Here is a 72089-nt window from a genome sequence, read left to right as displayed (position 1 = left end):
GTGACTTTAATCTTTAATCAGTTGTTTATAAAGGATCCAACATTATCATATGCGTCGGCTTTGGTCACTTAATGGCGACTCTCATTGCTGCTCAGTCTCTGGCAACGTCCCTATTCAGTCCCTTATCCCTGAGGTCACAGTCTATGACTTTGCCCCATGTCTTTATTTTTAGTCTGCCTCTTTCAACCCTACCCTTGACATTCACATCCATCACCTTCTGCACCCAAATGTCATCTTCCATCTTCTTAACATGTCCAAACCATTTTCGACTACCCCTCCTCATTACAACGGCTTTACGTTGAAGTCTCATCCTTCCTCTCAGCTTCTCAGTCACAGTCGTAGCCCCCTCAGGCCTCACATTCAAGATTACTTTACACAGCCATCTAAATATTGTCACTTCTGTATGGTTGAGCCTAGGAATATCTTCATCCTTCACTGCCCAGGTCTCACCACCGTACAACATTACACTCCAAACACATTCTGCATCCAAGGATCCCTTAGCATGGAGGGAGACTAGCCTCCTTAATTTTGCCTACTCTAGCCACAGAGCAAGTGCCAGCCCCGTCTCTGGCACATAATATGTCTCCCATATAACAAAACGCCACACACTTAAGAGACTCTTCAGCAAGATCAGTCCTTTCACTCCTCTCAGCCTCTACATGGACACAAGAAATCAGCGTTATTTCGTAGACTACCTTTGATACCACTACATGACGTATATACCCACTTATCACAAACACAGCATAAGAATGGAGTTATTTCCCACACCTTTGTCAAAGCGCACATGACCACAATCCCTCTGCTTTGACAGTGCAAACACTAGCCCTAGATGTCATCACTTTTGTTCTATCCATATTTACTCAAACCCTTGTGCCCAGCTCCATCTCACTACTTCTTTAACGTTTCCTCCATCTCCCTTTCATTGTCTACAGTCAACACTAAGTCATCAGTATACATCATCCATGGAAGTCCATTTCTGAAGTCACGTTAGAGAGCTTCAAGCATCGTGACAAACAATAAGGGGCTCAAGACTGACCCCTGATGTACACCAACATTCATGGAAAACCATTACTCAAATCTCCATTCACTCTCACACGGGTGCGAGCACCCGCATACATAGCCATAGGCACTCTTACAAGCCTCTCCTCGATCCCAAGCTCTCATTGACCACTTCATCTCCTTCCTAGAGACTTTGTCAAAAGCCTTCTCGAAATCAACAAAAACAAAGTAAGCTTCCCTTTTCTTTCATAAATATTTTTCCTAAAGCTGTCGGACAAAGAATATGGCATCAGTGGTCCCTTTGCCTGACATAAACCAGAACTTCATCTCATTAATATTCACTCTCCCCCTTATCATACCTTCAAGGACTCCCTCCAATATCTTTATTAACTGCTTCAAAAGTTTTATATCTCGACAATTTCTTCATTCCAGAGCATCAACCTTCCCCTTATACAAATACTGTTTAGCCAGTCATCCGGGACAACACACTCATATGTAATCGAATTTATCAAGTCAGTAAGCATACCCACCTTTTTATCTCCTGAAGCATTCAGCATTTCAGCAATCGGTCCAGACACACCCCTCACCTTTCCCAACTGCATCCTGCCTATTGTCCAGCTCACGGTAGGAGCATGAATCAAAGGCCACGGGCCAAACGCTGTATAAACTGTTTCCAAACCTTCCCCGTTGTAGTCAAACTCATTCTCCAGCCGGTTTTACTGATCACTCAAAAGTCTTAAATATCCTCAGTGTCCACCACTACATTTCCTTCAACATTCTTCACACAGTGATCACCTATGATATCATTGTTTTCTTCCTTTATCTGATTTGCCTTGTTAATTATCACATTCTTCCTTTTGGCACTGCAGTGAATTAAGGTTAAAAAAGTCTCTGAGACTCAGATTATGCCTTCCTCTCAGGCACTGTGCTTGACAGCCAAGTATTCCTCTCTGTTGCCACTCGTTTTTCATCCCCTAAATACGAGGTCTGTTCAAAGAGTATCCGACATTAGGCTCTGGAAAAAAAAAAAAAAAAAAAACCTAACCTGTTAAGCTAGGATACTAGTCCCCCTCAAAGTAGGCCCCTTCTAACTTGACACACATAGCCCAGTGTGCTTTCCACTGCTTGAAACATTTCTCAAAGTCGGTTTTCGGTGTCTCCTGGAGGTGCTTCTTTCCAATCGTCATGATCTCTTTTCTCAGCTGAACGTTTTTGAAGACACGTTGGAGTGTACATATCGCGATCCAGACTTTCTGAAGACTGTTATCACCGGGGATGAGACTTGGGTGCACAGGTACTACCCAGAAACCAAAACACAGTCATGCCAGTGGAAGCATGCATGGTTGCCTCAGCCAAAAATGACACGACAGGTCCGCAACAACGTGAAAATAATGGACTAGCTACTTGACAGTTTATTCTTGGAAGGCGGCAAGCTCGAGGCTGCACCATGACAGCGCCCATGCCCATTCTTCTCAAGCGACACAGGAATTTTTGGCCAAGCACAGCATCCCGCAGGTCGGGTAGGCTCCCTACTCATCATACATAGTTCCATGCGACTCTTTGGTTGTTTCCCAAGTTCAAAACTCCACTGAAGGGTTCCTGATTTGATACGACAGAAGAGGTCATGACGAATGCAACATAAAACCTGCAGAAGATACCGAAAACAAACTTTGAAAAATGTTTCAGGCAGTGGAAAGAATGCTGGGCTACGTGTGTCAAGTCAGAAGAGGCTTATTTGAGGGGGATACTTTCTGAACAGATCTCGTAGTCTTGTTTTCTCCTTAACTACTGCTTCTACATCCTCAACCCACCACCATGTTTCTTTATGTCTTGGAGTGCCCATTGCCAATCCACATACTGAATCAAGAACTCTCTAGAGATGGTTCTGCAGACCACTGTACTGCTCTTTAGCACTTTTCTTTACAGCTCCTTGCTCAGCCACCAATCTAATAAGCTCGCCATAGAAGGCATCCCTTGCTCCTTGATTATTCACCTTCCATATTATTTTTCCTGATTTTTTTTTTTAATGTGACCGACCTTAGGCATAGGCTTCACAGCCTGCTTTCAAGGCCCAGTAGTCCTCCTACGTACCGTACACCTCTGCATGTCACCACTTCGGCTCTAACACCCACCTTCCATACTGAATACATGCTAGGGCTGTCTCATACTGGACTGGTGTATTGATTTTAGAGGGGTATTTTTACGACATGTCGGCGGGTCTTCTGGTAGATCAGTAAAGTCTGATATTTATGAAATTCAAATCCTTAAACTGCTCCCTGCCCCAGCGGGATTCGCACCCGGGTCCGTTAGGACTGCAGGCCAAGTCTCTACCGATTGAGCCACCGCCTCCCCCATCTTCTTCGCCATCTGCTCCTTCACCACCATGGCACATATCAGTAATTTGTGTTGCTGCACACACTTTTTGCTCCCAGTAAGTTTAACATCCTTTACCTACCTGCTGTCAGTTATTCTTAAAATCAAATTATTTCACTCATGCTGGAACCCCAACCCTTCCAGTAAGTTTGCTGCAAATCGAATAAAAACCTAGCTGACCGTGCCCTATGACTCTGGCAGGCCTTTGACCTTTTCCTATGACTTTAGTGTGATTTTGCTCAAATTTTTTCTCAGAATCAAGTTTCTTTTTTCCTACCTTACTTTGGACCCTTCCACAAAATTTATTATAAATCAGATAAAAATATGGTTCGTTTGATCTTGCCATGTGACAGGGATCTTCTGCTGTACTTGTTGTTTCTCAAAAACAGTATCTCATCCCACTGGATGATCTTCAACCCTTCCACCAACCTTGGTTCAAATAATCTTTCTTTTACCCAGATAGATGGGCAAAATTTTTATCTTGCACTGTGACCATGACCTTTGACTTATAGTTCTGTCATTCCAGCCTTACCGTCAACCCTTCCACCAAGTTTGGAGGAAGCAATGGCTGAATCGGAAGAGAGGCGGCCTGCAGTCCTAATGAAAGCAGGATCGAATCCCAGCTTGGGCAGAGAACAGTTTAATGATTTGAATTTCATAAAAGCAGACTTTACTGATGTACCAGAAGACCCGCCGACATGTCGTAAAGATACCTCCGCTAATACCAGTACACCAGTTCTGTGGGAGACAGCCCTAGCATGTATTCACTTGGACGGTGGGTATTAGCGCCGAAGTAGTGACCTGTGGAGGCGTAGGACGACTACTGGGCCTTGGGACAGACCACTGCCCCCGAGATATAGGCTCTCAAGTCTTTGCCAAGACTCGGACACATTAAAAAAATAAATATAAAAACTACTTAAGCAGACCTTGCTTGTTAAAACTTCGGTCTACACCTGTGACCTTGACCTTTGACCTGTTCTCAGAATCAATAGGTCAGTACAGTGGCTGACCCTCAACGCTTTCAATAAGTTTGGTTAGAGCCAAATTAAAAGTGTTGCTTTATTTTCTCCACACACACACACACACACACACACACACACACACACACACACACACACACACACACACGAACAAGTAAATAGGCATACATACATACAGACAGATAGACACACACACACACACACACACACACACACACACACACACACACACACACACGAACAAGTAAATAAGCATACATACATACAGACAGATAGACACACACACACACACACACACACACACACACACACACACACACACGAACAAGTAAATAGGCATACATACATACAGACAGATAGACAGACAGATAGACACACACACACACACACACACACACACACGAACAAGAAAATAGGCATACATACAGACAGACAGATAGACACACACACACACACACACACACACACACACACACACACACACGAACAAGTAAATAGGCATACATACAGACAGACAGATAGACACACACACACACACACACACACACACACACACACACACACACACACACACACACACACTCAAATATGCAAACAGACAGATTCACACACAGTTATAGAGAGACAATGATACACATCCTAGAGTCAGACGAAAAGAAAAAATACACACACACACAAACGAATATACTGTACAGAAACAGAACACACAGATTGGCAGAAGCATTTAGACACACACACACACACACACACACACACACACACACACACACACACTCCTACACCGAATAAAGCATAATGCCGGATATGGCATAGGATCTCCAATTGACTGAGCACTCGGCATCGAGCTGGATATTTTTTTAGTGTCCTTCTCGACCCTCTACACCAGCGTTTCTTAACCTGGGGTGCTAGCACCCCCAGGCGGTGCTGAAATCAATTTTAGGGGGTGCTGGAAAATGCTGCATTATATTTTTTCATACTGTATTTGCTTAGTATTGGCATCATTGATTTTTTTTTTTTTTGAGACAGTATAAAATAAACTGTCAGGCAGTACTTCGCTTTACTTTAACCCTGCAGTGGTGTAGCAACTGCAGTCCCAGTAACCAGATGTTGAGGGGTGCTGGACTGAGACCTTATTACAAGGGGGGTGCTGAGGTCGGAAAAGGTTAAGAAACGCTGCTCTACACTAAAAGTATTCCTACAACATTACCCATGAATAAAAGATTAAAATCAAACATAAAATACAATACAGTATTGATACAGTACACTCACGAGCACTAATTTCTGCTCAGGGGTGCCGCCTTCCTATGTACTGTATACCCAGGGAAGAGGGGAGGCGGGAAGGAAACGAACTCCACTCGCCTGTACCTCAGCTCCCAAACTTCCCGCATACGCCCCACCCCACCCCACTTGTCATTCTTGACTCGCAGTTCCATCTCAAGCTCACCTGATACTTGAAAGTCTTGGTCATACTAATAATTCCACAAACATAAAACACTAGAATATATAAAAGGTATATAACTATGATCACGCTGCTGCAAGAAATAAATCCATTATAATAACGTAGAGACTAAAACAATATCTTAAACAACAGCCACCACGGGTCTCATGCGTTGAGCTCACTCATTCTTTTGTTCACACACACACACACACACACACACACACACACACACACACACACACACACACACACACACACAAGAACACCCACATTCACACATTCACACACATACACACATACACAGACACATATTCAAATATGCATACTTATACACATACACACAAATACTGTACACACATACACATACATACACACATATACAAACACACAAACACATACATATGTACACACAGAAGTACTCACACACACACACACACACACACACACACACACACACACACACACACACACACACACGTAAGCATGCACACACGCACACACTCTCTCTCTCTCTCTCTCTCTCTCTCTCTCTCTCTCTCTCCATTTCTTTGTCATTGCTCATTGTTTTCCTTACTATCTGATACTACTAACTCTTTAGTTTTGCTGTCTCCATCTCAGTATGTGTCTCTGCCTGTCGGCATGTTCTCTCTCTCTCTCTCTCTCTCTCTCACACACACACACACACACACACACACACACACACACACACACACACACACACACACACACACACACACACACACACTCACAGACGGACATGTATACAGAAACACAGAGATACACACACACGCAAGCTGATAGACAGAAACATAGAAAAGCACACACACACACACACACACACACACACACACACACACACACACACACACACTCAAGAAAAAGTAGATAGACATACACAGAGCAAGGAAATAAGTAAGTATTCATTGACCACAATATGCAGTTACACATACAAGATTTCAAGCAACAATAAACTCTGACATGATAAACAGCACACCTGATATTAGGAAACAGTTTTGATCCACAAAACAAGCGAAACATTAAAGGGTTGATCAGTGCACCTATATATCCTTAATGAAATCAGGAAATCATTACATTTCTGATTAGTAACATAACTATAATTTGACAAATCACTTTTTTTTTTTACAAATGAGTTCCCAATCATATATCATGGGTAGAATAAGAACATTAAAAATGAAATAAATACACTTTGAATAACATAGGCTATCATAAACATTATAGTACACACAAGCCAGAACAGGAAAGGACCTTATAAATTCTCTCCTCAATAGGAAACTGAGCATCGTCACCAATGATTTGACTCCAGGAACTAAAGTTATCCCTTGTACATATTTGCTGCGTCAGTGGACACACCTGCAGTGCGTGGAACTCTGCACAGCATCACATGGACAGAGCCACTTTGGAGTTGCGGACTGGGAAGCCCTCGGGCAGTACTTTATTTGATTTTCCCTGGAATGATTATTGCTTCCATGACCGGAAGCCATCTGAGTGTACCTTGCGCATTACGGAGGTTATTCTGTCGGGCATGGAAACATACATTCCCTTCTAATATCCTTTGACTAATGCAAGAAACCCTTGCAGGGGCGTCATTTGGGGGGGAAGCGAGGGGCGCTTGCCCCCCCCCCCAGCTTTCTGAGGGGGTCTCCAAATCAACTACAGTCAATGAAAAAATCTCTCTTCTCTCTCTCTCTCTCTCTCTCTCTCTCTCTCTCTCTCTCTCTCTCTCTCTCTCTCTCTCTCTCTCTCTCTCTCTCTAAGTTTAACACCGTGAAATCAAAAACATTTTGTGTTTAGCCTCAATACATTTTTAGTGAAATATATCTTGTGTGTGTGTGTGTGTGTGTGTGTGTGTGTGTGTGTAAAAATCACAATAATTTACTAGGTATATAAAAGGATGTCAGTGTAAATGTGTTCCTAGCCCGCTATTCAGTTAACGTCAGCATCGAGCTGCCTTTTTTTATTGTATTCTGGCTATCATTAATAGCTTTTATTAATCTTAGGAAGTACGTACATGTAGGTAGGAATCTTAAAGAGTTCAGTGTTTCTCAAAGTGGGCGTTGCTTTACTGTTGAAGAACTTGAAGCTCTACAGGCATCATCATCCTATATTGTGGAAACACACACACACACATAAATATACAGTATATATATATATATATATATATATATATATATATATATATATATATATATATATATATATATATATATACATTTATTATATATAAATATATAGAAAGGTTGCTGGTTCCTTGAAAGCAGTGATAAGAAACAGGGAAGTGAGCATGGAAGTGAAAAAGTTACTACATGACAGTATTGTGATACCAACTCTAACGTACGGAAGTGAAGCTTGGACATTGTTGGAAGGACACAAGTCAAGAGTGAGAGCAGTGGAAATGAGTTATTTAAGAGGAGTCTGTGGAGTCACGTGGAGAGACAGGCTGACGAATGAGGATATGAAGGAGCGTTGTGGTGTGGATGTGGATGTGATAGGAAGCGTTATGAGGAACACACTGAGGTGGTTTGGCCATGTGGAGAGGATGGAGGGTGAAAGACTGACGAAGAGAGTGTATGTGAGTGAGGTGGAGGGGGGAAGAGGGAGGGGGAGGCCGAGGATGAGATGGAGGGATGGGGTGGAGAGGTATATGAGAGAGGGGGTGGGGTGAGTTGGGAGCAGGGCAGTAAAATGGCGGGGGACAGGGCGACTTGGAGACGATTTGTTTGTGGCCACCCAAACGGGATTGAGGCGTCTGGCAATATATATATATATATATATATATATATATATATATATATATATATATATATATATATATATATATATATATATATATATATATATATATATATATATATATATAAAGCAGAAGTCACATTAGCACATACTGTTGCACTGAACAGTGATAAAATAGATACAAAATACAGTCCATCCACATCACAAACTCCAGCGACTCAAGCAGTTGAGATATCTAAGTCCCCCTATGATAAACCCAGTCAACCAAAATTGCCAAGCTACCCAAGCAATCAGAATAATAGGAAATTTGGAAGTCCTTATTTTGATATATTTTCCTGGTTTGAATACTCTGTCTCACAAGATGCGTGTTACTGCTCTCCATGTAGGCACTTTGCTGGAGCATCTGTTCGTAAGGAGGAAGGATTCGGTAAGACACCGTTTATTAATGCTGGAACAAGGAAATGGAAAGATACCAGTATCCTTCTCAATATCAGGCACGTGAAAGACACATTAATAGTAGGATCGCTTGGTCTAATGTCAAGGATATTCAGTCAGGGTCCACTCAGTCTGTAGCATCTTCTCTATCTTCAGCTAGGCTACAAGAAATTGAGGACAACAGGGAACATGTAAAGTTACTTTTATAAGTTACTGCATTACTGGGAAGGCAAGGCCTGTGGACATAATGAGGGTGGTGATACATCAAATTCAGACAATTTTATAGAAATTCTTCACCTAATTGCTGAATCAAATCCCTCTCTAAAACAAAAGTTAGATCGACCAGAATGAGTTGATATCAGTTGTTGGCAGACATATCAAGGACACAATTTGTGCTGAAGCACAAGAAGCCAAGTACTGTACTTTTCTGTTATGGTTGATGAAAGGAAAGACTTGTCAAAAAAGGAACAGATGACTATACTTGTGCTGTACTTTAGTGAGGGTATTGTGAAGGAACGTGCCACTGGAACCAAACGCAGGGAAAAGGTTGATGCTGCATGTTTAGCTGATTTTATATCAAATGAGGTAGAACAATCTGGTTAAATTTGGTATAAGTGTGTTATGATGGTGCTAGTGTAATGAGTGGATGCTCTAGCGGGATTTAAGCAAGACTACGGGATAAAATTCTTCAAGCAGTATACTGTACATACATTGCCATGCACACAGGCTGAATTTAGTACTGGGCTACTGCATAAAGAATACCAGTGGCCTCTCTTCATTTTTTTCAATTATTAACACACTTTACACATTTATTAGACAGTAACAAAGGGAACCAACTTTTCACAGAAGCACAGAAGGCAGATCTTCAGGTTTTGACACTAGAAAGACCTACTGTAACCACATGGTCTTACTATTATAGGTCAATATCAAACGTTAAGCTAGCTGTGGATGTTTGCTATCAATGCTTCATACAGTTTCAGAGGGTTCTGATTCAGAAGCTGCGGCAGAAGCAAATGGACTGTAAAAAAAATTTATCTTTCAGGTTCGTAATTGATCTACATATCACCGAAGAAGTCCTTAGAGTTACCAACAGTTTGTCAGATCAGCTTCAAGCAAAGGAAGCCTTATCATCTGAAGCTTGCTCTCTCATACAGTCAAGTATTAAGGAATTGCAGGTCTTGAGAACGGACAAGGCTTTCTCTGATACTTTTGACAAAGCTAAAGATTTTGCTTCAACGTATGAGGCAGATACCAACTTGGAAAATTCAAATCAGTTGAGCAGACCTAAGCCTAAGAGAATACAGAAGGTATCATCAGGACTAAAGGGCTTCTTAAATGATTCAGCTCTAGGGAGAAATGAGGTGAATACTTGTATTGCTGCAAAGACTGAAATCAAAAGAACCTGTTTTGCTAGATAGATTTCTCTCAGAGCCTGATATTCGCTTCACACAAAACATGCCTCTAACAGAAACAAAGAATGCACTGAATTACAGTTCCAGAGACTTTCTAGAATATGAGAAGCTTTCTATTGCAGGACAGTCTTACAAAGATATATACAGTACATGGATGAAATTCTTCTAGTTTCCCAAAAATCTGTTGCAAAAACACATTTTCTAAGTAAGAATGAGCAGCCAAAAATTTTTTTTGAATTATATGAACTAAAACTATTAGATTGTGCGTATTCAGAAACAGTGAAAATTATCAAAATTCTTATCCTTCCAGTAACTACTGCAGGCAATGAACTACTTTTTTTCAGTACTTAGCTTTGTCAAGACATATCTAAGAACCTCAAGGAGCAATGATCGCTTAAGTGACATGCTACTTATGGCCTCAGAAAATGAACTTGTTTAATAATCTTAAATTTAACAACCTTGTTGATAACTTTGCAAAGTAGAGATCACGGAGATATCCACTGTTGCAGTAGTTTATTAATTTTTCAATGCAATAAATACACGTAGTTTAATTTTCAATTTCCTCTAATGACTTTTTAAGTTAATATACTCTTCTTACGTCAGCCTCTTCCAAATTTAAAAACCATCATTTTATTTCTTCCACCTCTTAGTGTAGAGCTTACTTTTTCACATTATATGGTTCATGGTATTTTGGGGGCTAGTAAGCTAGAAGCTTTCCATTTTTAATTCAATTACAAGTTTACATCTTTCCATTCTCAATATATATTAATTACCTTTTCATTACGCTGTAAGAATGAAGTCAGTTTAAGCTTTCACGAATACAAATATTTTAAATGCTGTTTGGTCTATTATCCAAGGTCATTAGCATATAATGCAGTGATATGTACTTTACCATCCTTTTTAACTTACATATTCAACGTTGCACAGAAACACTGCCACTGCTAGAATATCCATTAGTGTGTATTTCAGTAATTGGTTTGACAAAGAATTACAGACAACATATATATATTTTTTAACGCTTTAATTCTCTAAATACAGCTTTGCATGTGGCTTCAAAATGCTCGCTCGCCACCCCACCCAAGTGGGGAGGTGGGAGTAAGGGGGTCTCCTAAATAGCTTATGCCCCCCTCCCCAAGGAAAATTGAAATGACGCCCCTGAACCTTTGTTTGATCGCGCTTGTTCTAATGCTGTCCACTACAAGGAGAGGGCCTATAAAAGGTACCAGACCCAACCCACCCCTAAATCACATTTTTTAAAATGTTTCTGCCAGGAATCGTGCTAAGTCTGTTCTTCGCCCTGCTACCTAGGTAAACTCTTTTGTCTTTGTCTATCAGCTTGTACCTTTCCTTCTTGCTGGAAGTTTGCTCTCATTCAGCCAGTCCCAAAGAAGGGTGACCATTCCCAACTCTCTAAATATCGTCCAATGGCTTTAACATCCGGTGTCTCAAAAGTTATTGAGTCTATTCTTAACAGAAAAAAATTCAAGCATGTTTCCTATCACAACCTTCTTTCTGATCATCAGTATGAGTTCCGTCAGGGACGTTCCACTGGCGATCTTCTCACCTACCTTTGTGACTCCTGGTCATCCTCCTTTCAGGACTTTGGTGAAAGCTTCGTCATTCCACTTGACATCTCAAAGGCTTTCGATCGAGTCTGGCATATATCTTTAATTTCCAAACTGCCCTCTTATGGTTTCTATGCTTCTATCCTTGCCTTCATCAATAACTTCCTTTCTGGTCGTTCTATAGTCACTGTTGTAGACGGCCATCGTTTATCTCCTAGATCTATCAAGAGTGGTGTTCCTCCGGGCTCTGTTCTGTCATCAGTTCTCTTTCTTTTATTCATCAATGACTTTCAAAGCTGTATATCTAGCCCTATCCACTTGTACGGTGATGATTCCACCCTTCTCCTTTCCATTCGGTTCCTGCAACGTCCATCTCAGAAGTTCAACAAACAAGGGATGAGGCTATGGCACACCTAATGTTTCACTTGGCTCGTATCTCTGACTGGGGTAAAAATAATCTTGTTGTTCTTAATGCATCAGAGACTCAGTTCTTACATCTAGCAACCCAACAAAATCTTTCGAAGGAGTACCCACTAATGTTTAACAGTATTCAGCTCAATCCTGCATCATCCTTGAACATGCTTGGGGTTTCATTCACTCGGGACTTATCTTGGAAAGATCATATTACATCTCTTGTAAAATCCTCTTCCAAGAGATTAGGTGTGGTAAGCCGACTCAATACCTTCTTTACCCCTGCACAGTTGTTGGCTTTATACACGGGTTTTATTCGTCTCTGTGTTGAGTACAATTCTCATGTGTGGGGAGGCTCCCCACATATAGCTCTTCTCAATCGGGTGGAGTCAAAGGCTTTTCGTCTCATTAACTCTCCTGCTCTTACTGGCGTCCTTCAACCTCTGTCTTTTCACTGCACTGTTGCATCTTTATCTCTTTTCTATCGCTGCTTCCATGGTTACTGCTCCTCTGAACTGTCTGCTTGCATCCCTTCACCTCCACGACGGGTGAGTAGCACCCATCTATCAACAAACTCTCATCCCTTTTCTGTCCAACTCTCTAATGCAAGAGTTAACCGTTACTCCCAGTCCTTCATTTATACAACAGCTCATCTCTGGAACTGTCTCCCTTTGTCTGTATTTCCTGCTTCCTATGATCTCTAGTCTTTCAAACACAGTGTGTCCAGGCATCTCGAAATGATCAGATCTTGAATTTGGCTCTCTTTTGTATTGTTTTTGTTTTTTTCTTGGAAGGAACAGTTTGCAGGCTCCTGGCCTTTGGTTCCTTCTTCCTTGCATAAAAAAATAAAAAGGGCCTCTGTGCTACCTGGAGACGTCCCCGCCCACGCCGATTCCAATGGCCTGACTGACTACCCACAGCTGACTAAATGCAATTCTGTGTACCTCAGTGGTTTTACCACGAAATTTATAAATCTCGTGAACTTTTTCGGTAGGGTTCCACACATTAAAATTTAGTCTTCTAGAAGATGTAGAGTTAGAAATTGATTGCTTTAATGATTCAGTGCCGTCTTTAATATCATCAACAGAATTATTAATTAAACTGTTAATGTGATTGTTGGTGTGTTGGTTGCCATGGTCAGTCTGACGGCATGCACCCACGAGACATTGGGCATGCCGTGCCTCTCCCCCCACGGTCGCTGGAAAAGCTTCTTCTACCTTGCTGGTACAGAAGATTTCAGTGGTGGGTACCTGAGTTCCACATAACAAACGTCCGTGCACGCCGTCATACGGGCACCCAGCAGCTGTTTAATACCCCAGTTATACAATTTTTCAATTGGTCTCAAGTTCCTACTGAACCACGAGTCACAGCCATGTAGAATGGTTGACATTAAGGCTGCTCCAAACATTTTCTTTTTAACATAAAATGGTATGTCTATTCTTTTCCAAAAATGATAAATTTCAGAATGTGGCACGTATTGGCGGACGACAGGGTCCCATCGCTTGTGAACAGACTACCCAGATACACATACCAGTCACACCACTGCACAACCATCTCACCAACACAGAACGGCTCTAGATCCCCCATGGATGCATGGACTGATCTTGATATCATTCATAACCATGCCGTTATTTACATAAAACTTATTCAGAAATGTAAGTTTACGTTCCATCCCGCATCTCGTTGTCAAGAAAAGAACAGTCCATAAGGAGAAGGAGATGAAACCATTGTAAAAAACTATCTGGCCCACAATTAGATTTTATCAACTTAATCATGCTGTCTTCAAAAATGATAAACAATAAACAAGATGTTGGTGACTCCTGTCTGATGCCGATCCTGGATGTTATGATTGCTGTCCCAATAACGCTCAGAGTAACCCCGTGCGTCGCCACCAGCACCACTAACATAATAGACCCGCACCCCAGCTCACATAACATGCGAAATAATTAGACATGAAGGACCTGGTCGTAAGCCACTGAAAAATCGACAAAGCAGACAAATAATTTATGCTTTGTCCTGTGGGCCAAATCAATTAACAGTCTAAGTAACACAACATGTTCAATGCAGCTCCAGCCCTCCTAACTCCCTGCCTGCTCCCAGTACAGAACAAACCACATACTTAACCGAGTTGATAGCACCATGTAATACAGATTTGCCAAACTATCTGTCTATCTATTGCCAGACGCCTTAAGCTTATACGGGGTGGCCACAAACAAATCGCCTCCACGTCGCCCTGTCCCCCGCCATTTCTGCTCCCAACTCACACCTCCCTCTCCCATATACCTCTCCACTCCATCCCTCCATCTCATCCTTTGCCTCCCCCTCCCTCTCTCCCCCTCCACCTCACTCACACCTACTCTCCTCATCAGTCTCTCATTTTCCATCCTCTCCACATGCCCAAACCACCTCAATGTCTTTCTCCTAACGCTTCCTATCACATCCACATCCACACCACAACGCTCCTTTACATCCTCATTTGTCAGTCTGTCTCTCCATGTGACTCCACAGGCTCCTCTCAAATAACTCATTTCTACTGCTCTCACTCTTGATTTGTGTCTCTCCAACAACGTCCAAGCTTTACTTCCATATGATAGAGCTGGTATAACAATACTGTCATGTAGTAACTTTTTCACTTCCATGGTCACTTTCCTGTTTCTTATCACTGCTTTCAAGGAACCAGTAACCTTTCTTCCTGTTCACTGTGACATCCTCTGGCAGAGTCACCTGAGCACACCGACTGGCACAAGCACACCTGTACAAATTATCTGCCATTTGGCTCACTTTAGTATCAATGTCAGGATCAAATTGGGGAATATCGAATCGAAAAAGTTCCCCAATAATGTTTTTAGTGTGAACATCACAAAAGTTAATAGGATATTTTAACGAGATTTCTTCTTATAACTTGAATACAAAACTGCACGATCACCAAGCGAGCACACCTGCACACTAAGACACACCCTACCCACCACGGGAAGGGGGGAGGGGGCAGAGCAACCGCTATGGGGGGCTTGATTCGATGGAAGATAAAGGTCATTATTCACAGTGAAACTTTGAATGCAGTTTAAAATTTTGCTAGAAGCAATACACATCTACTTCAGAATTCCATTCTTTACGTTTCCAATACGTCAGATTGCTCTTATAATGTTTTTCACCATACTTCAAGTTATTTACCACCACTAAATTTTGTTCTATACATACAGTAGTCATAGTATTTGGATTTTCATTAGGCAAGTAAATTTGATCAGGAATCTCAGGGAAGGTGAAATCACGAGATCCAGGGACAAGTAAATTCACTACAATACTTTGAACACGAGTACCAGAACGTGTGTTCAGGTCTCCCATTAGTAGAACATTACAGTTTTCTTCTTTTCCATATATGATTTTCTCTTATATATAATTGAAACTGTTAGGATTAAAATACTGCGAATCTGTAGGGGGTACATACACAAACTCTAAGAGCAAAGTGCTCTATAGGGACAATCTAAGCCAAATTTGGTCTTTCATCTTACAATCTACACACATCACAGATGACTGCAAACAACGCTTTACCGGTACCACTGTGCCCCCTCTATGTCTGTCTGACCTCACAGTGTTTCTATAACAAACATAGCCTGGTAGAGAAATACGATCATTGGTTGTCATTTCATTCAACCCTGTCACATCTTAATTTATTTACAATGTTTGTATATTGGACTTTTCTTTGTACGAACCATGTTGATGTTCCATGACATGATTGTAACATTTCTTCTTTGTGGTCCACCTAGAAAGGAACTGGACGCCAGTTGTCGGTGACCACTCCATCGCGGTAGTTTCCTCTCCTTCATGTCCACCCTGATCGTGCAGCCGACGTTCTCTGGTTTAGTCCTCTCCGCCGCCTCAACATACCCCAGACGCTTCCATTCACTTCATACAGAAGGATGTACGTCTTTCTTCACAAACACACGGTCATACGACGCGCCAGTCTCCCTTAGCCACCTGGTCTTCCCGAGAATCTCATCCCTCACCTGCTTCGAAGTGAAGGTCACAAGGATGGACCTCTCACATCCTCCTGGCTCAACTCGTCCCAACCTCAGACAGGATTCGATGTTCAGGGGTTCGTCCAGCTCACTCCAGATCTTGTTAAGTTTCCCCTCCTCTGTCGTTTTCCACGTGAGTTCTCGCCCTAATCAGGAACGCGGAGAACGACCAGCCTGGTCTCCCTTTCTCTCCTGTCGATGGATTCCAGGAGGCTCTGCTGTCTAGCAATGATCTTGGCTTGCTTATTAATTTGCTCTTGCATATGTGACAATTTTTTTTATTGAAAATACACTCTGGTGATGTTATTTTACTCATGTGATCTGCTAGCTCTCTTGTGATCTCATCTAATATGTGCTGTAGCTGACAATTTGGCTTCTCTAAATCTTTTTTTCATGCGAGGATGGAATTCACCACACACACACACACACACACACACACACTTAAATATGTAAACAGACAAATTCGGAAACAGTTGCAGAGAGCCAGTGATACACATCCTAGAGAAACAAACAGAAAAACAAACAAATATACACAAACAAAAACACAAAGATAGGCAGAATGTTTTACACACACACACACACACACACACACACTCCTACGCCGAATAAAGCATAATGCCGGATATGGCATAGTATCTCCCATCGACTGAGCATTCGACATCGAACTGGATATTTTTTAGAGTCTTTCTCGATCCTTTACCCTAAAATTATTCCTACAATATTACCCATGAGTTAAAGATTAAAATCAAGCATAAAATACAATATAATGTTGATAGAGTTCACTAACCAGCAATTTCTGCTCAGGCTTATTTCATACTTAAAACTCGGTCACACTACAACAGCACAAACATAAAACATTAGGATATGCTAAAGGTATATAACTGTCAACACGCTGCAGCAAGAAATTAATGCATTATAATAACATGTGTACTAAAACAATATCGTAAACAACAGCACCACAGGTCTCATGCACAGGGCTCGCTTTTTTATTTTGTTCACACACACACACACACACACACACACACACACACACACACACACACACACACACACACACACACACACACACACACACACACACACACACACACACAAACATGCACACATATACACCTAAACAGAAATACTATATACACATACAGATACATACACATGCATACAAACACACAAACACATGCACAAGCATACACATACATACCCTGTACATACACAATGCACTAAGACACACACACACACACACACACACACACACACAAGCATGCACGCACGCACGCTCTCTCTCTCTCTCTCTCTCTCTCTCTCTCTCTGAGAGAGAGAGGGGGGGAAGGAGGGAGGAATTAGAGATGGAGAAAGAGAGGAGGGACCATATTATGCCATCTCCTGCATTTGTTGTTTTTGTACTGATAGTATTAAAAAACATACGGATAATGGTTCTATACAGCAAGATCGCAGTGTCTGTGTCCTGTTAATGGATCGTATGGATAATAGATGTCCGGACAATCGAGAGATTTTATATATATATATATATATATATATATATATATATATATGTGTGTGTGTGTGTGTGTGTGTGTGTGTGTGTGTGTGTGTGTGTGTTTATGTGTGTGTGTGTGTGTGTGTGTGTGTGAATAGAAAATTTTCGTGTCCAGTGCATGAGGCCTGTTGTGGCTGTTGTTTACGATATACATTGTTTTAGTTTCTACGTTATTATAATGCATTAATTTGTTGCTGCTGAGTGTTGATAGTTATATTATACCTTTTACATAACCTTATGTGTTATGTTTGTGTAACAGTAGTGTGACCAAGAGTTTTAAATATGAGGTCAACTTGAGATGTAACTGCCAGTTAAGAGTGGTGGTTAAAAACGGGTTGAGTAGGGGTATGTGGGAGGATTTGGGAGCTGGAGTAGAGGCAGATGGGTTTCCTTTCGTTCCCCCCTCCCCTCTTCGTTGGGTATATAGTGGTAGGAAGGGGGCACTCCTGAGAAGAAATTATCTCCCTGAGTGTACATATAGCACAGCAAAACTCACCTAGTGTTGGCACCACCACAGAAGCCCCAAACTAAGCCATCACACAGAACTAGGGTACATTTCAACAACAAGCGAGGCACGGGGGTAGAGAAAGCGATGGTTGGTTTGACACATCAGGTGGGCTTCTCAATGCGCTGTGATTGGCTGGCATGTGATGCTTTGCTGTGTGGGTCTGCTTATTGGCCGGTTGAGTCCCGTGTCTGAGCCAGATGATACACATTACCATGGAAAATGGTTAGTACCACCAACTGCTTCCTGTTTCGGTGCTGGATATTGTTTTCATATAGCCGAGCAGAAAGTGCTGGATAATTTATTGGGCCAGATAATGTGATGACGGATAACTGAGAGTGCACTATATCAATTAGTCTGTCAATCTACCTGTCAACCTACCTTTTTTCATGACAACATCATTTACAGATAGACAGACAGATAGGTACACAGACAGATAGATAGATAGACAGATAGATTAATAGGTAGATAGATTGATAGATAAATGTTATTGTTATGCATGAATCTACTTTTAATGCATCAAATAGACAGAGATAGATACATGGATAGATAGATTGACATAGATTGATAGAAGACAGATAGATAAATAGATATATGAACGATATTCTTATGCAAGAATCTGCTTTTTATACATCAATTTACATTATAAATAGATATGGCTTTGATATCTTAGCGCATGTTGTACAGTGGGCTGTCCTCCGTAATGCGATATTTGGGGAGTGTGACACCCTAATGATTCTTGGAGCTCATCCCGCCTACCAAAAAATAAAAATGACCGGTAATAGGGAAAATGAGCAAACAGATTTCAATGAAACTCTTCACGACAGTTCATCTGGTTCCTTAATAAAGTCTTTCACTATACAAAGTTTTCAACCATCATCAAATAAAGAATTCTCTGAAATAGTAAAAGGATGGCAGATGTGGCTTTGATGCCACAGTACAACTTGTACAATGGTCTCTCATCCGTAATGCGATACCTGGGTAAGTATGCTTGTCCCTAGTGATTCTTGAGGGTCAACCCCCTCCCCATAATGAAAACCATCAGAATTAGGAGAAAAATCTGAACGACACTTATCAGGTTAGTTCGTCTGGTTACTCCAAATGTCCTATACTATACATAATTTACCAACCATATTTTTTTAAGGGAGCTAGCCCCCTCACCAAATTTATCCTTCTCAGGAATACTGAAATGAGGGTAGATATGGTTTTGATATCTTTGTCGATTTTGTACAACAGAGTCTCATTTATAATGCTATATTTGGTGACAGTGACCTCCCCCCCCCAGTGATTCTTGGAAGGTCAGGCCCCCTCCCTCTCCCCAAACAGAAAATTATCAGATATAGAGGATTGTGAGCACATAGGTTTAAAAGAAATCGTTATACATATCGCTGGAGTGGGTATGCAGTTTCCATGTCTTCTCTGAGTGCACAGGAAGAAACTGTACATCAAATTTACAATATTTGGACAAAAGGCTGAGAAAGTATCGATGATTCTGCGCTCTCTCTCTCTCTCTCTCTCTCTCTCTCTCTCTCTCTCTCTCTCTCTCTCTCTCTCTCTCTCTCTCCTCGTTCGTATCATAGGCAGAATAGGAGACTTCGTAATACTTCTTCATTAGCAATTTAGTTTCCATAAATTTAAGTGTTCTCTTCTATATATATATATTACTTTAATATCGACATAGTTTATAACATTACCATCTGTCTGTCTATCTATCTATCAATCTATTGTCTGTCCATCGCAGACGCCCTAAATGGTGAAAGGTTAGCCACAAAAGGTTGCCTCCATGCTATCCTACCCGCGTCGTCAGACTCTCAAACTTATACTATCTTCATTCACATCCCTCTCCATCCCATCCCTCCATCTCATTCTTGGTCTCTCCTTCCCCAGCCGCCCTTCCATCTCACTCACATACATTTTCCTAGTTCTCCCATTCTCATTCTGTCCACATGTACAGACACCTTAAGTTAATTTCTTCTAATGTTTTTTTTTAGTGCATCTACTTCAACACACAGAAAGTAATATCAAGACGTTACTTAAAATATCCCTTTGAGAGAGGAATTACGGAACATTTTCTTCTCCTGTCTGTTTATTTTTATATTGTATGATCTCTCAATACTCCTTCTTTTTTCCTCTTTATACGTGTTTTCCATGGGTCTGTAAATTCTCGGTAATGTCTATATTTCTTAAGTCTCTCTACCAGAATTTTCTAAGCCATTTATTATTCATATTACACCGAGATATTACCTTTTATGTTTTTCGACATCGTTTTGTCTCAGTAGCATACAAATTGTTAAAAGAAGTAATACACCAAATTCATCGGTCTGTGAGAACTGTTATGAAGCCTCCTACGTCACCCTCAGCTGTGTGGGGTCGAACCTACCTCGCCATCGCACTTCTAAAAGGATGTGTGGCCGTCACGTAATCATGACATTTTCTTTTCAGATCCACACACTCCGACCCATTGCAGAGTGGGTGATAATAAACTTAAGCTCATCATCTCACCATGGTTGACAAATTGTTTACATATTATTGACAGATTTTATAACATCGACACGTAAAGCACCCTCATCTGTGTGGAGCTCAGACCCACTTCGCCAACGCAGGTCTAAAAAGATGTGTGGCCGTCGAGTAACTATGACGTTTTTCTACCACCAACACTGCAATAGGTTGGAGTGTGTGGATCTGAAAAGAATAATGGCATAATTATGTAACGGCCACATACCTTTTTTTGACTTGGGGTGGAGGTGGGTTCCAGCCTAATACTGGTGATAGTGAGCTACAATACGATGTTATACTTTAAGGATTACAAGTTGCTTGCACCAAAAGCAGTGGACTCTGGGGATGGACCATCCTCGTTATTATCCCACAAAGAAAATACTTTAACCTGTACTTATTCAAAGTGCATGTGTGTCAGATTTTACATTTTGAGGTATACAAAACTTAGTATTTTATTGCAACTCGCATAGGTCGGTTTTACTAAAATCATAAACCTATACATTCAGAAAGGTTAACATTTTGCGTCATTGACAGTATAAATACATTCAAACCTTTTGCCACTACCTTTCAATGGTGCTGTGTCCAAGTATCCTGTGTGATTGGACAGAGATATCCCAAACTTCCACACCCACTCAGCCATAGCTATATGTTGGCTGTGTCCATGTACAGTTATGCTACAATTTCCTGCTGCAGCTCAACCCCGCTCATTTCAACTCATTACCTTTAATAACACTGTCACGGGTTGGACAAAGAGAAAATATCACAGAAGCTGGCCAGTCCAACCTGTGTGTGTTTTTTATTTTCATAATGATGATAGGACGATGCATAGCCCACATGGAAAGGAATATGTGAAAACAGTATATGTACTTGATGGCGGGAGTCAGTGTAATGTGAAATACTGTACTGTGGCATGGTGAATCTTTTGTTGTGATGATGATGATGATGGTGGTGACCAATGTGTCGTCCTGTATTCAATGATGTAAAGAAATGGTGCTATTAATAATTATCAATAGGATACAAAAACCCACACTGGCAGATGAAAAGAGGTGTATTTCCAAACAGTTTCGGCAACAGCTGTCGTCCTCTTCAGTGAATCTACAGACCAACAGTGGTACATACAAACAATGAGAAGCTGCTTATGTGCAGGGTAACCACACTTTTTTTTTTTTTTTCAACCACACCTGATATGACCTCACCTGACTTTCCCTCTACTCTGTCCCCGACCTGAGTGAGGGATTACAAAGGGCGGCAAGGACCTGGCCACTAGTCCTTTCATCACCGGACCTAATTCATACATTCCTTCACTATGGTCCAAATTATTATATCTCTCTACACATACAGCTTCTGTTATCCTACGTTTCTTTTAATTACTACATTTGAACAAAAAAATTTATAAAATTCCAGTCGATTCTATGGTCGTTTTCGGAAAAGTGAACGTACATTTGTACAAAATTTTGTTAGAATTCCAGTCGATTCTATGGTCGTTTTCTGAAGAGTGAATGTACACTGCGTTATTTATATTGCCTGTCTTACAAGCATGCTTGTGTTCCTTAATGCGAGTGTCCAAATCCCTTCCAGTTATACCAACATAAACCGTATTACAGTCTCTACATGGAATTTATATACCCCTGCAGTTTTGTTACTAATGGGTTTATTCTTTACTAACATTGATCTTAAAGTGGAAGTATATCTAAATGCAATGTTTACATCCAAATCATGACTCACAGACTTCACCAAGCTAAGATTTGACACATACGATACTGTGTGATGTTGGTCTAGGTACAAAAAAGGCTTCTCTGGCTTTGCAATATGCTTGCCTTATAAACCAATTGGGATATTATAGATCTAAAAACATTTCCTATATCTTAGCGATTTCCGTATCCAGATGTTGGGCAGTACTAATTCTGAGTGCCCTAAGGAACATAGAAGAAATAATTGACCTTTTAGTGGAACTGTGGTGATATGAACAATAATGTATATATAAATTGCACTGGGTTGGTTTCCTGTATACAGAAAAGCTGAGTGTCTAATGTTCATCCCTGTGCACAAATACATCTAAAAATGAAAGAGAGCCATTATTTTCCCATTCAACTTGAAATCTAATTGAGGGAACCAATGCATTTAATTTTGTGAGAAAATCATCCAAGTTAGCATATATGTCTGGTCAAAAGGAAAACACATCATCAACATATCGATACCAAGGTAGATTTCGAGGAGATATGGTGGTAAGAAGAGTGGATTCGAAATTTTCCCTGTACAGTGTGGATTTTTGTATCCTATTTCATGGTCACGATACTTTGACTCTTCAGTCGTCATAATTCTGTAGTTCATAAGCACCACATTGCAGCGAATTGTTATTATAAGCACTGATAATGACAGTTGTAATGAAAAATTCTGCACCAAATGAGGAGAATTAAAAAAATCTAAAGAGTTTGGTTATAACTTTGAGTTTATATTGTGAATATGAATAACAATAGGCTATGTAAACTGAATGCTGTACCGATTATTGAAAAAAAAAAAAAATGTTTCACTTGATAGCATCACTAGAAAAAAAATCTGTGAAATCAGTCACACTATTTTGGTCATTATTATGCAATGAAAATGCAATCCCAGTGTCCACCTCTGGTCAGACAGAAGTATATATTGAACATTGCTAATCAAAGTGCTTTCTGACTAACTTCCCCCTCCCCGTCCCGACCGATTTTCCACCACTGACTTCCCCCAATCCCGACCAATTTTGGAAAAAATAATTTTTGCCTCAAACCTCCGCTTTGGGTGAGAAACATCGAAAAGGCATAGAAAAATCGCTCACCTGAGGTTTAAAATACTCTATACAGGTAGCATACCCCTTAATACTGGGTTTTCTATCAGGCTGGCTCCAAAGAAAACGAGTTCTATGAGAAGGTAACTATTCCACACCCCTCATAAATGGTATTTATTTATTTATTTGGTACAAAATTATATGTAGTACGAGAGTATATTGGTTTTCACACAGTAATATAGGCAATATAAGCATTGTTTCACTCACCAAACACATCAACACACCTGACCTTTTTTGGCGACATTACCTGATCATCATTTCTGACTGTTTCTTTCTCTAATGCTACGTAACCTTTGTCCTCGACATTGTCATCAATTGGGGAGTCACTCTGGTCCTGAATTTTGTACCGTGGCACGACATGTCTTTACTGGCCAGGTCACTGGTAACAGGTGAATTGCCAAGACAATGGCGTGCAAGGGGGAGGAGGTCATGCAGGGTAAGGCATTGTCCCTGCCTGGCATCTTGTAGAGGAAGGTGTCCCGTGTATACGTTCCAGAAATCACCTGCGAAAATTGAAAATTGTGCAAATTAGGGACCTTGCAATTGATGCGCATTTATGTATGTCAACGGGACTGACAGTGACAAAACGTGTGAACGTATATATACATCAACGTGACATGGCGGGTTAACAAAATTTTTACTTCTCCATGCCTACACGCTACTCAGAGTCCATAATTAACTTTTTTTATTTACTTTTTTGTGATGAATCTAGGAATTTTGGAAAGATTAAGTAGTTTTTTACTGTTTTTCATAAAAAACAGACGGAATGGGAGGCAATGGGATGTGAAAAATCGTGATTGTGAAAGATATTAAAATAATGTCAGCTAACGTCATAACTGAAAATTAGTAACTCTGGATATTACTCCAACCAACGCCAATCTGTTTTATTCAGTATAAAGTAACACAGTATAGCCAGGCTGAGACAACACTAAGGAATGACAAAAACAGGTGAGGTATGAGATGACCCAGAGGTGCTCAAGGGAGTGTTGCACATGACAAATTAAAAGAAGCAGTAGACACACAGGAAGGATAGGACTGAACAAAGAAAGAAAATGTAAGAGAGGAGAAGGAAATGAACTAAGTGAGAAGAAGATGCACATGCAGAGAGAGGGAATGGAAGAAATATCCTGGCCATTGATTGCAAAATTTGTCTCCCCAAAGCTCTTCCTTTTTCTACTGGCATTTACTGATTCTGCAAGATTACAAGTAAATTTACCTAACCTAATTTCTATCTAGCTTGAGGAACTTACTTTCGTTCCTTCGTTGAACATAGAAAATTGGGTTGTTTTGGCAAACTTCCATCTTTCCGTCATTAATACTAGTGCGTTTAAATATTAAAATGTTTGAAAAAACGGTCAGTTAAGTTTTCCTTAGGATTCCATCTTATTCTGAGATAAAGTTTTATCGGGAGCAAACAAATGTAGAAACTGACATATCCATTCTCTTAACAGTTCTTCCGTTTAGCTTTACTTCGCCCCAGTGGTAAATAACAAATCCTTGTACTCAACCGTTTCCATAACATACTGTTATGAAGGGGGATTTGCCAGTTATGTAGTCTCGTACCATCGAGACGTTGTTGGTACCGAGAGTTTCGGTACGAGTCGTCAGAGTTGCCAGTTTGCCTGTTTGTGAGCGTAATTATTTCGTAAGTTAAACATTAATTTATTTTTGTGCTCTTTTTCTTTATAATGTTTTATTTAAGTAATTGCTTGTTAAATTATGTAATTTAAGTTCGTATGGTTAATGATTTAGAGTGTTATGTAATGTAAGACAACTCTAGCATGTTTTGATGTCTCGTAGTTGGTAACTGTTGTTGCTAGGGGCTGATGCAAGACAGCATGTCCTAGAATGTTGGAGAAGTGGACGTTTCTAGAACAATGCAAGCTTATATAAGGATGGGGAAGAGCTTAGTCAGTCAGTCGGTTTGAAGTTTTTAGTCGGATGTCAAGTCAGTTTGTGTGAAGTGCAGTCGGTTTTGATGCAGTGTCAGTGTCAGTGTCAGTGAAGGTTGTATATTTTTGGTACTTGTGAAAACAGTGGCAAACAGTGACGGGGCATTGAAGTTTGTATATCATTGGAAGTTGAGAAAACAGTGAAGTGTTGAGCATTAAGTTTAATAGCAGTAAAGTGTGTATAGCTCCAGTGGTTGTGAGAACTGTGAAGTTGGAAAGAATTAAGTGGAATTATTTGGAAAATAAAGACAGTGAACTTTAAGGAGCCAGTGTTTATTTTCGCCTCAGCTGATCTTGTGTACTGCACACCTAAAGGCTGACCATAAGAAGAACAACTCACTGGGCAACGTCCCTCCTGTACTGTACTACTGCTGTTGGAGCCTGTGGCAGTGTGGGACGGGGACGTAACAATACGTTCATATTACTGGCTGTAATGAGAAAGCAGCAGCTAAAGTATAGTTTCCAGGGGATCAGATTTTCTGCTTTTCGAAATAAGATGACTCACTGCTAATTGATGGGCCATAACGGTGATTAATTGTTTATTAAAGTTTATGTGCCTGTAAAAAACATCTGTTGAGAGACAGAGAGACAGAGAAATTTCCGGAATGTGCGGATATGGAGAATAAGATATTTAGAGCAAGGGAAGTGACGGTAATAAAGAAGAGAAAGAGAAAAGGGAATATATTACGGCCATGCCACGTTGAGTACACCGCTTCCCGTCCGATCAGCGAAGTTAAGCAACGTTGGGTCTGGTTAGTACTTGGATGGGTGACCGCCTGGGAACACCAGATGCTGTTGGCATAACGTTCTCCCTACGTGTCAAGTGGGGTTGGTGGAGGATTAGTGCCCCTCCCTGTAAAACAATGAACTCTAAGCCCTTGACCACCCCGTTTGGGATACATGGCGTCTGGCAATGAATGAATGATGAATATATATATATATATATATATACTGTTTATAATATATACATATATGTACAGTATCTATCTGTCTATCTATCTATATACATCTATCTATCTATAGCCCGACGCCCTAATCCCGCAAAAGGTGGCCGCAGACAAAAAGCCTCCAAGTCGCTCTGTCACCCACCATTTTACCACCCTCCCCCCAGCTCACCCCCCCCTCCCTCATATCCCTCTCAACTCCATCTCTCCACCTCATCCTCGGTCTACCCCTCCCTCTCCCTCCCTCCAACTCACCTACATACACCCTCTTGGTCAGTCTCTCCCTCTCTCTCTCTCTCTCTCTCTCTCTCTCTACTGTTTATAATATATACATATATGTACAGTATCTATCTATCTATCTATCTATCTATATATATATATATAAATTGCCAGACGCTTCAATCCCGTTCGGGGTGGCAACAAACAAATCGCCTCACGTCACCCTATCCACCTCCATTTCATTGCCCTGCTCCCAACTCACACCCCCCTCTCTCATATACCTCTCCACCCCATCGCTCCATCTCACCCTCGACCTCCTCCTCCTTCTTCCCCCCCCTCCACCTCACACACATACACTCTCTTCGTCAGTCCTTCACCCTCCATCCTCTCCACATGGCCAAACCACCTCAGTGTGTTCCTCATAACGTTTCCTATCACATCCACATCCACACCACAACGCTCCTTTATATCCTCGTTTGTCAGCCTGTCTCTCCATGTGACTCCATAGGCTCCTCTTAAATAACTCATTCCCACTGTCTCACTCTTGACTTGTGTCCTTCCAGCAAAGTCCAAGCTTCACTTCCATACGTTAGAGTTGGTATCACAATACTGACATGTAGTAACTATTTCACTTCCATGCTCACTTCTCTGCTTCTTATCACTGATTTGAAGGAACCAGCAAACTTTCTTCCCTGCTGTACCCTTTCAAGCACTTCACCCTCCAAACCTCCATCCTTACTCATCACACTACCCACGTACTTAAACGTACTCACATTTTCCAATTCCTCATCATCCAACCTCGCTGTACATTCACTGTCTTCACCTGTCTCAAAGACCATCACTTTACTCTTCCCTACATTTACCTTTAGATTCCGTTTCTTACACACTCTCCCAAACTCATCCACCAAGCCTTAAAGCTCTCCTTCATCTTCACTCAACAACACAGTATCATCTGCAAACAACAGTACAGGGAGTTTCCCACTACCCTCTCTCACCAGGGCCACTCCAACATCCACTACCCTACCTTGTACCTCTTTTATTACCCCATCCATGTACAGATTGAACAACCATGGAGACATGACACATCCTTGTTTCACCCCAAGCTTCAAAGGGAAAAATTCACTCAGTTCACCATCCACAGGCACTGCAGCCTTAGCACCATCATACGTACTCTTCACAGCATTCAACATCTTCTCATCTACTCCATATATTCTTAATACTTTCCAAAATCCTTGTCTATCGACCCTGTCATATGCTTTCTCCAAATTCATGAAAGCCGCATACAACTTCTTTCCCTTCTCTAGAAACTTTTTCACTAAAGATCTAAGAATGAATATCTGATCTACACAACCTCTTCCCTTCCTAAAGCCTCCCTGTTCTTCTCCAACTAATTCCTCTGTTCTTTCTCTAACTCTGTTAATAACTATCCTACCATCCACTTTTCTTATTATACTAAGAAGACAAATGCCCCTATGATTACCACACACTTCTTTTTCCCCTTTTCCTTTGTACAAGGGAATAATTATACCTGACTTCCAATCCTCCGGGACTCTACCTTCCTCCCAGGCCAATCTGCACATTTTCACATCCATTCTACTACTATCTCTCCCCCATGCTTCAGCATTTCACCACGCACTCCATCAATTCCTGGGGTTTTCCCCAATTTAACTTTCTTCATTGCTTCCACAGCTTCTATCCTACTGATTTCTTCCTGTCTTCTCACCTACCTCCTTCTCCCAGCCATTCCCCAGCCAATTATACTCTCATTACTTCCATCCTCTATGTTAAACAATTCCTTAAAGTATTCTCTCCATCTGCTCACATTTTCTCTCTTCTCCACTAGTAATCTACCATTTTTATCTTTCACTCCCCTGCTGACTTCACTTCCACCCTGTCTTACTCTTTTCACCTCTTTCCAGAACATTTTCTTACAGTCCCTCCACTTTACACTCAAGTTCCTTCCAAATTCCTCATCCGCTCTCTTCTTACTCTCTCTTACTAATCTTTTCACCTCGCCCTTTCTTTCTACATACAACTCTCTTTTCCACCTCTCAACTTCTTCCACACCCCTATTTCTTATCCATTCATATTATGCTTTCTTCTTTTGTGCCACAGCCTGTCTCACCTCTTCATTCCACCACGCTGTTCCTTGCACACCCCTCCGTCTTCTCTTCATCCAACACACCACATCACATGCTGCACATATTTCTTCTGTGAATATCCTGCACACACCTTCCACGTCCCCCATCTGCTCCAATTCATATTTGCCCAATCGTTCCTCCACTTCTCTCTTATACTCTGCCTTTTTCTCATCCTCGTGTAACCTTTCCATTGTCCTTACAAATACTACTTCTTCCCGTCCTTCCCTTCTTCTTTTTCTCCATCTTTACTGGATCTTGATTCTGGCCACCACCAAGTAGTGGTCAGAAAGTCTACTTCCCCAACCTCTATAATCTCTTGCATCCAATACACATTTTCGCATCCTTTCATCCACACACACATAATCAATCATTACATTTTCGCATCCTTTCATCCACACACACATAATCAATCATTGCCTTCCTTTCATTCAGTTCACCACCCACCCTTCTCATCACTCGCCATGTATACCAGTGGATCATTTTGTGCCTGAAGAGGGTGTTGGCTATCACTAAGCCCCTCCCAGCACAAATGTCCACTAACGCACTGCCATTCTCATCTATCTCAGCAGGCACACCCCACTCACCAACTATTCCATCCACCTTCACATTCCCTACTTTACCATTCATATCACCGATCAAAAACACTCTCTCATTCCTTCCAAACTTTTCCGTGCACATTTCCACATTTGTCCAGAACTCTTCTCTCACTCTCCTTGCACGATCTTGCGTTGGCGCATACTCACACACAATCGCCCACATATGTATTCCAACTTTCAATCATACCCATACAATCCTTGACCCAACTGATCCATACTCTCTTATGCTCTTCTTCCATCTTTTACTCTCAACTATATATACTCCTTCTTTTGCCCCCTCATTCTCACTTGCTCCTGCACATATATCCCATCCATACTCCCATTCTCTCACCCGCACACCTCCCCATTTAGTTTCAGTTATTCCGCATACATCAACTTTCGCACCCTCAAGCACCTGGACAATCTCTCTCTCACCTCATCATTCGCTCCCCTTACATTCCATGTTCCAATTACCATGTCCTTTGTCCAGTCCATGGTCGTCATCTTTTGGTCAGTCCTTGTCCGAGGCTTATTGTTTGTCTTTTTAGTTAGTTGTTTTCCGGGGATGGGGACTAACCCTCCGCCAACCCTTTTAATCGCCTTTTACGACAAGCAGGGATACTGGGGGAGTATTCTTGAAACCCCCCCCTACCTTCAGGGTGTGTATATATATATATATATATATATATATATATATATATATATATATATATATATATATATATATATATATATATATATATATTATATATATATATATATATATATATATATATATATATATATATATATATATATATATATATATATATGTATTGTATGTTACAGGCAGACTGTAAAATTAGTCAATTCGTGAAATGCGTGTATATTGGGAGGGTAATTTAAATTAGGTTAATATAGGCTACGGTTTTGTTAAGCTGAGATAATCTAGGTAAAGTTTAGGTTAGGTTAGGCTAGGTTAGTTAGGTTAGTTCAGGTTAGATTAATTTAGATAAACGGTTAACATAACCTGGCATTCATTTAAATTAACCTAGCCTAACCTAACCTAATGTAACCTAGCTTAACCTAGCCTAAAGTTAACCTAGGTTATCCCGGCCTAAAATAACCGCTGCCTAATTTACCTTAAAGTAAATTAACCCCTCCCAATTTACACTCATTTCACGATTTTGGTAGGCATTTCACGAAATGACTTATTTTTCAGTCTGCCTGTAGCATATACTGTATATATATATATATATATATATATCATCATCAGCCGTTTGAGTATCCACTGCAGGACCGGCCTATCTCGACCGAAGACGGGACGATACAGCCAATGTATCTCTACAAGTGACTTAGGCTGTCTGGTTGAGATTGTACTGTATGTAGGGTGAGAAGTGCTTGTAAGTGTAATTGTAGTGTTGGACTGGCTTTGGATGTGTGTGTAGTCTGTGAACCAAGTGTAATCGGCCCGTGCAAGCCGACTGGGTGCAAGCATACTTTATAGTAAGCGACACTGGTTCAACAACACCACCCCTTGTGTCCGCCAATGCAGTACGTGGCCGGGTGAACACTCCCAAAGTTTATGACCCTGGCGGGGCGCGAACCCTGGCTCACCCGTGTACGAAACGCACACTCTACCACTGTACCACAGATGCTTCATATATATATATATATATATATATATATATATATATATATATATGGAGCCTCTGTGGTACAGTGGTAAAGTGTCCGTTTTCGTACACTGAAGAACGAGGATTCACGTCCCCTAGGGTAATAAACTTTGTGAGCGTTCTTCAGGCCACATACTACTTTGGTAGACATAAGGGGTGCTGTGGCAGAACCAGTATCGCAAACTATAAAATATGCTTGCACCCAGTCGGCTTGTGCGGGCCGATTACACTTTCTTCACAGACTACACACACACATCGAAAACCACTCCTACACTACGATTACACTTACAAGCACTTCTCACCTACATACAATCTCTACTAGACAGCCTAAGCTACATGGTAGAGATACATTGGCTGTATCGTCCCCACTTCGATCGGGATGGGCCTGTCCGGTGGTGGACACTCAAACGGCTGATGAGATAATATATATATATATATATATATATATATATATATATATATATATATATATATATATATATATATATATATATATATATATATATATATATATATATATATATATATATATATATATATATATATATATATATACATATATATATACATATATACATGTATATATTGTTACATAGCCTGTGATTTCATCATCCTTTGTGTAATTTTAACGCACAGTATGCTGCATGTTTGATCACGAGCGTGTTCTGCCTCAGTTCCCCCCTTCTACCGTTATAGTAGAGTAAGTCGTTCTCTCTGTTATCCAGAGCGGGATTTTCAGCTCTCTGTCCCCATGGCTTCATTTGCGCGTCCCTCTTACAAGTTGTGTCAGGCTCTGCCGGCCCCTATATAATGAGCTCAGTCTCTGCATCATTGCCACTTAGATCTGCTCCTCATTTTGTTCACATCTCTGTCCTCCCCTGTACAATTATTATTATTGTGAGTGCTCAAGAAATCTCCAAACATCTAGCAGCTGTGTGTAATTTGAGTATAACTGTTGTTGCATTTTTTCTTGTACTGTATAGCATAAGTTTAATTTGTAGGCCTAGTGAAGTTTTTGTAATTCGTGTGGGGTTCTTTATATCAGTCATTTTTGATAATAGCTTGTATCTGTAATTATTTATCTGGCATTCACTGAGTATTATCTGGTATCTCATTTTATCAGGGCTGACTTAGATAAATTTACTCTTGCTAATTTCGTGTTAATAGAGGCTATTGCAGTTAACCATATATTTAACCTGTTTTTGCCATTACGTTATCCTTATGAGTCCTGAATGTTTTGTTGTTAATTTAAGCATTAAACTTTAACTTGTAATTTTACCTAACTCTTTTGTTTTGAACCTGGAACTTTACGGGACAGTAGTGATTTTTAGCATTCTCACTGAAAGTGTACGTTATCTTTCTCTGTTCCGTAACATAAATTTGGCGACCTCATATCAGGATATTCAGGATAATATCATAAGGATATATGTTTGATATTTTGTGACTGTGATATATTCATGATGGCTACTATTTCTACACTTGATGAAGCCAGGGATTTTTTGTCAAATGTGCAAACAGTGTGTGATATAGAAAACAGAACAAAGAATGAACTTAAGCTTGTTGCTCAACAATTGGGAATTGCAGTTCACTCTCATCATTCTAAAGATCAAATTGTTGGCATGATTAATAAAAGCTTGTTTAATGTAACTCCTCCAAATGAGCAAACGCAGATTGAATTAGCTAAGTTACAGCTAGCCCTGCAGGAGGCTAAGGCTAAGGAGGCTGAATTTCAGGCAAAAGCTAAGGAGGCTGAGGCACAAGTTGAAATTGCTAGGATTCAGGCAGACCATGAGTATCGCATGAAACAAGGTGGAACTGGATCATCTAGCTCTGATGATTTTGATGTGGCTAAAAATGTTAAACTTGTCCCTCCTTTCAATGAATCTGATTTAACAAAGTATTTTCAGTTGTTTGAGAGGGTAGCTACAGGTTTTAATTGGCCTAAGGAGTATTGGCCGGTACTCCTTCAAACTGTTCTCACCGGTAAAGCTCAAGTAACTTATGCATCTTTGCCTCAGGATCAGTCTGATAATTATGATGTAGTTAAGAGCTTGATTCTTAAGGCCTATGAGCTTGTTCCTGAAGCTTATAGAGTAAAATTTAGGACAACTTATAAGCAAGATAAGCAATCCCATGTTGAGTATGCAAAAATCAAAGAAGATTTGTTGGAGCAGTGGTTAAATTCTAAGAATGTGGATTCTGATTTTGGTAAATTTAAGCAGATGATTTTGCTGGAGGATTTCAAAAGGTGTATTTATAAAGATGTAAGCCTATATCCTGATGAGAAAAGAATAGATAATTTGTCTGATGCTGCAGTTTTAGCTGATGAGTATGTTCTCACTCACAAGAGATATTCTACAGAAACAGGGAAAGCTGAGAGTAAGTACGTTGCCTCTACTCAGAGTACAGGTAACAGGAAAGAGAATAAAGATGATGTTTCTCAGGAAGTAAATACCAGCTTCACCTCTAGATTTCAGAAAATTAAATGTACTTATTGTAGTAAGCTTGGTCATACTACGGAGAGATGTTTCAGGAGACAGCGTGATGTGAACAAAAAGGAGTCTTTAAATATTCAGTCAATTGGTCTAGTGTCCACTCTTGAGAGTTCCCAGAATTCTTTAACTGAGTTAACTGAACCTGCTTTGAGGGGTAACTTAAATTCTCATGATGGAGCTCCTCTTTTGAGCAGTAACGTGGGTGACACTCTCAAGAGTTCATGTGCTAATTTCCTGTCTGATGGTTTTGTCAGTCCTCTGGACAGTAATGACAGGAAATCAGTTCAAATATATCGTGATACAGGTGCTTGCCAATCCCTTATGCTGACCAGTGTTCTAGGCTCTAATGTTAATTCCTCTGATGAAACTGTAATCTTACAAGGTGTAGGGAATAATTACTTCTCTGTCCCTCTGTGCAGAGTGAATTTAGAGTCTGGTTTTGTTAATGGTTCCGTTATGGTTGGGTTGGTTGAGACACTCCCAATGTCAGGTGTAACTTTCTTACTTGGAAATGATATTGGTGGAAGTCAAGTGTGTCCAGCTCCTCAGTTGTCTAGTGAGCCAGTGGCTGCATGTCCCAGGATTGTGATGTCCCTGATGTGTCTCTGCATGTGCTGTCACTAGGGCTAAGTCTAAAGTTACTGGTGATTTAGAGGATAATGATGATGATGATGTTATCCTAGCTGACACTTTTCTTGCTAATTTGGACCACTCACCAGATGAGGCAGTACCCCGTAGTGTTCATAATTTGTCTCGTCAAGAGTTGGTTGAGTTGCAGGTTGCTGACCCTGAGTTGAAAGGTCTAGCTAACTCTGCTTACAGTGAAGAAGAGTCAGCCGGTGCTTCTACTTGTTATTATGTAAAGTCAGGAGTACTTATGAGGAAGTGGAGACCCCCAACAGCATCAGCCGACTGTGAATGGGAGGTTGTACATCAAGTTGTCATCCCTCGTGTTTGTAGGCAGGATATCATTAGGCATGATTCCAGTTTGGCAGGACACCTTGGAGTGAGGAAGACTGTGGCACGCATTTTGAAACACTTCTACTGGCCAGGTATCTTCAGGGATGTTTCCTGGTATTGTAAGTCTTGTCACACCTGTCAAGTTGTGGGGAAGTGTAATCAGACCGAAAAGGTTGCACCTCTAGTTCCCATTCCTCCTTTTGAGGCGCCTTTCACCCGTGTGTTGGTGGATATTGTGGGCCCTCTTCCTAAGACTTCTTCAGGATTTTCTTATGTGTTGACCATGATTGATATGGCTACTCGTTATCCTGAAGCCATTCCACTTAGAAATATTTCAGCAAAGAACGTGGTTAAGGAAATGCTAGGGTTCTTCACAAAGTTTGGTCTGCCCAAGGAGGTACAGTCAGACCGGGGAAGTAATTTAATGTCAAACGTTTTCAAGCAGTCTCTGAAAGAGTTGGGCATCACCCAGATCACGTCTTCAGCTTACCATCCCCAGACCCAAGGAGCGTTGGAGAGATATCATCAAACACTCAAATCGATGCTCAAGAAATACTGTTTGGAACATCAGAAAGACTGGGATAAAGGTCTTCCATTCGTTGTGTTTGCTGCAAGAGAATCTCCAAATGAATCACTGGGCTTCTCACCTTTTGAACTACTGTTTGGCCATGAAGTAAGAGGACCCCTTAAGTTACTCAAGGAATGCTGGCTGTTGGAGGAAGATGACGTCAACCTGCTGGAGTATGTGATGAAGTTCAAAGAACGGCTGTCCACTGCTTTACAGCTGGCGAGAGAGAATTTAGGAGCTGCTCAGGAGAAGATGAAGACTTGGTATGATAAGAAGTCCAGGTTACGCCACTTTCAGCCAGGAGATCAGGTTTTGATTCTGCTACCAGTTCATGGGCAACCTCTTCAAGCCAAGTTTAGTGGTCCTTATTTCGTGGAGAAGAAACTCAGTGATGTCAGCTATGTCATCGCCACACCAGATCATAGAAAGAGCAAGCAACTTTGTCACATCAACATGCTAAAGTTATATCACAGGCGGGACGAAAATAATCCAGTCTGCACTGTAGCTGTTCCACCCGAGTCTGCAAGTGAAGCTCTCCCATGCAGTATGAGCCTGAGTGATAGTTTGGGGAAGAATCCTGATATCATGAATGATCTCCAGACTAAGCTTTCTCATCTACCACCCAAGGAAAGGCAGGAGTTTTCGGCATTACTGGAGGAGTACCCGCAAGTGTTCCGTGCCACTCCAGGAAGAACCACTGTGTTGATGCATGATGTCGATGTTGGAGACGCAAAGCCAATTAAATTGCCTCCTTACCGTGTGAACCCAGTGAAAGTTCCTCTCATCCAGAAGGAGCTTGGCTACCTGTTGGACCACAAGATGATTGAGCCCTGTCAGAGCGAGTGGAGTTCTCCTGTCACTCTAGTCCCTAAGCCAGGTGGGTCACAGAGGCTTTGCATCGACTACAGACGTGTTAATCAGATAACCAAAACAGACACTTACCCTCTCCCTCGTGTGGAAGATTGCATAGACAAGATCGGAAAGGCTAGGTACATAAGTAAGTTTGATTTGTTAAAGGGATACTGGCAAGTACCTATGACTGAACGTGCTAGGGAGATCTCATGTTTTGTAACATTAGGAAAGACCTTTGCATGGTCTGTAATGCCTTATACAGATTGTTTTAGAGTAATAAGAAATTTCCTTTGTAAATTTCTTTTTTCTTTGTGGGGAGGTGTTACATAGCCTGTGATTTCATCATCCTTTGTGTAATTTTAACGCACAGTATGCTGCATGTTTGATCACGAGCGTGTTCTGCCTCAGTCCCCCCCCTTCTACCGTTATAGTAGAGTAAGTCGTTCTCTCTGTTATCCAGAGCGGGATTTTCAGCTCTCTGTCCCCATGGCTTCATTTGCACGTCCCTCTTACAAGTTGTGTCAGGCTCTGCCGGCCCCTATATAATGAGCTCAGTCTCTGCATCATTGCCACTAAGATCTGCTCCTCATTTTGTTCACATCTCTGTCCTCCCCTGTACAATTATTATTATTGTGAGTGCTCAAGAAATCTCCAAACATCTAGCAGCTGTGTGTAATTTGAGTATAACTGTTGTTGCATTTTTTCTTGTACTGTATAGCATAAGTTTAATTTGTAGGCCTAGTGAAGTTTTTGTAATTCGTGTGGGGTTCTTTATGTCAGTCATTTTTTATAATAGTTTGTATCTGTAATTATTTATCTGGCATTCACTGAGTATATATCTGGTATCTCATTTATATCAGGGCTGACTTAGATAAATTTACTCTTGCTAATTTCGTGTTAATAGAGGCTATATGCAGTTAACCATATATTTATACCTGTTTTTGCCATTACATTATCCTTATGAGTCCTGAATGTTTTGTTGTTAATTTAAGCATTAAACTTTAACTTGTAATTTTACCTAACTCTTTTGTTTTGAACCTGGAACTTTACGGGACAGTAGTGATTTTTAGCATTCTCACTGAAAGTGTACGTTATCTTTCTCTGTTCCGTAACAATATATATATATATATATATATATATATATATATATATATATATATATATATATATATATATATATATATATATATATATATACAGTATATGTAAAGGATTAAGTGCGGGACGAATTATAGCTTCTTTTGTTACTGTTCTATTGCATTTGGTGTGTGTGTGTGTGTGAAAATAATATGGAAAAAGTTGCATGAATGGTCATTATCTTAATGGTCATTCCACTACAGGACAAAGACTTCTCCCATCCTTTTCCACATAAACCTATTACCTGTTAACCTGTCCCATCACATCACAGCAGATTTTCGAATCTCATATCGCCATCTCTGTGTGTACCATTTTGTCTCATTTACCATGGTCTGCCACTACATTAAATAGGTTAACCATCTGCTATCTGTTCTACGGAAGACGTGACCCACCGTCACTAAAGTATTTTTTTTTTCATAATGTCTGATTCTGTCATTTCCCTAATCCATGAAACTCTCTCTCTCTCTCTCTCTCTCTCTCTCTCTCTCTCTGTTTTAGCGGGAATGATACATAGGGAGTTATAGGAGTTTTTCGAGGTTGAGAAGTAGTTGTACAAGAAGTTACAGCAACTACACTCAAAAATCATTATTATCATGTTTGCATAGATACATCAAGACTTGCAAAAGTAAGAATTACAATTTAACCATTAGTCAAGATACATCCATTCAGGCACCTCAGATTGAACAGGCGATGATAGTGGACAGAACAAGCTATGATAGAGTGGCGATAATTGATCGTACAAAAATTGTTTACATTAGTAGAGAGTTTCCCAGTTAGTAGCAAAATAAAAAGTAGTAAGTCCCAAGGTAGAGGCATAACTACTCGTAATAACCTGAAAGTGTACTACACAAACGGCCGTAGTTTACGTAAAAAAATGGATGAACTGAGAGCTTCAATCTGTACAGAGAAAATAGACATTGCTGTTATTAGAGAAAGTTGGATGAATACAGACACTCGAGAATTTTTAGCAGAATATCAGATAAAGGGCTATAATATTTTTGTGTCAAACCGTCTGGGAAGAAAGGGGGGCGGAGTAGCTATTTATGTAAAGGATTCATTAAACTTTTACAGTAAAGCAGATATTAAAGTAAATAGGGACACGGAAAGTGTCTGGGTTGAAATTAGTAACAATGGGGAGAAATTAGTCTTAGGAGCTATTTACAGATCTCCAAAATAAAGTAGAGCAGATAGTAAATACCTTTGGGAGGAAATTAGGAGAGCATCACAGTCCAGCTTAGTAATAATTGTAGGGGACCTTAATTTGCCAAGGATAGATCAACGAAATCAGACAGGGGATGCTGAGTCAGAAGAATTTCTAGAAGCAGTACAGGATAACTTCCCTTTTCAGTATATCAGGCGGGCCACCAGAGGTAATAATGTACTAGATTTGGTTTTAGCTAATTAAGAAAATGTCATTAGTGATACAGAGGTTGGTGGACGACTTGGTAATAGCGATCATGATGAAATTAAGTTCAAATTTATTTGGGATGTCCGTTCTACTGAAAAACCCTCCACTGTTCCTAATTTTCATCTAGAAGATTTTGATGGATTAAGTGCTTATTTTAGAAAAGTAGTCCATAGGGAGACTATCTACTTTAGGGAGAGCCAGGTCAGTGGGAAATCCCAGGTCATAGGTGAGGGGCAGGAAACAGGTTGGAATGTGTGCCAGGTCTCTGGGGAAGGTCAGGTCTCAGGTGAGAGTGTAGTTCACATGACGGGTATTAACTCAGGTCCAGTACCAAGCAGCTGTTTGGCCAGTGAGAAATATAATGTGTTAGTAAATATAATACACAGAGGCCAAGACAGATATATCCCTTCAAAGCCATTTAGAACGAATAATTCTGAGCCAAGATGGTTAAATAACAGATTAAAATCTCACATAGGCCAAAGGAAAGGATTATACACAAAAATTAAGCATGGGGAGGAACACTTACGTAACCAGTACACGATCTTGAATGAAGAAGTAAAGAGGGAGATATGGAAAGCAAAGAGAGGTTATGAAATTAAGGTTGCTAGTGAATCGAAAGAAAACCCCAAGGGTTTTTATCAAATGTACCGTACGAAAAATAAAGATAGGATAGGACCTCTTAGAACAGAATCAGGTGACTTTACCAGTGAAGATAAAGAATTCTGCTCCATCCTAAAAAATTATTTCACATCAGTATTTACCAAGGAAAATCTAGTCCTGGTCTCTTAAGCAGCAAATATTTACGATGATAATTCGGAAAATATTCTTAGTAAAATAACCATTAGTAAGGAGGACGTACTGAAAGAAATTAATAAGTTAAAACCTCAAAAATCACCAGGTCCGGACAATATACGGTATATGCAAAAATTATAAAAGAAACCAAAGAAGAATTATGTGAGCCACTTTTAAAGTCATTTAATGACTCATTAATTTCAGGAGAAGTTCCGGAGGTGTGGAAGACCGCAAATGTACTGCCCATTTTTAAAATGGGGGATAAATCAGCTGCATCAAATTATCGTCCGATAAGTCTAACGTCAGTAGTAGGAAAAATGCTAGAGTCAATTTTGGCAAATAAGATTAGAGAACATTTAGAAAGATTTAATCTTATAAATGAAAGTCAGAACGGATTCACAAAAGGATGATCCTGCCACAAAAACCTATTGTCATTCTTGTCGGAAGTCTATGAGGCAGTAGATAACAATAAAGCTTATGATATTATTCACCTGGACTTTAGTAAAGTTTTTGATAGGGTCCCACACGAGAGGTTTGTTAGAAAGGTTCGAGCACACGGTATAGACGGCGATATCTTAAAATGGATAGAATCCTGGCTGAAAGGACGAATGCAGAGAGTATTAATAAATGGAACTAAGTTGGATTGGGGATAAGTAACTAGCGGTGTACCACAGGGTTCAGTACTCGGTTCCTTATTATTTATTATATACATAAATGATCTAGACTTAGGAATCACTAGCAGTATCAGCAAATTTGCCGGTGATACAAAAATAGGGCATATCATTAACTCGACTGACGATTGCTACAACTTACAAAAGGACCTTCATATATTGACCAAATGTTTAAAATTGGCAAATGGAATTTAACGTTGAAAAATGTAAAGTACTTAAAGTAGGTAAGACCATTGGAGATACTAAATACAGCTTAGATAACAAAGAAATTAGTAAATTGGAATGCGAGAGTGATCTAGGAGTTTTGGTTAGTAAAGACCTCAAACCTAGGCAACAATGTATTAATGCAAGAAATAAGGCAGATAGGGTCCTAGGATTTACTTCGAGAAACGTGAACAATAGGTCATCAAAAGTAATAGTACAACTTTATCTAGCATTAGTAAGACCACATTTAAACTATGCCGTACAATTTTGTGTCCTTACTATAGAATGGATATTAATTCGTTAGAAAATCTACAGGGTAGAATGATAAAATGATACATGATATTCGGAACCTGTCATATGAAGACATGCCAAAAAGACTAAATCTGCCTCACTAGAGAGGCGTAGAGTAAGGGGAGACTTAATTGAGGTGTTTAAGTGGATGAAGGGTATAAAAAAGGGAGATATTAGCAAGGTACTTAAAGTGAGCATACAGGATAGAACTAGAAGTAATGGTTTCAAACTAGAAAAATTCGTTTCGGTAAGGAAATGGATAGAAATTGGTTTGGTATTAGACTAGTAGACGAATGGAATAAGGTACCTAGTAAAGTAGTTGCTGCCTCTTCCATTTAGAATTTCAGGCACAGGCTAGATAAACATATGACAAATAAGGGGTTGGTATAGAAAAATAAAATCTAATAACCAATACTAATTCATTCTTTTTCCTTTTCAGGTTACACTACGATTGTCTCGTTTTCTCCCTTCACACTATCCTATATAATGTTCACGCCAGTTTTTCTACACTGCGTGGTGTTCTTTCTGACTTTTTCCTGCCCGCGTTGGCTGGAAGGTTTGGAGGGCGGGGGAGAGCCTTCTTCTTTGCTATGCTTATCTCATTCGAGGAGTTCAGTTAATCCTCTAGGAGCTGCCTAGCATGGGCCAACGGCCTATTGCAGTTTTCCTCTCTTCTTATGTTCTCTCTCTCTCTCTCTCTCTCTCTCTCTCTCTCTCTGTATTGTGTGTGTGTGTGGGGGGGGGATTCTGACATATCCCTTTACAATCGTACCCCGTTATTCCTACATTTACGTCCCGTGGTTTTTGTTAGACTTCACTCTGCAGATCCCTAGGGCAGAACAGGAAAGAATAAGTGATTACATAGCCGACTCTTTTGATATAATTGGTGAGTGCTTTTATCATGACATACAGTGGTGTGGGACGATGGTGGAAGGTGAGAAGCAGAGTATGAGGAAGACGGAGAGTTAAAACGAGATGGGTGGGAGTTCATACAGACAGATAAATATATATATATATATATATATATATATATATATATATATATATATATATATATATATATATATATATATATATACAGAGAGAGAGAGAAAGAGAGAGAGAGAGAGAGACAGACAGACAGACAGACAGACGAATACATATAGAGAGATATAAATAATACCACTGGGACGTGTGACAAGGATGGGAGGTTGGAGACAGAGGCTGGAGGAGAAGTGGACTTATAACACGAGTGGTGGGGGTAATGGTTAGGGAAAGGGTTGTACTGAAAGGGGATTAAACTGAGAGAAGGGTGTGTACTATACAGTACACTGTAGGGAAAGGGGTGAGGGGAGGGGAGGAACAAACATTAGTGAGAAAGATGTAGGTTATGTGTACCTGGCCAATAGGCCAATATAGAAGACAATTACTTGGAAAGGCTGGGTATGAGTACAGAGACAGTAAAGGTGTGAGGGGAAGGGAAGGGCAGGAGGTGTGCAGATTGCTGGAACAAAAGTCAGTTGCGCGAAAAGATGGATTGAAGTGTGTGTGTGTGTGTGTGTGTGTGTTTACATACGTGCATTCGTGCGTGCGTGCATGCATGTGTGTGTGTGTGTGTGTGTGTGTGTGTGTGTGTGTGTGTGTGTGTGAGAGAGAGAGAGAGAGAGAGAGAGAGAGAGAGAGAGAGAGAGAGAATGTTGGGGAGGACTCAAGTAAATTTTGTCCAGTAATGATATATCAACATCCGGCTTTCAAGTTGTCACAAGATATTTTAACTCTTTCCTCCTCTCGTACCATCCTCTTCTTTTTCTCCTTTCTTTGCTTGCTCCTTCTCTCATCATTCTTCCATTTTTCTCTGCTTCCTCTTCCTTTCATATCTCTTTCATCTTTCCCTGCTTCCTCGTTCCTACCGTCTCTCATTCTTTTCTAAAGCTTCCCTCTTCCCTTTTCTCTCGCCTGATTTTCTCTTCTCTTTTCCCTCACTCTCCCTCTTGTCTTCTTTCTTCCCCCCTACCTATATTTGACAACTATCAAAAATAATATCCCTAATTAAAATAATATTATGTATTAACTGTCTGTGTGTGTGTTAGAGAGAGAGAGAAAGAAAGAGACAGAGAGAGAGAGAGAGAGAGAGAGAGAGAGAGAGAGAGAGAGAGAGAGAGAGAGCTCCCTTTGCGCACGTCATATACACGATAATGCATAGTTTATGGCCTTGCTGAATAAATGTATTTCTCTCACAGGTCTTTCCAGCTTTTGTGGATCAGTGAAATGTCAATCACCTGCAGTTTCTTCCAAGTACTCACGCTTCCCATTTTACCAGCCAGCTTATGCTGAAAACAGAATGTAACTGATAGTATGCTTAGCAGCTTCCACTTGATTATATCACTTTAATGTCTATTTTAACACTAGCAAAAGACGTTATTCAGTTTACGGAAAATCTTTCGGGCTGGAAAAGTTATATGAAACCATAATTTACCCGTTCGGTAAATCCAAAGTCGAATGGTTTCACTGGAGGTGATGAGATAAAAAAAAAAAAAAAATGACTTCATCATAGTGACTGAGCTATAAATTATCTCTTAATGGGGCTGGAAAGTCCCAGAAATTTTATAATAATTTCTGAAGTCTTTGACAATGATAGAACGTTCCTAGCCACTTTCCAACGCACACATAAAGTGTATGTCTTTAGAAGCAGAACTAGATGTTTGATGATGTCTATGCTTGCTGGGTTCCAGTACAATAAAAGTTGTGATTCAGTTGTACTCTGTTGTTGTACAGAGTGTAGCTGGACCGGTAATAACTTTTTGTTTTCTTTGCCTATCGACCATAGGGACCGAAGCCCCTGGTCATTAAGGCAAATATATAAACATGAATCTACTTACAGACACAGTATATATATATATATATATATATATATATATATATATATATATACATACAGCCACACCTACATGCATACATACGTACACACGTACATATATATATTAATTGTTTAATTTTTTTTTCAAATATTACGTTATTTATTAGAAAAAAACACGTATTTTAAAAACCCTTAAATTAATAAACCTAACAGACAAATCGCTAACCTATACTAAAGCCAAAAGGTACAAATAGCTAAACCTACACTAATGGGAAAAATACCCCGACCAACAGAACACCATCGACTACAGATATGTAACGCCTTTCTACCTTACACATCTGCACCCATCTCCTGCTGACTGCCAGTCAAGGCAGAAACTAATATAGGATACATAAATATATGAAAGAGAACCAGAGGAATCAAGAAGTATTCCAAATACGTTATCTGTCGGGTCTAATTAACCCCTAGGGTACGCAATTCCCCAGCCTCGTCTGTCCCCCTGGACGCAAAAACAGGCCAATTTTTCGACTTCCTCAAAGGTTAAAAAAAGTTTTATGCCCGATTTATAGAGCTTGAATTTACACACCTGAAAACGCAAACCCCACCGTCCTAGACCCAATAGTTACCGAGCTATGCTCCGTCAAAATTTATAATAGTTACCCATCGCTGCCCCGGAGAGAAAGAAAATACGCCGCTCGCACCTGTTTTCTTCGCAACAATACGTACAAAAATCACGAAAATCAATTTTTTTTGGGTGTGTATAGATGTTATAAACCATTGTAATGTGCTTAGAAAAAAATAAAATAGTGACAAACCCCCCAAATTAATGATAAATAAAAATGATCCTTCCCTCCTCTCCTCTCCTCATACCTCCAATCCCCTCCCTCCCTTTCCCTTCCCTTCCCTTCCCTTCCCCTCCCCTCCCCTCCCCCCTTCCTTCCCCGCCGAGCTGTCATATCTAGCAAGGGAAATAGGTCATGAATCCCCCAATAAAAATATGATAAATAGTAAAAATTATCCTTCCCTTCATTCCCCTCCCTCCCCTTCCCTTCCCTCCCCTCCTCTCTCCTCTCCTTCCCTCCCCTCCTCTCTCCTCTCCTTCTCTTCCCTTCCCTCCCCTTTCCTCCCCTCGCCTAACCTCCCCTCCCCTCCGAGCTGTCAAATCTAGTTTTCGTTTCGTTTCGTTTCGTTTTGAAGGCTCCAACATCCTTCCACGCGTCGGCATAAAATAAAATGTCTTTTTCAAGTGGGTTTCGACTACAGACAGCTAAAATAATTGTGGTGTCCATATCTGTATGCAGACACCAATAAATTACAGGTAATGATTCAAAAACACGTGCCATAAAGCGTAAAAAATACGCAAAATATTCGAGGCCGGGGAGGTGCTAGGGGGTTCGGGTGAGGGGTGGTGGTTGGGGGAAACTGGTAAGGCCAGGAGGGGGTGGATGGGGATGGAGGGATGGGAAGAGACCACCACAAGACACAAAGGAAGAGCCAAAGTGGAGTACAGGGCCATGGAGGGAGGGTAGGGGGGATATACCCTTCCCCCAGTTGACTGGGGTGGGGGACGTTGGGGGAAATACACATGGGAGGGGGGGATGCATGAGAAGGGGGTGGGAGGGGTTGTTGTAATGGTAAGAATGGTGGGAGGTAGGGTAGTAACAAGGTAGTGGAGTAGAGGGACGTGGCAAGAGGGAGGTGGGGGGTACACCCCCCACCGCCTGGTTACAGGCCTGGGTCCCCTTTCCGGTGTGTCCAGCACCTAGTTCTGATTGGTTAGAAGCCATCTACATTACAGCTGGGGTGGAGCCAGCTGCCGCCAGTTTTTTGTGGATGTTGTACGATCTGTGTTGCTCGTCCTCTTAAGAAATTGCACAAAAAGCCCGATCGATGAGATTACCTCAGCCAACAGAACACCATCGACTGAAAATGCCCAGTATCCTTCTATATTGCACACTTGCACTCATCAACTTGTGACTGTCAGTTGAGGATCGTTGTTTAATGTATGAGACATCAATATTAGAAACAATCAGTCGGAAGAGGAATTATTTCAAATACATCAAATTTCAACCCTAATTAATGATACAATATATACATGTTTACAGTCAATAAAAACCATAACCACACATTAAGAAAGCCACATCACTGATCAATCCGTTGTCTCTAAATAAAGCAATCAATTTATCAGTCATAACAATATCCCCATCACCCAGCATGGTGGAAAGCGTGAAGGGGACGTCTGCTGTTCTGCAGTAATTTATAAGTGAAGCATGTTCACGAATAAATCGCCAACAGCGGAGAATATGACCGACAAATAACACTGCACCACAGATGTTACAGCACGGTGAAAAAAATCTTTCGATACGAGGTGTTATCCAAAAGTTCCAGTAAGTTCAATATTGTAGGAAAATAAGTTACCTTATCTCCTAGTTCTCACTGTCGCCATCAAAGTAGTCCCTTAGGCATGTATACAATGGTCCCAGCGTTTTTTCCACGAGTCCATGCATCCCTGAAAGGCTTCAGGCGTGATGGTCTTGAGCACCTCCTTCGATTCTGTGTGGAACTCCTCAATCGAGACAAATCGGAACCCTTTCAGTCGTAATTTCTGCTTGGGAAACATGAAAAAGTCGCAGGGGGAAAGGTTAAGCGAATAGGGTGAGTGGAGAATGACTACCATGTTAGTGGAAGCCAGGAATTGCCGGACAACAACTGATGTGTTGGGGGGGGGTTGCGTTGTCTTGATGCAAGACCCAGTCCTTGTTCTTCCACTGTTCTGGACGTTTGAGGTGGATGTTCTCCCTCAGACACTGCAAAACTTCACAGTAAACTTTCTGCTGACAGACTGACCAGGTGGGACGAATTCCTTGTGAACTATCCCTTGGATATCAAAGAAAACAATCACCATTGACTTGACATTGCTGGCCATTGGTGTGCCATTGCCAAACTGCCAGACCACCTTCACACCATGTTACAATAGTGAGCGTAGCTCAAACACGTCTGCTCACTGACATGACAGAGGCCACACTGACGCACAAGGGGTGCTGCTGACTCCTAGTGGCAAAAGGCAAAACTGCAAACGGTTGGCTCCCTCTGTTCAAATTACTGGAACTTTTGGGTAGCACCTCGTATATGGTTTCAGATGAATTACAAGCATGTAATTTAGTCTTAAGCATGCCAACACTCTTTCTTCTAGGTGACTGGGACAGTTGGCAGTATCCCAGTCACCCAGGAATGGCTAACACGTTGCAGTCTAGGTGACTGGGATGGTTGGCAGTATCCCAGGCACCCAGGAATGGCTAACACGTTGCGGTATTAAGTCTGGTCCACTGACCCTACCATAGAAGCTTTACTGACTTCTTTCAGAGGGAAAGATTCGACCTTAGATCACGAGGAACGTCCCAAGTCTCCCCGAGCTCTACAGCCAACTTTGCAAATAAGTCAGCCTGCTCATTGCCGTAGATATGTCAATGACCAGGCACCCAGATCAATGTGAAGGACTTGGTGCACGAATGCAATTTGTTAACAGTGCGGCCTTGGATCTCATGAGAATCCGTGGTGCAAGAAGTCCCTGAAGAGCTGGTTTTGAATTAGAAAAGATGACAGACATCATATCTGGAATTTAGAGCACATAAATCGCAAGAAGTTCGGAGGTAAACGATACCTGAGGGCACATTCAGTCCACCAAACACTGGCATCCACACATTGGCTCAACTTGGAGTCGTCGGTGTACAATTGGTGGAATCCCAAACAACGTACAATGATGTTATGAAACAAGTGGTCGAACTCCGCCTCCGGCACCTTGGCCTTCGATACTGGAAGCCATGAAACTTCAACTTGAAGTTGGTAGGCTCCCAAGGCACTATATTTTTATTCACCAACTTGTCTCAGTCACTGAGGTCCACACCAAGCTCCTGAGTTAGTAAGTGGAAGTGAAAGGCAAATGGCCAACGAGCCCCCTGCATAAGATGGCGACATTGATGCAGAGGGGCACAGGCCACATTGCTGATATCACTTTTTCGGAATGTCCTGACACAGTGGGACGGCAGCAGGTGGTTGTGGTGTACACGGAGGGGAGGTACATTCGCTTCCACTTTCATACGAGCTACACGAGTACACTGCCAGGCTCCAAGGCACATTCACAAACATTCATTCTGTAACACATCCAGCCTCTGCAATGTGGCATCTGATTCAGAACCATGCACCTGTGCACCACAGTGTAGTTAGATTTAGTAAGTGACTTATACACCATTAATAAAGATTTTCAGTCGGCATCCCAAGTAGTACCCGTTAGGTGATTCAGAACATTAAATGGTTTATCACACCGAGCAAGCAAATTATTAATGTAACATTTAAAATTCAATCAGCGATCAAAGTGGAGGGCCAAAAACTTTACAGAATTTTGAAAAAGTACCGCCTGATTATCCAATGTTTAACGTATATCGGGGCCCTGATGATTAATAAACTACAATGGCACGTTTGGGCAGAAAATTTAAATCCCCCACTGCAAGGCCCACTGGTGGATGAAATCAAGAGCTGCTTGGATCCGCCCCAGCCGAAAATTGTGCCTTATATATATATATATATATATATATATATATATATATATATATATATAATTTTTTTTTTTTTTTTGACCCCCAAAGGTATGTCCAAAATCCCGGACATGTCCCAACACTGTGTATTTAGGGTTAAATACTCACTCTGCTCTGACGTTTGTATAATATGGCACTTTTCCCATAATGCACAATTTCGGTTCGGTGGATTCAATCAGACCTTGCCTCTGCCCACCTATGGGCCTTGTAGTGGGTATTTAAGTTTTCTGTCTTTAAGTGTGCCGCTGTAGTGTTTACTATTGGTAACATACCGATTTGTGTTTGATTTTGGATAATTAGGCGATACTTTTTGAAAATTCTGTAGAGTTTTTGGGCCTTCACTTTGACTGCAGATTCAGTTTTAAATTTCACGTTACTAATTTGCTCACTCGTTGCGATAAATCAATAAATGTCCTCAAGTACCTGGCAGGTACTACTTGGGGTGCCACCAGAAAATCTTTAGAGCCATCAGGTGTACCTGTGTAGCTCATATGGAAGTGGAAGCAAATGTACATACCTCCCCTCCGTATTTGCCGTGACCACCTGGCCTTGTTATATGAACTTCGAACATTCAGAAAAAGTAAAATTGGCAATGTGGCCTGTACCCCCATTCGTCAATACCACCATCTTATGCGGGGGGGGGGGGTCTTCAGCCTTTTGCAGTTCACGTCCTCTTACTGACTCAGGAGCTTGGTGTGGACCTTGGTGTCTGTGACAAGTTGGTGCATAACCTGTTAATTGTGCGATTGCCATTTCTTTATTCCACCAACTGGTGTGTAAAAAATGAAGAAAATCGTTTTTTTTTTTTATTATAAACGTGAAGATAAACATCCAGGGCATCATCTGTTGAAAAAAAAAAAAAAATCTCTTTCTCCCTCTTTGCATAGGGCTATGCATAAATTTATGTATGGGAGTAGTGAAAAAAAAATGTTTTTCCTTATTATAAACTTGAAGATAAACATCCATGGCATCATCTGGTAGAAAAAAAAGAAAGATCTCTCTCTCTCTCTCTCCCTCTCTTCGTTTTTGCACAGCGGCATGCACACGTTTGCGTAGGGGTGCAATAGTTAACAGTGATGCACGGTCAGCACAGCCTGACCTGTGGCTTGCAATGCAATGCTACCCAGCCTGAGCTGAGGCCTGCAATGCGACGCTACCCAGCCTGAGCTGTGGCTCGCAATCCATGGGTTAAAAATGTAGCACCTTGGCAGACACTCATATTTACGGTGTATGTATCATTGCTCCCTCATGGGGCGACGTAGGATTGGATGATGGATGGATATATATATATATATATATATATATATATATATATATATATATATATATATATATATATATATATATATATATATATATATTGTGCCAACTCTCAATGCCTTACATCGTGCTACACGGGCTCATAACTGGAATGTCACTCAGCCATACTGCAGAACTTCTGCCTATCAGAATTCTTTCATTCCCCGAACTGTATCTCTCTCGAACTCGCTTCCCCAGAGTTGTTTCACTCCAAATTTCAACCTACAGCTATTCAAGTCTACCTGTTACAGATATTTTATGAACAGAGGACACAAGTAATCTGGTGCATGGATTGTTTTTTTTATTCATTTGATTTTCCTTCCTCTGTTGTTATTATATATATATATATATATATATATATATATATATATATATATATATATATATATATATATATATATATATATATATATATATATATATATATATATATATATATATATATATATATATATATATATATATATATAAAATCTCATCACCCGGTTGTGTGTCCACTGCAGGACCGGCCTATCACGACCGAAGTGGAGACAATGCAGCCAATGTATCTCTACCATGTGGCTTAGGCTGTCTGGTAGAGATTGTATGTAGAGTGAGAATTGCTTGTAAGTGTAACTGTAGTGTTTCAGTGGCTTTGGATGTGTGTGTAGTCTGTGAATCAAGTGTAATTGGCCCGCGCAAGCCGACTGGGTGCAAGCATACTTTATAGTATGCGACACTGGTTCAACGACAGCACCCCTGATGCTCGCCAAGCAGTACGTGGCCGGAAGAACGCTTCCAAAGTTTATTACCCTGGTGGGGTGCGAATTCCCGTTTTTCAGTGTACGAAAATGGACACTTTACCACTCTACCACAGACGTTCCATATATATATATATATATATATATATATATATTCATATATATATTGTTACATAGCCTGTGATTTCATCATTCTTAGTGTAATTCTAACATACAGTGTGCTGCCTGTTTGTTCACGAGCGTGTTCTGCCTCAGTCCCCCCCTTCTACCGTTATAGTAGAGTAAGTCGTCCTTTCTGTTGTTCAGAGCGGGATTGTCAACTCTTTGTCCCCATGGCTTCATTTGTACGTCCTTCTTACAAGTTGTATCAAGCTCTGCTGGCCCCTATATAATGAGCTCAGTCTCTGCATCATTGCGACTTAGATCTGCTCCTCATTTTGTTCACATCTCAGTCCTCCCCTGTACAGTTATTGTTGTGAGTGCTCCGGAAGTCTCCAGCTGTGTAATTTGAGTATAACTGTTATTGCATTTTTTCCTTGTACTGTATAGCATAAGGTGTTGATTTGTAGGCCTAGTGAGTTTTTTTTGTGATTTATGTAGGATTCATTTTGTCAGCCAACTTTAATACTATTTTGTATCTGTAATAATTTATCTTGCATTAACTGAGCATTACCCAGTGTATTTTCATTTTATCAGGGCTGACTTAGGTAAATTTACTCTTGCTAATTTCATGTTAATAGAGGCTATTGCAGTTAACCATATATTTAACCTGTTTTTTGCCATTACATTATCCCTATGAGTCTTGAATGTTTTGTTGTTAGTTTGAGCATTAAACTTTAACTTGTAATTTTATCTAACTCTTTGTTTTGAACCTGGAACTTTACGGGACAGTAGTGATTTTCAGTATTCTCACTTAAAGTGTACATTATCTTTCTCTGTTCCGTAACATAAATTTGGCGACCTCTTATCAGGATATTCAGGATATTATCATAAGGATATTGCTTGATATTTTGTGACTGTTACTTATTCATAATGTCTACTATTACTACGCTTGATGAAGCCAAGGATTTTTGGTCAAATGTGCAAACAGTGTGTGATGTAGAGAACAGAACAAAGAATGAACTTAAGCTTGTTGCTCAACAATTTGGAATTGCTGTTCGCTCTCATCATTCTAAAGATCAAATTGTTGACATGATTAATGAAAGTTTGTTTAATGTAACTCCTCCAAATGAGCGAACGCAGATTGAATTAGCTAAGTTACAGCTAGCCCTGCAGGAGGCTCAGGCTAAGGAGGCGGAGTCTCGTGCTAAGGAGGCTGAATTTCATGCAAATGCTAAGGAGGCTGAATTTCAGGCACGTTCTAAGGAGGCTGAGGCACTAGTCGAAATTGCTAGGATTCAGGCAGACCATGAGTATCGCATGAAACAAGGTGGAACTGGATCATCTAGCTCTGGTGATTTTGATGTGGCTAAAAATGTTAAACTTGTCCCTCCTTTTAATGAATCTGATTTAACAAAGTATTTTCAGTTGTTTGAGAGGGTAGCTACAGGTTTTAAGTGACCAAAAAAGTATTGGCCAGTACTCCTTCAAACTGTTCTCACCGGTAAAGCTCAAGTAACTTATGCATCTTTGCCTCAGGATCAATCTGATAATTATGATGTAGTTAAGAGCTTGATTCTTAAGGCCTATGAGCTTGTTCCTGAAGCCTATAGAGTAAAATTTAGGACAACTTACAAGCAAGATAAGCAATCCCATGTTGAGTATGCAAAAATCAAAGAAGATCTGTTAGAGCAGTGGTTAAATTCTAAGAATGTGGGTTTTGATTTTGACAATTGTAAGCAGATGATTTTGCTGGAGGACTTCAAAAGGTGTGTTAATAAAGATGTAAGCCTATATCTTGATGAGAGAAGAATAGATAATTTGTCTGATGCTGCAGCTTTAGCTGATGAATATGTTCTCACTCACAAGAGATATTCTAAAGAAAAGAGGAAAGCTGAGAGTAAGTACGTTGCCTCTACTCAGAGTACAGGTAACAGGAAAGAGAATAAAGATGATGTTTCTCAGGAAGTAAATACCAGCTTCACCTCTAGATTTCAGAAAAGTAAATGTACTTATTGTATTAAGCTTGGTCATACTACGGAGAAATGTTTCAGGAGACAGCGTGATGTGAACAAAAAGGAGTCTTTAAATATTCAGTCAATTGGTCTAGTGTCCACTCTTGAGAGTTCCCAGAATTCTTTAACTGAGTTAACTGAACCTGCTTTGAGGGGTAACTTAAATTCTCATGATGGAGCTCCTCTTTTGAGCAGTAACGTGGGTGACACTCTCAAGAGTTCATGTGCTAATTTCCTGTCTGATGGTTTTGTCAGTCCTCTGGACAGTAATGGAAGGAAATCAGTTAAAATATATCGTGATACAGGTGCTTGCCAATCCCTTATGCTGACCAGTGTTCTAGGCTCTAATGTTAATTCCTCTGATGAAACTGTAATCTTACAAGGTGTAGGGAATAATTACTTCTATGTCCCTCTGTGCAGACTGAATTTAGAGTCTGGTTTTGTTAAAGGTTCCGCTATGGTTGGGTTGGTTGAGACACTCCCAATGTCAGGTGTAACTTTCTTACTTGGAAATGATATTGGTGGAAGTCAAGTGTGTCCAGTTCCTCAGATGTCTAGTGAGCCAGTGGCTGCGTCCCAGGATTGTGATGTCCCTGATGTGTTCCCTGCTTGTGCTGTCACTAGGGCTAAGTCTAAAGTTACTGGTGATTTAGAGGATAATGATGATGATGATGTTATCCTAGCTGACACTTTTCTTGCTAATTTGTACCACTCACCAGATGAGGCAGTACCCCGTAGGGTTGATAATTTGTCTCGTCAAGAGTTGGTTGAGTTGCAGGTTGCTGACCCTGAGTTGAAAGGTCTAGCTAACTCTGCTTACAGTGAAGAAGAGTCAGCCTGTGCTTCTACTTGTTATTATGTAAAGTCAGGAGTACTTATGAGGAAGTAGAGACACCCAACAGCATCAGCCGACTGTGAATGGGAGGTTGTACATCAAGTTGTCATCCCTCGTGTTTGTAGGCAGGATATCATTAGAGTGGCTCATGATTCCAGTTTGGCAGGACACCTTGGAGTGAGGAAGACTGTGGCACGCATTTTGAAACACTTCTACTGGCCAGGTATCTTCAGGGATGTTTCCTGGTATTGTAAGTCTTGTCACACCTGTCAAGTTGTGGGGAAGTGTAATCAGACCGAAAAGGTTGCACCTCTAGTTCCCATTCCTCCTTTTGAGGCGCCTTTCACCCGTGTGTTGGTGGATATTGTGGGCCCTCTTCCTAAGACTTCTTCAGGATTTTCTTATGTGTTGACCATGATTGATATGGCTACTCGTTATTCTGAAGCCATTCCACTTAGAAATATCTCAGCAAAGAACGTGGTTAAGGAAATGCTAGGGTTCTTCACAAGGGTTTGGTCTGCCCAAGGAGGTACAGTCAGACCGGGGAAGTAATTTCATGTCGAATGTTTTCAAGCAGTCTCTGAAAGAGTTGGGCATCACCCAGATCATGTCTTCAGCTTACCATCCCCAGACCCAAAGAGCGTTGGAGAGATATCATCAAACACTCAAATCGATGCTCAAGAAATACTGTTTGGAACATCAGAAAGACTGGGATAAAGGTCTTCCATTCGTTGTGTTTGCCGCAAGAGAATCTCCAAATGAATCACTGGGCTTCTCACCTTTTGAACTACTGTTTGGCCATGAAGTAAGAGGACCCCTTAAGTTACTCAAGGAATGCTGGCTGTCGGAGGAAGATGACGTCAACCTGCTGGAGTATGTGATGAAGTTCAAAGAACGGCTGTCCACTGCTTTACAGCTGGCGAGAGAGAATTTAGGAGCTGCTCAGGAGAAGATGAAGACTTGGTATGATAAGAAGTCCAGGTTACGCCACTTTCAGCCAGGAGATCAGGTTTTGATTCTGCTACCAGTTCATGGGCAACCTCTTCAAGCCAAGTTTAGTGGTCCTTATTTCGTGGAGAAGAAACTAAGTGATGTCAACTATGTCATCGCCACACCAGATCGTAGAAAGAACAAGCAACTATGTCACATCAACATGCTAAAGTTATATCACAGGCGGGACGAAAATAATCCAGTCTGCACTGTAGCTGTTCCACCCGAGTCTGCAAGTGAAGCTCTCCCGTGCAGTATGAGCCTGAGTGATAGTTTGGGGAAGAATCCTGATATCATGAATGATCTCCAGACTAAGCTTTCTCATCTACCTCCCGAGGAAAGGCAGGAGTTTTTGGCATTACTGCAAGAGTACCCGCAAGTGTTCCGTGCCACTCCAGGAAGAACCACTGTGTTGATGCATGATGTCGATGTTGGAGACGCAAAGCCAATTAAATTGCCTCCTTACCGTGTGAACCCAGTGAAAGTTCCTCTCATCGAGAAGGAGCTTGGCTACCTGTTGGACCACAAGATGACTGAGCCCTGTCAGAGCGAGTGGAGTTCTCCTGTCACTCTAGTCCCTAAGCCAGGTGGGTCACAGTGGCTTTGCATCAACTACAGACGTGTTAATCAGATAACCAAAACAGACACTTACCCTCTCCCTCGCGTGGAAGAGTGCATAGACAAGATCGGAAAGGCTAGGTACATAAGTAAGTTTGATTTGTTAAAGGGATACTGGCAAGTACCTATGACTGAACGTGCTAGGGAGATCTCATGTTTTGTAACACTAGGAAAGACTTTTGCATGTTCCGTAATGCCAGATGGTATGAAGAATGCACCAGCCACTTTTCAGAAGCTCATGAATGTTGTAACAGAGGGTTTGGCAGGGTGTGTTGTTTATATTGATGATGTATTAATCTTCAGTGACAACTGGAAAGATCACCTATGCCATGTCAGTAAATTTCTTGACCGTTTAGTTCAGGCTAATCTTGTAGCTAATTTATCAAAGTGTGAGTTTGGTCAAGCTAAAGTTCAGTACCTTGGGTATGTAATTGGCGATGGATATATTGCACCACCAGGAGCTAAGGTTCAGGTTATAAGTGATCTTCCCAGACCTAAAAGTAGGAAAGAGCTACAAAGATTTTTGGGAATGGTAGGTTATTACAGGAGATTTGTTCTTAACTTTTCTATTCTTGTATCACCACTTACAGACCTACTGAAAAAGGGAGTTAAATTTGTCTGGACCGATAACTGTGAATCCTCTTTCAACAAACTTAAAGCTATCCTATTAAGTCAGCCAGTGCTCGCTACTCCAAATTTTGCTAAGCCTTTTAAGATGTCTGTTGATGCAAGTGATACAGGAGCTGGGGCTGTTTTGCTGCAAGAGGATGATCAGGGTATTGAACACCCTGTATCTTATTACAGTAAGAAGTTCACTCCACCTCAAAAGAACTACTCAACTATTGAGAAAGAGCTTTTGGCCTTGATTTTGGGTTTACAGCATTTTTCATTTTATTTGTGTTCTGGTTTTGACCCCATAGTCATTTATACCGATCATAACCCACTGAAATTCCTTAGTAAGTTTAAAGATAAAAATCAGAGATTGACAAGATGGAGTCTACTTCTTCAGGAGTATTCATTAGACATACAACATGTCAAGGGGAAAGAAAATGTCATTGCAGATTGCTTATCTAGACTTTAGACAGATTGTTTTAGAGTAATAAGAAATTTCCTTTGTAAATTTCTTTTTCTTTGTGGGGAGGTGTTACATAGCCTGTGATTTCATCATCCTTTGTGTAATTCTAACGTACAGTGTGCTGCCTGTTTGATCACGAGCGTGTTCTGCCTCAGTCCCCCCCTTCTACCGTTATAGTAGAGTAAGTCGTCCTTTCTGTTGTTCAGGGCGGGATTGTCAACTCTTTGTCCCCATGGCTTCATTTGCACGTCCTTCTTACAAGTTGTATCAAGCTCTGCTGGTCCCTATATAATGAGCTCAGTCTCTGCATCATTGCCACTTAGGTCTGCTCCTCATTTTGTTCACATCTCAGTCCTCCCCTGTACAGTTATTGTTGTGAGTGCTCCGGAAGTCTCCAGCTGTGTAATTTGAGTATAACTGTTATTGCATTTTTTCCTTGTACTGTATAGCATAAGGTGTTGATTTGTAGGCCTAGTGAGGTTTTTTGGTGATTTATGTAGGATTCATTTTGTCAGCCAGTTTTAATACTATTTTGTATCTGTAATAATTTATCTTGCATTAACTGAGCACTACCCAGTGTATTTTCATTTTATCAGGGCTGACTTAGGTAAATTAACTCTTGCTAATTTCATGTTAATAGAGGCTATTGCAGTTAACCATATATTTAACCTGTTTTTTACCATTACATTATTCTTATGAGTCCTTAATGTTTTGTTGTTAGTTTGAGCATTAAACTTTAACTTGTAATTTTATCTAACTCTTTGTTTTGAACCTAGAACTTTACGGGACAGTAGTGACTCTTAGTATTCTCACTTAAAGTGTACATTATCTTTCTCTGTTCCGTAACAATATATATATATATATATATATATATATATATATATATATATATATATATATATATATATATTTATGAGTGAGTGTGTGTCTGTGTGCTGATATCCACAAGGAAAAAGGAAACACGATATATCCCGAGCGCTTTTTTGAATTCACATCTCCCCTCCAGATCTGAATACATGATAGCCCTCGGGATATATCGTGTTTCCTTTTCCTTGTGGATATCAGCCTATCAATGAGTCACATGTTATTAAGTGATTTAATTGCATATGTGTCTGTGTATCTATCTATCTATCTATCTATCTATCTATTCCCAGACGCCTCAATCCCGTTTGGGGTGGCCGCAAACAAACCGCCTCCAAGTCGCCCTGTCCCCCGCCATGTCACTGCCCTGCTCCCAACTCACACACCCCTCTCTCATATACCTCTCCACCCCATCCCTCCATCTCATCCTCGGCCTCCCCCTCCCTCTTCCCCCCTCCACCTCACTCACATACACTCTCTTCATCAGTCTTTCACCCACCATGCTCTCCACATGGCTAAACCACCTCAGTGTGTTCCTCATAACGCTTCCCATCACATCCACATCCACACCACAACGCTCCTTGATAACCTCATTCGTCAGCCTGTCTCTCCATGTGACTCCACAGGCTCCTCTTAAATAACTCATTTCCACTGCTTTCACTTTTGATTTGTGTCCTTCCAACAACGTCCAAGTTTCACTTCCATACGTTAGAGTTGGTAACGCAATACGGTCATGTAGTAACTTTTTCACTCCCATGCTCACTTCCCTGTTTCTTATCACTGCTTTCAAAGAACCAGCAACCTTTCTTCCCTGCTGTATCCTTTCAAGCACTTCACCCTCCAAACCTCCATCCTTACTCATCATACTACCCAAGTACTTAAATGTACTCACATTTTCCAATTCCTCACCATCCAACCTCGCTGTACATTCATTGACTTCACCTCTCTCAAAGACCATCACTTTACTCTTTCCTACATTCACCTTTAAATTCCGTTTCTTACACACTCTCCCAAACTCATCCACCAAGCCTTAAAGCTCCCCTTCGTCTTCACTCAACAACACAGTATCATCTGCAAACAACAGTACAGGGAGTTTCCAAACACTATCCTCTCTCACCAGGGCCACTCCAACATCCACTACCCTACCTTGTACCTCTTTTATTACGCCATCCATGTACAGATTGAACAACCATGGAGACATGACACATCCCTGTTTCAACCCAACGTTCAAAGAGAAAAATTCACTTAGTTCACCATCCACACGCACTGCAGCCTTCGCACCATCGTACATACTCTTCACAGCATTCAACAACTTCCCATCTGCTCCATATATTCTTAACACTTCCCACAATCCTTGTCTATCCATCCTGTCATATGCTTTCTCCATATCCATGAAAGCCGCATACAACTTCTTTCCCTTCTCTAGAAACTTTTCCACTAAAGATCTAAGAATGAATATCTGATCTACACAACCTCTTCCCTTCCTAAAGCCTCCCTGTTCTTCTCCAACTAATTTCTCTGTTCTTTCTCTAACTCGGTCAATAAGTATCCTACCATACTTTTTCGTATTATACTAAGAAGACAAATGCCCCTATGATTACCACACACTTCTTTTTCCCCTTTTCCTTTGTACAAGGGAATAATTATACCTGACTTCCAATCCTCCGGGACTCTACCTTCCTCCCGGGCCAATCTGCACATCTTCCACATCCATTCTACTCCTATCTCTCCCCCATGCTTCAGCATTTCGCCACACACTCCATCAATTCCTTGGGCTTTCCCCGATTGAACTTTCTTCCTTGCTTCCACAACTTCTATCCTACTGATTTCTTCCTGTCTTCTCACCTCCCTCCTTCTCCCAGCCATTCCCCAGCCACTTATACTCGCATTACTTCCGTCCTCTATGTTCAACAATTCCTTAAAGTGTTCTCTCCATCTGCTCACTTTTTCCCTTCTCCGCTAGTAATCTACCATTTTTATCTTTCACTCCCCTGCTAACTTCATCTGCTCCAATTCATATTTACCCAATCCTTCCTCCACTTCTCTCTTATACTCTGCCTTTTTCTCATCCTCTTGTAACCTTTCCACTCTCCTTGCAACTACGCCTTCCTCTCGTCTTTCCCTTCTTCTATTCCTCCATCTTACTTGGGTCCTAATTCTGGCCACCACCAAGTAGTGGTCAGAAAGTCCACTCCCCCAACCTCTGTAAGCTCTTGCATCCATTACACATCTTCGCATCCTTTCATCCACACACACAGAATCAATCATTGCTTTCCTTTCATTCAGTTCACCACCCACCCTTCTCATCACTCGCCATGTATACCTGTGGATCATCTTATGCCTGAAGAGGGTATTGGCTATCACCAACCCACTCCCAGCACAAATGTACACTAACACTCCCATTCTCATCTATCTCAGCAGGCACACCCCACTCACCAACTATTCCATCCACCTTCACATTCCCAACTTTACCATTCATATCACCGATCAAAATCACTCTCTCGTTCCTTCCAAACTTTTCCATGCACACTTCTACATTTGTCCAGAACTCTTCTCTCACTCTTCTAGCACGATCTTGTGTTGGCGCATACACACACACACAATCGCCCACATTTGTATTCCAACTTTCAACTTTACCCACACAATCCTTGACCCAACTGATCCATACTGTCTTATGCTCTTCTTCCATCTTTTACTCACAACTATACATACTCCTTCCTTTGCCGTCTCATTCTCACCTACTCCTGCACATATACCCCATCCATACTCCCATTCTCTCACACTTTCTCCTCGCCATTTTGTTTCAGTTATTCCACATACATCCACTTTCGCACCCTGAAGCACCTGGACATCTCTCTCTCTTTCGCCTCATCATTCGCTCCTCTTACATTCCATGTAGCCATTACCAAGTCCTTTGCCTGGTCCTGGGTCGTCATCGTTTGGTCAGTCCTTGTCCGAGGCTTCTTGTTTGTTTTTTTTAGTTAGTTGTTTTCCGGGGAGGGGCACTAACCCTCCGCCAACCCTTTTAATCGCCTTTTACGACAAGCAGGGATACTGGGGGAGTATTCTTGAAAAAAATAAACCCTACCCCCATGGGTATATATATATTTATATATATATATATATATATATATATATATATATATATATATATATATATATATATATATATATATATATATATATATATATGTATATATATATATATATATATATATATATATATATATATATAAAAACAGCAAAAAAAAAAAAAAAAAAAGACAGCAAGAGTAGGAAAACATATCTGAAAGTGGGTGGTAGTACTGGTGACTGTCATACAGTTTTTGAACCATAGGACCTTAATATTTAAAGAGTATGCCAACGTGTCAGCAAGTATACTTTCTTTGACAATAAATTTTTAGGCATGTGAGAATAATAGAACATGCATGATCTTCTTGTATTGTTGTTCCTCACATGTTTGATGCAGGTTAGTTTTACCCTCTGTACTCGGACTCCCGTTCTTTCTACAAAAATAGATGTTGACTAGAGGAACAAAAAGTATTAGACGTTAATATTTCTTTATGGGGAAAAAACAAAAATAGATAAGCTCAGGGTTTTCTCATGTATCTTTCTTTTCCTGCAAAAACAAATGCTGGTTATGACATGGAAGAGTTTGTTTGTAAATCGGAGCTCAGATCCCTAATAATAATGTTGGAGGAAGAGGAACAAGGGTGGAAACAGTGTAAATCCAACAATCTGACTGGCCCAGCAATCGAACTCTCCTGCTTCTAGTTTGCAGCTGTATGCATGGAACCCTGCGTAATATTATCTATGTTATGCCCTTCCTATTTGGAGGAATAAATTGAGTCCATCAGTCTAAACGGCCAGAATATTGAACTCTCGCCCTCCCAGCTTCCAACTGAACGTACTAACCAATGCACACCCGGCTCCCCATCCCACACAACCGGCCATCACCTATATTTATGTAATTCTGTGGCCAACCGTCCGCCAAATGGTTTGTCGATTTAGCCTTGCCCGCTTCGTTACTTTTTTCCGCGGGAACACACGGAAAATTTCCTGATTCGATATACAGTATATCAGAGAACGTTTTCGAGAGAGAGAGAGAGAGAGAGAGAGAGGAGGGATACAGAGTGAATAGTGGAAACCAGGAAACATATGAGAAATGGGAGAATTTTAAAAACAGCTTGTATAATACAGCAGAGAGAGAGAGAGAGAGAGAGAGAGAGAGAGCAAAAAATTATCGATATAGAAATTTTTATAAGATTGGGACATACCTGATATTAACAAATATACCCAGCCACTGTCAGCAAAAATCATGTAATATATTAGCTGAGATGATAAAGAACCGTGCTCTAAATGGAACAGGGGACTTCGTAGCTTCTGTCATTTAGCGACTTGTTTTGTATATCACACACTAACATTCTCTTCTATGCTATGTCGTTTTTATATCAATATAGTTTGCATGAATAACGTACACGAAAAACTTAGGTGTGTCGTGCAAAGGAAGAGAACAAGTGTTACGATATCTCCTAAGCGACGAGGAAAACGAGCCAAAGTGAGATTTTTATACCACACTTTTGAACATGGCGTTGCCGGGCCAAAAAGAACACTCTAATCCTATTTTGTTATTGTTCAGTCTTTCCTTCTATTCCAGACAGACCACGTGCTTCCTATGCTTTTGAAGAGGAATTAAGAGGTCCAGGAACTTTCTATTTCAGCTTTCACAGATTATCGCACATTATTTGTGTGCACTTGTTTACTATTACCAGTAACTTCAAATGACCTCGGAGGTCAATCTCACATAACCTAAGTCCGAACTGGAGGTCATGTGAGTCTCCATGCCAAAAATTGGACTGCTGGGTCCAGTCGTTTGAGCGTGTATTACAGGTGACCTCAAATGACCTCGGAGGTCAACCTCACATAGCCAGTGTTCGAACTTGGGGTCATGTGAGTGTCCATTCCAAAAATTGGGTTGCAGGGATACCTGGCGTTGTGAGGCAACACTACCAGTGACCTCAAAAGACTCAGATCTGAGTGTTGCCCCCCCCCCCAAACCATCCCTGGGTCACCCTGATTCAGACTATATATGGGTCTGGGGGTCTCTGGACCTTGGTTTGGGCGTGATCGAAGAACAAACAAACAATCAACGCGGCTATTTTGTATATATAAATTCTTGGTGCCTCCAGACGATTGTATTTATGTTTGCAGAATCCTTTGCTAATGAAGGAGTTGTTGTTGGCTGTAATTCACCCCTCCAGTTCGACAAGTCTCTCCTGAGGTGAATAAAATCGCCAGGGTAAAGAGAAGCATTGTTAAGGACGGGATAAGGACTGTGGAGGATTGCGTCGAGAACGGACAATACTATTTGCCCACCTGTCTCCAAAGCAAAGTGAAAAAGGGAAAAATATAAAAATTTTAGACCTTTCACTTGAAGATTCCTGGACACATTTCATTAAAGGACTGGATCCCATAGATAGTGGGAGAGATATCCTGAATAATTTTCAGTCGACCAGTTGTGTAGACGATGTACGAAGTAAGCAGTTAACTCTGGTATTACACAGTTGGACAGAAAAGGAATGAATGTGAACACATACTAACTTGTACAGACTGACATGCACACACATACACACTTCAACACATCCATTTTCACATGTGTGATTTATTCTACAATCCTTCTATCACCGTTCATGCGGTACTACGATAGCGTGGGGAGAGGTTAATTCTCAATATCACTCTCCCTCCGACGAAATGGTTCAGTCTTATGATGGACCGCACACACACACACACACACACACACACACACACACACACACACACACACACACGAAGCTGTAAGACCTAAATTAGAATTCAAAACAAAACAGGCGAGTCCGGGCGAGATGCCTTACGTGACAGGACTTAAAATACGAGACGCGCAGGATTTGAAGGTATCCCTGGGGAAAATAAGCAATCACGTGAGAGGAGAAGTACTAAAGAAAGAAAATCAGGGTGTGGAAGCGATACTGCTCTTCCAGTTGTATTTTCATTCATTCATCATTCATTGCCAGACGTCGTGTATCCCAAATGGGGTGGCCAAGGACTTAGAGTTAATTGTTTTACAGGGAGGGGCACTAATCCTCCACCAACCCCACTTGACACGTAGGGAGAACGTTATGCCAACAGCATCTGGTGTTCCCAGGCGGTCACCCATCCAAGTACTAACCAGACCCAACGTTGCTTAACTTCGCTGATCGGACGAGAAGCGGTGTACTCAACGTGGTATGGCCGTTGCACTGTTAGATTTAATTTTGATATCGAAAGTCGTCATCATCATTATCATTTCCACCACCATCAGCATCATCACCACAGCTTAAGGATGGGAATGGGGACCATATTAAAATAAATCATATATCTGTTAAACCTTCGGCTGCAGGGGTATGATTTTCAACCCACGTCGCTGGTGCGGCACATACAAGGACAACAGGATGTTTTCACGAGCTCTTTTTTTTTTCTCTCTCTCTCACTTATACTTACGCAAACATGTTTAAATTTTAGTCAAGAAAGCATCAATCTTGCCACTAACCTTTGAAACAAACAGACGGTTGCAAGGTGGTCCAGGGTCAGGGGAAGGGTGAGTTGATGTTATTTATTTTTTATTTATGTATTTATTTATTCTTTTTTCGTTCGGTGAGCTTGGGTCGCCCAGGCGGGCGCGAAGCAGCATCGAAAGTGACCACTGCACTATGTGTGGGGTGATGTTTGAGAAGTGACTTCCGTGCTTTAAAACAATAAATACCAAGGTATTCACTAATTTTCAATTATAAGGATACTTATTGCACTGTACTGTGGTATGGACGTAATATCACAACCGCTACTCTTAGCATTAAACATATTACGTGAGCGTAACAGAAAATTGTGTGACAACGCAAAGTTTTCCTTATATTATTTGCATTTTTTACTAAATGTATAGTTTATTACTGCAAAGTAATTTACAAGGTAATGGAGTAACTTTAATACGCCGAGCCACATGAGAGAAAGAGATGTAGCACATGACCTGACAGAAATTCTTCACATTTACTTATTTTTGTATCACTTATTACTGTATATGTACTTACAAGGTAAAATTTTGTGTAAATATTTCTCATTTGTCTTCTAAAAACTAAAACAATGCACACTATTTCTAGAGCGAGTATCACTTTTACTGTGGGCAGTGTGTGTTGTGCATTGCAGTGCCACTCACCATTGTCTCCCTACTCACTGTTAGTCTAGTTGTTCATTTGTGTGCATGTTAAGCCATAATATTTACACATATTTAAACTTTTTTGACACAAGCATTTGGAGGTGTGGTAAGCACAGAAGCACTCTTCCATACAAAGGCTGACCTTGCCCGCGACATATAAGTTGTCATAACTTTCTTTTTCACGTTTTCCTTATAATTTTTGCATATTCCCACTATTATGTTACTGATTATTATCATTTACAATTCACTGACAAGAGACTGAAGTAACACATTAATGCTGAGTTGCCACATGAGGGGAAAACTGTCACACTCTAGTCTGTCTATCTATTGTCAGACGCCTTAATCCCGTAAGAGGTGACCACAAACAAATCGCCTCCATCGCCCTGTCCTCCTTCATTTCACTGTCCTGCTCCCAGCTCACACCCCTCCCTCTCTCATATAACTCTCCACTCCATCCCACCATCTCATCCTTGGCCTCCCCCTCCCTCTCCCCCCTCCACCTTGCTCACATACATTCTCCTCCAGTCTCTCACTATCCATCCTCTCCACATGGCCAGACCACCTCAGTGTGTTTCTCCTAACGCTTCCTGTCACATCCACACCACAACGCTCCTTCACTTCCATATCTGCCAGTCTGTCTCTCCATGTGACTCCACATGCTCCTCTCAAATAAGTCATTTCCATTGTTCTCACTCTTGACTTCTGTCCCTATAACAAGGTCCAAGCTTCACTTCCATACATTAGAGATAGTAACACAATACTGTCATGTACTCACTTTCTCACTTCCATGCTCACTTCCTGGTTTCTTATCACTTCTTTCAAGGAACCAGCAACCTTTCTTCCTTCCTGTACCCTTTCAAGCACTTCAGCTTCTAAGTTTCCATCTATACTCATCACACTACCCAAGTACTTAAATGCACTCACATTTTCCATTTCCTCCTCATCCAGACTCACTGTACGTTCACTGACTTCACTTGTCTCGAAACCATAACCTTACTCTTCACTACATTCACCTTTAGATTCCGTTTCTTACACACTCTCCCAAATTTATCCACCAAGCCTTGCAGCACCCCTTTGTCTTCACAACACAGTATCATCTGCAAACAACAGTACAGGGAGTTTCCAAACACTGCCCTCTCTCACTAGGGCCGTTCCAACATCCACTGCCCTACCTCATATCTCTTTTATAACCCCATCCATATACAGATTGAACAACCATGGAGACATAACTCATCCCTGTTTCAATACAGCCTTCAAATAGAAAAATTCACTCAGTTCACCATCCACACGCACTGCAGCCATTTGCACCCTTATACACACTCTTCACGGCATTCACCAACTTCCCATCCACTCCATATACTCTTAATACTTTCCACAATCCTTGTCTATCCACCCTCTCATACGCATTCTCCAAATCCATGAAGGCCACATACAACTTCTTTCCCTTCTCTAGAAACTTTTCCACTAAAGATCTAAGAATGAATATCTGATCTACACAACTTCTTCCCTTTCTAAAGCTTCCCTGTTCTTCTCCAATTAGTTTCTCTGTTATTTCCCTAACTCTGTCCAAAAGTATCCTACCATGTACATTTCCTACTACACTTAGGAGGCAAATGCCCCTATGATTACTACATACTTCTTTTTCCCCTTTTCCCTTGTACAGGGGAATAATACGTGACTTCCAATCCTTCGGGACTCTACCTTCCTCCCAGGCCAGTCTGCACAACTGCCACATACATTCTACTACAATCTCTCCCCCATGTCTCAGCATTTCACCACACACTCCATCAGTTCCTGGGGCTTTCCTCATTTAAACTTTCTTCATTGCTTCCACAACTTCCATCCTACTGATTTCTTCGTCTCTTCTCACATCCCTCCGTCTCCCAGCCATTTCCCAACCACTTACACTTGCATTGCTTTCTTTCTTTACGTTCAACAGCTCCTTGAAGTGTTCTATCCATCTGCTCACTTTTTCTCCTTTCTCCACTTGTAATCCACCATTTTTATCTTTTACTCCCCGACTAACTTCTTTGGCACCCTGTCTAACTCACTTTACCTCTTTCCAGAACATTTTCTTACATTCCCTCCACTTTACACTCAAATTCCTTCCAAATTCCTCATCCACTCTCCTCTTACTCTCTCTTTCTAATCTTTTCACCTCTCTCTTCCTCTCTACATATAACTCTCTCTTCTGTCTCTGAACTTCCTCACGCTCCTTTTTTCTCATCCGCTCACTATATGCTTTTTTCTTTTGTGTCCCAGAAATGAGTTACCTGAGACGAGCATGTGCAGTGATATGGAGGGACAGGTTGACGAATGAAGAAGTTAAAGAACGTTGTGGAGTGGATGTGGATGTGACTGAGAAAATTAGAAATACACTGATGTGGTTTGGACATGGGGAGAGAATGGAGAATGAAAGACTGATTAAGAGTATGTATGTAGGTGAAGTGGAGGCCGGGAGAGGTAGGGGGAGACTGAGGATGAGGTGGAGGGAGGGAGTTGAGAGGTACACGAGGGAGGGGGGAGTGAGTTGGGGGGAGGGCAGTCAAATGGTTGGTGACAGAGCGACTTGGAGGCGTTTTGTCTGCGGCCACCCTTTGTGGGATTAGGGCGTCGGGCTATAGATAGATAGATAGATAGTTACAGCCTCTCTTAGTTCTTCATTCCACAATGCTTTTCCCTGCACCCCCTTTCGTCTTCTCTTCACCCCACACACCACCTCATATGCTGCACGGATTTCTTCTGTGAATATCTTGCACGTACCTTCTACGTCCCCTATTTGCTCCAATCCATATTTACCCAATCGCTCCTCCATTTCCATCCTATATGCTGCCTTTTTTCCATCCTCTTGTAACCTGTCCACTCTCCTTGTATGCACTGCTTCCTCCTGTCACACTTGATCATCAAAAATATTCACTTAGTTTTCTACCACATATAAAGAATTAAACATTTACAAGGTAATTTTCTGTCTCTGTTAATATTTCACTTTGGACTTGTAAAACTATAACAATTACGTATAACTTTCTAGCAGGCGTCAGGTCCACTTTCGATAGTGTGTAGTGCGTTGCAGTGTAACCATTGTCTGCTTATTCACTATTGCTCTAATTTTATTTTTTCGTATATACTAAACCAGGATATTTACACATACTTATGATCTTTTCCGACATTTAGAAGCATTTGGAGGTGTTGTGGGCACAGAAGTAGTTTTCCATACAAAGTCTGACCTTCCACTTGACACATAATTGAACAAACTCCAATTTTATTTTTTGTCCTCCTCACTTCCTCATTTAGATTTGCTGTCAGAGGTGTCACTGGATGGGAGGTGGATCCCCTTGGGTGGCTGGGTGCTCTTCCCACCCTATTGGGCCGTGGGAGAAGAGGGGTAGTTGGGAAAAATAGTGGTAACATCCTCACTCCACAGTGGCCAATCGATGACTGAATGGTGTAACACCTTCAGTCTGGCTCGAGTGACTCATAATCAAGCCTTAGGCAGGAATAACTGATCACACAAAATATGAAATATCCTGGGAGCTTCCAGATGGGCCGTCATAGGCACTTACACATTCTTTTTGGAAGGACTGTCACAGTTTGTGTTCATTTTAAAGTAATTGTTTCATTCGGTGCTTACACTTGTATTATAATGTGTCAGACTGTAGCTTGTGTTACTTTCTTTATTGATATCTTTGCCCCTCCCTTTTTATTAGACCATAGAATCATGTAACATACAGTACACCCTCGATATAACGAACTATTGGTACTAGACCCTTGACAATGCTGATAGTCCGTTAAAGCCGAACACCTTGCTGTTCTGTAATTTCCCAAGTGTCATTGTTTTTACTGAAAAAAGAGATTATTAAATATTGAGTGTCATTCGACTGTACAGTTGTACGCAGTAACATACAGCTAGGTCTAAATGACCATATTTCTCAATTAATGCTCTATTTATGGCTCTGCCCACAATGCTGGTCACCCAGAAATTAAGTAGACATTCCGGGGATGCGGAGGATCGTATGTGTGCGCGTGCATGTGTTGGGTCAGAAAAAAATGTGGCTTACTCGCTGGATTTTAGTGTCTTAGAAGTGATCAGACGTTTTTCTATCATGTAAAACGCTGCCAGGCACGTAAGACGGTATCTTACTCTTAAAAGTTGTGGAACACGATAGCATTGCCTCGGACCGTAACCGGTGAAGAGATCGGTATGAGAGCGGCAATTTTACTCAGTTTGCTGAACTGTTAAATTTTCACTTACTTTAATGGCTGTAGAGAGGGTGAGCACTACTAAAAGCTGGTGTTCACTTTCACACAAAACCACAGACACCACACCACCACAGCTGTCATAGGCAACACCATGCACGGGCATTCCACACCATACTAACTTATTATTTGACCAGAATACATGCACTATGCTAGACAGTTGGATTCTGAGAATGAATGGATCTTGATTTGGCAATGTTTATCACTCGCCTTTTGCAAGGTGAAGAGATAAAGCTTTTGTGTGTGTGTGTGTGTGTGTGTGTGTATCAGTTTCAGACATATTGAAAAGTTGTGAACGAATTTTCACCAAACCTTCAGATAGTAGGAAATAGGTGCATGTGTAGGTCCCTGTAACTTCTGGTGAGGATTTGATCAAAGACGACCGAATGCCAGCTGTCATATATTTTACTCATTTGGACTGACTTTTGCGAAATACGGTGACATTCAGTAGGGTACTGCGAAATTTCCTCAGACTTGGTTTTTACGAAGTCCAATTTGTACCATGTCCAAAAGGCAACAACATATTTTGGCGGGTGATTACCGTTCTGCTCCCGAATGTTTTTCATTAGTTTATTTCCTGGTAATTATCTATCTATCTATCTATCTATCTATCTATATAATATATATATATATATATATATATATATATATATATATATATATATATATATATATATATATATATATATATATATATATATATATATATATATATATATATATATATATATATATATATATATCTATATTTATATATAAATATTGTTACATAGCCTATGATTTCATCATCCTTTGTGTAATTTTAACGCACAGTATGCTGCATGTTTGATCACGAGCGTGTTCTGCCTCAGTTCCCCCCTTCTACCGTTATAGTAGAGTAAGTCGTCATTTCTGGAGTTCAGAGCAGGATTGTCAACTCTTTGTCCCCATGGCTTCATTTGCGCATCCTTCTTACAAGTTGTATCAAGCTCTGCTGGCCCCTATATAATGAGCTCAGTCTCTGCATCATTGCCACTTAGATCTGCTCCTCATTTTGTTCACATCTCTGTCCTCCCCTGTACAGTTATTTTTATTGTGAGTTTCTCAGGAAGTCTCCAACCACCTAGCAGCTGTGTGATTTGAGTATAAGTGTTATTGCATTTTTTCCTTGTACTGTATAGCATAAGGTGTTGATTTGTAGGCCTAGTGAGTTTTTTTTTTGTAATTTATGTAGGATTCATTTTGTCAGCCAGTTTTAATATTATTTTGTATCTGAAACATGGAGAGACAGGCTGGCGAATGAGGATATAAAGGAGCGTTGTGGTGTTGATGTGGATGTGATAGGAAGTGTTATGAGGAACACACTGAGGTGGTTTGGCCATGTGGAGAGGATGGAGGGTGAAAGACTGACGAAGAGAGTGTATGTGAGTGAGGTGGAGGGGGAAAGAGGGAGGGGGAGGCCGAGGATGAGATGGAGAGATGGGGTGGAGAGGTATATGAGAGAGGGGGGTGTAAGTTGGGAGCAGGGGAGTGAAATGGCGGGGGACAGGGCGACTTGAAGGCGATTTGTTTGTGGCCACCCCAAACAGGATTGAGGCGTCTGGCAATAGACAGATAGATAGATAGATAGATTTTTTTTTTTTTTTTTTTTTTTGTTTTTGCCTATCGACCATTGAGGCCGAAGCCTCTGGTCATTAAGGCAAATATATATATATGTATATATATTGACATATATATACATATATATACAAACATATATATATACATACATACATACATACACACATCCATGCATATGAACATACACACTTTCATGCACACGTACATATATATATAATAATTTTTATTTTATTATTTTTTTGTAGTTTTATTTTTATTATTTTTATTTATTTTTTATATTTTTAACCTTATATTACTTATAAACAAAATACCTAATTTAAAGACCCTAAAACTAACCACCTAACGGACAAATCGCTAACCTATACTAAATCCTAAGAGACAAATAACTAGGCCTACACTAATATTCAAAAAGCCTCGACCAAGAGAACACCATCGACTGCAGATATGTAATGCCTTTCTACATGACATACCTGCACTCATCACCTGGTGACTGTCAGTCGAGGCACAACCTAATATAGGGGACATCAATATATGAAAGGGAACCAGACGAGTCAGGAACATTTCCATATACGTCAGCTGTCGGCCCTAATGAGAATAACTTAAGCAAGATAATATAATGTATTTACATAATTTGTACAAAAAGTGAAGAACCTCGCCCAGCAGACCACCATCGACTGCAAGTGCCCAATACCTTCCTATATTGCACACTTGCACTCATCAGCTGGTGACTGTCAGGCGAGGAACTAACTTAATGTAGGGGACATCTATATTAGAAATAGATCAGTGGGAGGAGGAACTATTTAAAATATGTCAACTGTCAACCCTAATTAATATTACAATATATACATATTTACCGTTGATAAAAACCATAACCACACAGTAAAAAAGTCACATCACTCTGATCAGTCCGGTCTCTCTCAAGAAAGCCATCAATTTATCAGTCATAACAATGTCCCCATCACCCAGGATGGTGGAAAGGGTGAAAGGGACGTCTGCTGCGCCGCAGTAATTAATAAGTGAAGCACGTTCACGAATAAATCGCCGACAGCGCAGGATGATATGACTGATAGATAACACCGCATCACAGATGTCACAGTGCGGTGGGAAGCGTCTTTCCATATATGGTTTTATGTGGGTTAAAACGGTGGCACTGAGCCGTAACCGTGCCAACACTTTTTCTTCTAGGCGACTGGGACGGTTGGCAGTGGCCCAGTCGCCTAGGTACGGCTTACAAGTTGGAATATTTAGTCTGGTCCACTGACCTTGCCACAGAAGATTTATTGATTTCTTTCCGAGAGAGAGACTCGACCGCAGATCACGAGGAACGTCCCAAGTCTCCTCGAGCTCTACAGCCGACTTTGCAAGTAAGTCAGCCTGCTCATTGCCGTAGATACGACAATGACCAGGCACCCAGATCAGCGTGAATGACTTGTTGCATGAATGCAACTTATTAACGATGCGGCCCTGGATCTCGTGAGAGTCCGTAGTACAAGATGCAATTGCCTGAAGGGCTGATTTTGAATCTGAAAATATGACAAATGAGTCATGTCTAGAATTGAGAGCATAGTCTATGGCTTTGTCAATAGCAAAAAGTTCTGAAGTAAACACAGATGTATGAGTCGGCAACCGATACCTGAGGGCACATTCAGTCGACCACACACTTGCACCCACACATTCACTCGACTTGGAGCCGTCGGTGTACAATTGATGGGACCCCAAGTGACGAACAATGATCTTACGAAACAAGTGGTGGACCTCCGCCTCCGGCGCCTTGGCCTTTGGTGCTGGGAGCCATGTGACATCGACTGTAAAGCCGGGTGGCTCCCAAGGCGCTATATTTTTAAGCACCAACTTGTCACAGTCACTGGGGTCCACATCAAGCTCCTGAGTCAGTAAGTGGAGGCGAGCGGCAAGTGGCCGACGCACCCCCCGCAGAAGGTGGTGGTATTGACGCAGGGGGGTACAGGCCACATTGCCGATATTACATTTCCTAAATGTCCTTACACCATAGGACAAGGCCAGGTGGTCACGGCGAATACGGAGGGGAGGCACATTTGCCTCCACTTCCATACGAGCTACACGGGTACACCGGACAGCTCCAAGACACATTCGCAAACATTTATTCTGCAACACATCCAATCCTTTCAGAGTGGCATCGGATGCCGAGCTATACACCTGTGCGCCATAGTCTAGCTTCGATCGAATAAGGGACTTATACACCATTAATAAAGATTTTCTGTCGGCACCCCAGGTAGTACCCGCTAGGTACTTGAGGACATTTAACGGTTTATCACAACGAGCAAGCAAAGTATTAACGTGAAGTTTAAAATTCATTCTACGATCAAAATGTATTCCTAAAAATTTTACAGAATTTTGAAAAGGTACCGCCTGATTATCCAAAGTTAAGCACAAATTAGGTACGTTACGATTAGTGAAAACTATAGCGGCACACTT

At 40.9% G+C, this 72089-nt stretch overlaps 2 non-coding genes across 2 annotated transcripts; one reads left to right on the top strand and one right to left on the bottom strand.

Annotated features, from left to right (window-relative positions):
- The first annotated feature begins 26370 nt into the window (after nt 1-26370).
- LOC145418202 (5S ribosomal RNA) lies at nt 26371-26489 on the top strand. Its single transcript, XR_013900657.1, has one exon. It is a non-coding gene; the product is annotated as a 5S ribosomal RNA (ribosomal RNA).
- A 36227-nt stretch (nt 26490-62716) lies between these two features.
- LOC145418190 (5S ribosomal RNA) lies at nt 62717-62835 on the bottom strand. The gene has a single exon (XR_013900646.1). It is a non-coding gene; the product is annotated as a 5S ribosomal RNA (ribosomal RNA).
- Nucleotides 62836-72089: the final 9254 nt, after the last annotated feature.

Source organism: Coenobita brevimanus, chromosome 112 (genome assembly GCF_032717465.1).
Source record: "Coenobita brevimanus isolate Jiangsu-jjx chromosome 112, ASM3271746v2, whole genome shotgun sequence".
Taxonomy (NCBI): Eukaryota; Metazoa; Arthropoda; class Malacostraca; order Decapoda; family Coenobitidae; genus Coenobita; species Coenobita brevimanus.
This window is presented reverse-complemented; position numbering and strand designations above follow the sequence as displayed.